Below are 70,403 nucleotides of genomic sequence, written 5' to 3' on the forward strand. Positions count from 1 at the left end.
AAGAAGACTTAACGCAATAAACCTACCCCAAACACCCAACAACTCTCAAAAAAACTTCCAACAACACAAGTCCTTCCTCTTGGTCACGTTTTGCCTGGCTTCAGCTCTGGAGGCAGTGGAGCAGGAGGTGTTTTATCTCTCCCCTGCACTGGGATTGCACTGCGCTCTCTCCAGCTGCGCACAGCCTTCCTTCCAAGCTGTTTGTGGGGCAGAAAAAATCCAGGAGGAAAGCTGCTCTCCTTACTGGGAGGTACACCCTGCTGGGAACATTGGACCTGAGGCTTTCATAAATTCCATTCACAGACTCAACTCTATTCCTGTTCTTCAAAAACCCCCAGTTTTCTAGGGGGGAATTATTTGGAAATACAGAACAGTATCAGGCTCACTGACATATTCATGACAGCCTGCATTACCATGTAGTGCTTATTTTATCTTTCCAGTAGCATGTCACAATGACAGTTTTATAGTTTTATTTACTGCGACCAATGTTAATTTATCTGTCCAGTAGCATGTCACAATGACAATTTTTTATTGTTTTATTTACCATCTCATCTGAGGTGAAAACCCTGAACAGTGTTTTAACTGTGCTGAAGAACATGAAAGCGACCAATGTTAATTTATGCACCCATGTTACACCGAGCCATCAGAAATAAACTGAAAGGGACAGGATCCAGCACTGGTCCATTTAAACGAGCGCATTTCCTAGTACGAATAAAAGGCAGACCTGGGGCAGCAGAGGAAGCCTGGCGGGCCGGAGGACGCCGAGCCGCATGGCCGGGAAGCGCTGAGGGGCGCGGGCCGCTGCCCCCGTTCCTGGGCCGCCGGGGCGGGACGCTGCTGCCGGGGCGGTGCCAGCGGGGCCGGGCCGGGCCGGGCCGCGCCCCCGGGGCCGGCGCAGGCCGGGGCACAGCGCCGGCGGCGGGCGCGGGCCGGGAGCGGGCCGGCCATGGTGGGGCTCAAGGAGGAGCTGCTCAAGTCCATCTGGCACGCCTTCACCGCCCTCGACCTCGACCGCAGCGGGAAGGTCTCCAAGTCGCAGCTGAAGGCAAGCGGGGGGCGGCCGGCCCGGTGGGGTGCGAGGGGTCGGTCCCCGCCGAGCGCTGGCGCCGCGGGCACGGGGCGCGGGCTGGGACCTGCCGGCGGCGGCCGCGCTGGGGGCACACGGCGCTCGCTTTGAGGCTCTCTTTGGGGCGCTGTAAATCGCGGTCTCCCCGCCGTTCGTGCCACGGCATCGCTGTCCCTGCGGGCCCCGGCCGCCTCCGTCCCGCGGGCGGCTGGCGCGGAGCCGTCCTGGAGCCCGGGCAGGCTGATTTCCATTCCGCTCCGTCCTCCCCGGGATGTCAGCGCACAAACCCTTGTTGTGCTTCTGGTCCGCTTTCAACCGCATGTCCTTGCTACCCTTTCTGGCCAAAATCTTTTGTGGGGTAGCCACAAGGTCCTATCTATAGGGATTGGCTGCGTCCAAGTGAAATTCACAGCTTGCCAAGGGGAGAGAGAGGTTCCACAGTGCCCTCTTATTTGGATATAAACAGGAGAATTAGTCAAGAGGCTCCAACTGTGCCATTCTTTCCTTAGCTTATACGCTGGAGTAGTGTTTGTGCTCTTAAAAGAGCTCTCAGGCAGCTCGCTGAATCCAGTCCCGTCTTGGCCCTGCTTTATGGGAACGGCTTGGCCTGGGAATAATAGCAGGAATCTGGCTAAATAAATATTTTGAATAAGAACGCAACACCTGTTGACATTAGAGACTGTGGGTCCTTGTGCTCGGCGCTGGGGCTGCGTGGGCAGCAGTGGTCAGCCGAGGTTTGTGCCTTTCGTGCGATTCACTCCACCAGCCGCAGTGCCCGTGCTCTGGGTGCTGTTCCGTAGCGTGGCTGTGGTCGCTCACGGACTTTATTTTTAGCATTATGTAATGAGGGTCCGGAGCGTGCTTCAAGCAGCCTGTTCCTCTTCTCCTTTTCTTCTGCTGGGGTGATGGGGCTGTGAGATGGAGCCGGACTCGGCCAGAAGTGACGGCGGGGCAGGATCCGGGCCAGACGCCAGACCTGGCTGTGAACTCCAGCTGAAATGTGTGCAGGCCCTGGGTTCTTCACAGGGGTGTCAATGAAAGCGAGTGTTTGTGTTCAGCCTTGCAGGATGAACTGAAGCAGGTTTTTTTCTTTTTTATTTTATTGGCCTGCTTTTTTATAGGAATCCTGTTTTCCTGTCATGCTGCCCACCATAACTGATGTGCTCTGTGCACTCACCTGAGGGTGTCTGCAGATGTCGTGGTGCAGGCCAGTGCAAAACCTCAGGTGATAGAATGGTCTCTTCGAGCTAGTGGTCTCTTATAAGCTCTTGGAGATCTCTATCACACCCGAGATAGCTCAGCTACTTCAGATGGTATAAAATCAGCAGAATGGCTTCTGTGGCAGTGTTGGAAACAGAAAAGTTTTAATAAAAGGCAAAATAACACAGCTCATTACGGAGAAAAACAGAGCTAAGTGTAAGATGCCCTTGCTCCTGGTAAAACACCTCACAAAAGTGATTAGTTCCTTTGTTGTCTTCTTTTTCTAGTAAATTGCTTAGGCAGGACTTTTTGGCTTCTGTCTAATTGGCTATCCTTAAATTTGAGGTGAAGTCCCTAAGGTCCTATGAGGTGTCTTTTTACCTAACTTCTGAGCTTTTTTCTTTTTTAAGGAGACAAAAGATAATTTGGTCATTCTGACAACAAAGGGCACATTCCTACACTCAGGTGCTGCCCCGAAAAAAGTGGCTACAGAAGCTGCCAGTGTGCTGGTAGGCTGGTACAGTGTCATCAAAAAAAGCAGGGCTTTGTGTGTTTGTGCAGTTCTGTCTGTGACATAATTATTAATTATTCCTGTGTTAAAAATTAATATTCAATCAATATCCATAATTATTCCTGTGGGAAGTGGCAGGTGGAGGATCTGGGAGTGCAAAAACAAGTCTGAAATGAGGTTGCCACCTTCTCCTGTGGCCACCAAGAGTTAGTTTTCAGAGGGAGTAGAGGGTGTTCTTACATAGACTTTTTGTGGCAAATGCTGAATGTGGTGTCAGACTGATGGTGCTGCTGGGGAGGAAAGGTGGGCAGGGTGGCAGTAGCCCCACATGGTCAAAAAGGGCAGGCAGGACAGCAAAAGAGAAGTTCCTGTGTGATAGAGATAGGACTGTGTTGTCCTTAGAAGGTGTTTCCCAATGAAGTGTTTCTCATCATCATGAGGAAGATACAGCACTCCTGTAAAATGGAGCACTGATGATGCTTGGAGACCAACAGGTTAGTAGAGATCTGTGACATTAGAAAAATATGCTTAATAATTGAGTGGAATGGCTGTTTTTAAAAAATTATGAAAACCTTTTTGTTTTGTGAAAATGGCAGTGTTGTAACCTGCTGAACACTTCCCTTCTCAGTAAGAAAACCTACTGGCCAAGGATCTTTGGTTTCTGTAACCCAGTATAAGGTGGTGCCATCACATTTCAGGGAAATTCCTAAGGATAATACGTTTGGTTGTTAGAGGAAGTGATTTTTAGTTACTCTGCCTAGAAGTGACCTTTGATCCTTCCATAAAAATAAATAATTAACTTTAAATACTATAAGAAAAATAAATATGTATGTGTGCGTGTTCTGTAGTTGAGGCCCTGCTGCAAAGGGTTTTCATCACACTTTGTTTTCAGTAGATCTAGAGCAGATGGATGGAGGTGAGTCAGTTTGGTCTGTTTTGTAGTCTGGAGAAACAGCAAATGCTTGAGGGCAAAAATGAGACTTGCTTGGAATAGTAAGGATGTCATGAGATGTTTTTTTATCCATTTGTATCTTCTGTATATATTCTGAGCTGCTGAGAGAGGAGACAGTCAAATCAGTCCTCCGTGTAATTTTGAATATTGTCTGCTTCCAGTATGGGCTGATTTTTTTGTTTGTTTGGGATTTTCCTTTTTTTCAACTGGTAGTCTTCAGAAGTTCTACTGTTAGGCTGGCTGCAGCTCTTAGTCTTTTTTTCTACATCAGCAGAAGCATTTCTGTATTCTGTTCTTGAATTACAGCTTTAAAGCTGGACACAGTCGTTGTTTTGCCAGTGTGTTTTTTGGCATGTTCAAACACTGATACAGCAAGGCTCAGGTGTAAGTTCTGTGTACACAGTTACAGCTGCTTCTGTGATTCCAGCAAGAGCTACATCCAAATTGCTTCCTTTAGATTCGATTTCATCGGTCTTACAACCTGCAGTTTTAAAATTAACTTGTTAATTCACTTTTCATCTGGGTCTTGAAACTCTGTAGTTTTACATATGGTTCCACCTGACAGCTAGCAAAATTGCTAGTAGTGTGTGTGTATGATTGGATCTTGGAAAAATCCACCAATTAGTTTTTACACCCTCTCTGGAAGCTCTTCCACTTGTTGCTTTGTGATTTGTCTCTGCTTAGGCAGTGAATTTATTTTGATGTTCTTGTTTTCCATGCTGCATTGGGGTTTATTTTCTGAGTCTTGGGGTCTTGGACTCCTGGATGCTATCTGCAGAATGTGGATGATGAGCCACATGTGTAAATACTGTCTCACTAGGGCCTGTGTTATAACTTTGGGTGACCAAAACTACTTGTCAGGCTTAGAAAATCCATACCGGTCTGCTCTCATTTCTGGAGTGTTAGAGGCTTGTTGTACCTCTTGCCTTTGCTTTTCCCCTAGATGAGAAGTTGGTGGCCTGTGGGAAGAGGAAGAATGGTGTAATCAGGGGTGAGAGGGGAGGTCTGAGCACAGAGGAAGACCTTGAACAATGCGGTGAGGCAGGGGCAGGGTGGGAGCCTGGCCGAGTGGGCAGGACCCCGTGGGACAATCGGCTTTGTGCAGCCGTGCAGGGCAGTAGGAAATTACTCACTGTGACTCAGGGACAGGGTCCTGCTCTGGGGCTGTCAGCAGGGCTCACAGTGTGTGAGTTAGGGTAGCAGTGCTGTTGGTGAGGCGTGAAGGAGGGGTGATGTTGTGCCAGGAAAGCCCAGGCAGCCTTTTAGCCTAGACTGAACCAGGGAGCATGAGGAAATGACAGGGCCATGAGGCTGTGCTTGAGAGGAGCAGCTCCCAGTGGATCAGCAGCCTGTGTAACCTTGAGCCAGCTGTGCCCAGGTGGCCAAGGCAGCCAGTGGCATCCTAGCCTCGATCAGCAACAGGGAGTCTGGCAGGAGCAGGGCAGGGATTGTCCCCTGTGCTGGGCATGGTGAGGCCACACCTCAAGTGCTGTGTCCAGTTCTGGGCCCCTCAGTTTGGGAAGGACATTGAGGTGCTGGAGTAAGTCCAGAGAGGGGCAGCAAAGGTGGTGAAGTGTCTGGAGCACAAGTCCTGTGAGGAGCACCTGAGGGAGCTGGAGGTGTTTCTCCTGAAGAAAAGGAGGCTCAGTAGTGACCTTACCACTCCACAACTGCCTGAAGAGAGCTTGTAGCCAAGTGGGGATTGGTCTTGTCTTCCGGGCAACCAGCAAGAGGACAAAAACTTAAGCTGCAACCTTAAGGAGCTTCAGGTTGGACATTAGGAAGAATCTTTCCACAGAGGGGCTGATTAGATATTGGAATGGGCTGCCCAGGGAGGTGAAGGAGTCCATGGAGGTGTCTAAAGAAACACTGGATGTGGCACTCAGTGCCATGGTCTGGTTGACATGGTGCTGTTCTGTCATAGGGTGGACTTGATGATCTCAGAGGTCTTTTTCAGCCTAAGGGATCCTGTGATTCTCTTTTGTCAGGGAAGATGTAGAAGAAAGTTGCAGTGCAGGGAGTATGTTTGCATGGAGCCCTTCCTAAGGGCTGGGAGCCCCAGGACAGAAGGACATTTCCCTTGGCTCCTTGGGCAGGTGCAGGCTGACACCAGGGTGTGACTGGAGGCCAAGGGGGATTGTGCAGATAATGAAGGCAAAGGGAAGGGTGAAGTTTTTGAAAATGGTGATGAGGGGTGTGCAAGTGCCCAGGGGTGAAAGGAGCAAATGAAGGAACGGGAGCTGATGTGGATGAAGGACACAAGTGTCAGGAACCTGGGCTGGAATACACTCATCCAGCTGGGAAAGAGGCTGCTGCAGAAACCCTGATGTTGAATAATGAGGCTCCAGGTGGGGTATGTGCTACCAGAGTGGATAAGGAAGCTGGACCTTGGGGCTGTGATGATGCAGGATGTGGTGTGTGTATGGTGTACCCTGGATGAAATGGCCTGGTGCTTGTGACAAGGGGCTTATATGATGCTACTTTTAGCAATGGTCATAAAAGAAAAAGGGAAAGTGCTTGTGGGTAGCCTTATTTTGGCTGGCTGGCTGGCTGCTGACATGGATGTTAGGGAGAGATGAGCCAAGAATGTCTTGGAATGAATTCACACAAAGCCACTGAATGGAGCTGTCGGGTTCTGGGATGCCAACATCTTAAAATCTGAAAAAGAGACAGGGGAGTGGGAGGACCCCCCTGAAGATGGAAAATAAAAAGAGAAAACTACCGAGAAGCTGACAATGGCTGCTGCAGGATTAGTCTGCCCTGGTAAGGGTCCCATTGTTATCTGGGCCAAATTTTTGTCACTGAGCAGTAAGTAGTCTAGCATTTCTCCCTCTCCCTGTAGAAATGCAGATCACTTTTCTGGGACATGGTTAAATGAAACTATTCAGATGGTAACAATTCAACACGTGCTGAAAGTTTTGGAAGATGGGAACTCAAGAGGGGAGCAGCTCTGGCAGAGTAGACCTGAAGGTAAAGCAGCATGAAACAGGGCATAATAAAGTAAGTCCAAAGTCTGTGATGACCTTTGGCATTCAGCTTGCTTGTGCTTGTATTTGTATTTGTAACAGAACACCTTCAGTGTTCCCAGGGAAAGATGGGATGCCACCAGGCATCTTCCTTAAAAACTTGCCCTTGAAAGTGAAGGAGTTGTTGTACCTGGAGTGCACTGGTGTCATGAACCCCTGGGCTGCCTGTGCTGTCTCAGACCCCAGCTGGGGACCCCGCTGTGCCCATGTGCTGTAGCAGAGATGAGTCTGTGGGCTGGGGCAGGAAATGGCCTTGGCACGAAGGAAAATTGTTAAATGTGGCATCCAGAGCAGGATAAATGCAGAAGGAGAAAGCTGCCTAGCAGCCCTGTGGGCACTGGGGGAATAATCCTGACTGCTGCAAAACTTCCTCACGCTTGATGCAGCTTCTGCAAGGCAAGGAGATTCTTCTGTACCCCAGTTAGTCTGGTGTTCAGCTGCTTGTTGGGGTTTCTTTAAATTGTTAATTAACATAGAGTATCTTCAGGTCCAGATAATGTGACTTGAGAGCAAAGCAAATGAGACCTCAGGGCAAAATTTTTCTGGCTTTCCCTGCATGTGAAGAATTCAGCTGGCCCTTGGCTGCGTTAGAGAGCGGCAGCTTTGGCAGGCACAGAGGAATTTCCTGAGTTATGAAAAGAGAGCCCTGGGCACCAGAGAGATGGCAGATAAGGCAGATATTAGAAAATCATTGAAAGTGGAATTCTTTCCTGCTAAGTTGGTCACTTGATGTGGAAAGCACCTAGGTTTCTGTCGACCCAAGCACACCAAAAAAAGGAGAAGACAAATATGTAGAAAGCACATGATAAGAAAGTATTTTATCAAGACTTTTTAATTTACTTTGGTAGTAAGCTGAAATCAGTCATGCTTTCAGAATATTTTTGTTAGCTGAGTATTTTGTTAGTTATAGTATTAGCAACTCCAGTGTGGTTGGAAAACAGTGATCATCTCTGTCTCTCTCAGAAATTCAAGAATCCCTCAGGCTTCTATAAATAACAGCAGAAGCCTTAAATAGAAGGGGAAGCACACGTGATAGTACATTCCCCCAACCCCATATGTAAATCACATGGACTCAAATACTTGATCTGGTTAGAGACAAGGATGGATTGAAGTGTTGATGGAGAGTGGTATGAAGTGTGATAACTTCTAAATGCTCTTTTGCTGCTTTGGGAAGTGTAGCTTTTGTTGTGCTGTGGCTGATGCTGTTGTTTAACTCTTTATAAAATTCTAGACCTTGTTAGCTCTGATGCCTTAGTGTTAGCATACATCTGTGAAAATATGTATTTCTCATGGAAATGTCTCCTTTTCTGAAAGCAAGTTTAACTTTGGAGATATATAGAGAGGAATGCTCTTCTGAACTGAACATACATCTTGGGCCATCGTTGTAATATTTTCTGCTAACACTTAGGTTCTGCTGTCTCCTTATCATGCATCAGAATAGTAAATGTACATTTTCTTCTTTCTTGGGGGTAGGTGGGTGGGGGAAAGCCCAGACATTTTAAGTTTGTAGCTTTGGTTTGATTTCCTAGGCTTTGGCAACTTCAGACTTTCACTTCTTCTTTTACAACTACTTCATCTTTGATGATCTTTTATGTCTACTCACCTAAATAGACATGCTTATAAGTTTTCTGCACATTTGTTTTTTTTTACTGTTTTCCCTTTGCATCACTTTGGTCTGTTTTTAAAAACTCTATATAAAACCCATAAAAGTCAGTTGCACTTCATTCCGTGTAGTTGTCGATTAAAAAAAATGGCACAAATAAAAGCATACCTTTTTGAAAAGATGTGATCTGTTTTACCTTTATGTAATTTTTTTTAGCTGTATTTTTTTGCCTTTTTTGCATTTTTTTCTGTGCAAACTGTGGCAGGGTGTGTAATACTAAATCCTTAACCCAGCTCATGTTGGTGGTACATGATCTCCAGAGGCTCAGCTCAGCATCATGCCAAGGGGCGATGTGGGCAGCCTGTCACAGGTGTGACCTCACCCCAGACAGTGTGAACAGCCAGGGGGAGGGATGATGGTGCTTTGCTGTTTTTTGGGAAGTGCTGGTGGCACAGGAGTCCCTCCTGGCCAGGCTCTGCCTTCCTGTTGGTACTGAGGTATTGGTCTGTGCTTGCAAAGCTCAGCTCGGGCTGAAGAGCTTGAGGTGTGCTGGCTAGTTTGTTTTTAGTAATTCAGTACTTCCTTAAAATTAGTCAAGTGTATATTCTCTTCTTGAAGGTCATTTCTCAAGAACAGATGTGAGTGTTAGTGGGTGTCAGGTTCGTGACATACTTCATGCAAATAGCTTTTTAAAATAAAAATTTGAGAAGCACACCTAAACCCTTCCTCTTTCTGTAACATTACTTTCCTTTGCAGCTGAGCCATGGGGTCAGTGTTGAGAAGCAGCCCAAAAGCAAGTAGATGAGAGAAATCCATAGTTAATGCTTTAATCTGAATAGTCTTTTCTTTGTAAACTAAAGCTACATATTAAATTGTTTTCTTTGTTACTCATTTTCACTAGAAATAAATATTTATAGTTTCAAAGGCTAGGTGTTTGTGGTTGTTTTGATAGCTATCTGACTTCACCCTGCAAATATTATTCTGGTGTTCCTGCATGCCTCTCCTGGTTTTCAGCTGCATGGGGATATATGTACAAAGGGGAGCTTGTGTAGCTGCATTTGTAGCTCTCTAGGGCTGGACCTCTCTGTGCTCCCATTGCTTCTGTAACAGTCAGCTCTCTGAAACCATCAAGTGAGGATTTTTTAATTATGTTTTGCAAAGCTTTGTGGGGCAGAACTTGTGGTGACATCAAAGTGTCATTTTGCACATGGTTTTGGAGTCACAGGTCTGCTCTGGAGGGAACCCACCATGGTTGAAGCTGACAGCAGTGTCACTGGTTTCTCTTTTATCCTCAGGTCCTTTCTCACAACTTGTGCACAGTGTTAAACGTTCCCCATGATCCAGTGGCTTTGGAAGAGCACTTTAGGGATGATGATGAAGGACCAGTTTCCAATCAGGGTTACATGCCTTACCTAAACAAATTCATCTTGGAAAAGGTAAGTTTTGAATTCTCATGCTTTCTTGTATCAGCTTTTGTTGCTAGAGTGTCTTTGTGGTAGCTGGTACCTGCAGGAGGCTGCTTCTGGTGTGGAGACGCTGGTTGGGAGTGTGTCTGTGGGGTCCCCATGGTGTGGCTACTCTGGAGAGTCTGTGCCTAAAAATGGAAGGGTGCACTGCTCTCTGCATCTTGTATTTCCTGTTACATCTGGCCCTTGCCTAACTGTGTTCATGCAGAACTGTGCTCATATTAATAAAGAGTAGGCACACAGTTTGTTGGAATTGGGAGTGGGGCTGTGCCTGAGCCCCATCCCCAATGGGATACAGCTGTGAAAGGCAGGTGAGCAGTGTTGGAGGTGATGAGCCATGGAGTGCTGAGGGGTTACTGACCAATCACCAAGGGGAACAGAGGGCTCACAGGTGCAGTGCATGAACTTGAGGAGTATTAAAAGGTTGTGCTAAAGAACAAGAAGGGCAGAGGCTTGTAGCCTTCTGAAATAGTGTGGTGATGCTCTGTGTATTGTGGCTGTCTCAACTGTGGCATATGCTGTGACAATAAAGCACTACAGCCTGAATTTATCTGAAAGTGTCTGGGAGCTGTAGGTTATCCCACATTATACTGCAGCTACAACAGATTATTGTCACAGACTCCTTTGCAAACAGAAAGGGTAAAAATATCTTCACTGTTTGTCACAAAGTACTTTAATAAGTAGATCCCTTCAGAAGGTTACAGTGGGTGACATTAGGGTGTGTTGTGAAGTTCTGTCTTGCAAGTTCTTTCCTTTCATGTCTGAGCATTAGTCAGTCTTCTGTTGTGCCTTGTTTCAGGAGAAACTCTGAAAAGCCAGCAAGGCTCTCCCTCTCCCTCTCCTCTCCATCATGTTGTAAAATAGGTGCTCACTGGGTTGGAAAGTGAGGAAGGCCCAGACAATGATCTTCCTGCTTTTTTTCTGTCCTCTGTTCACGTACTGGGCTGGGTAGCGAAAGCAGCTCACGTGATGGTGGAAACATCAGCTTCAACACCACTGATTTCTTGTACCCTTGAGGGCCAGCCCCAGAAACCCTCAAACTTTGATGTTGTGGCTGCAGAGATGCAGAGCTGTTTGCTCTCTTTCATTATGTGAAGAAGTCCTGAACTGACATACTGCCGAGAAGTCCAGTGCAGCAACTGCAGATGATGCAAACTCCTCAGCCCCATTTTCTGATTTCTGCTCCTCCATTTAATAGTGGTGGAAAATGTGATGTATATAATGCAGTCTGGCAGCTTCTATCTAGTTTATCAGCTTCTCTGCCTCTCTAGTCTGTTTCTCTCCCACCCAAAGAGTATGAGAGACATGCCAAGTGTCCTGTTTGATGTGTGGGAGTTGTTGGCCTTTATTACACGTAAAGGTAACTCTTTAATGTCTTGGTTGGTTGATGCTGAAGAATCCTGCTTTGTCCCTAAGAAGTTGTGGTAGCCTTTCTGCTTCATCTTGGCTGTCTGAGATCCTGTGGAGACCAAGCAGTCTTTTTTTTCAAATTCTAGGATAAAAGAATAGGCCTTAATTTATTTTGACCAAAGGATTACAGTGGGAGAGGCTGAACCACAGTGGGTTAATACTCTTTGTAGACAGTAGCAAGCCATTAAGTAAAGAAAACCCGAAAGAGATGTGTATGGCTTTTTCAAATATAAAAATGCTTTATTGTTAAAGGGTGTTTCTAGGGAGAATAGTTATGGAAATGAAGAGCAAAATGGCATTTAAATAACACTTTTATATTAAAATGACAGACCTGGCTATGTGTAAGTAAGTAGGTATGAAAGGGAAGAGTATGACTGTATAATTTCTTGTTTTATTCATATACTGATCTGGCTTCCAGTGGTTGCCTGATGTATCCATATCATCAGTTAATCTTAAAAGATGAAAGTGTTAAGGAACAGGATTAAATTATCTATAACTTGATGTTATTTGATCTTGACTAAATGCTTGTAAATAAGAAAATTAGTGAAGTTGTTTGGACAGAAGGCTGTCTTTTTGGACAGGAAAAACCTTGTCTGTGACTTCTCTTCTTTCAGAGATGAGTTTACATCAGTGCCAAAAGACATCATGCAGTGGGATGAAGTCACTGATTCATTGCTTGTCTCTTTGTTTAAAACAAACAAAAAAAGCAAACAAGAAACTCCTTCTTTATTTTTCCAAGGCGTAATCTGTTATTTTAGATGGGATGATAGTAGAAAAATTGCTGTTAGTATATTCTAGTAAGCAAAGCTACTAAAAAAGGAGTCATGCTTTATACCCCAGATACACAGGAAGTTCTTAATTTCCATACAGTGAATTAATTAATTGATTCAAGCAAGAGCCACTGGTTCAAGAAAGGTTTTTTGATCTTAAGATATTTGCTCTAAGACATTCATAAATATTTTATGGATGATTTCTTAAATTTCTTTTAAAATAGTTATGTAGCTGTGACTTAGAATTTTATTGAGAGGAGTTTGTAACCTTTGGAAATAGGTATTGTACTCTTAAATGCAGTTGTAATTTTTAATTTTTTTGGTGCTAACTTATCCTACAATAAAGCTTCCTTATATAGAACCAAGGAATCATCAAGAAAGGGACAGTTGTGAAGAAAGACAGGGTAGTTAAGTGAGGTACATTTGCTACAACTAATTTCCTTTATTCACATAGGTAATTTCAGTAAATTATTTGAGTAATTAGTACTGTCTGATTGATGATTTTCAGTGTTATGCATCTTGTTACTCAGCAGATACATCTATCTAGGATTTTCTTGTGTCAGAAACAAAACCTGTAAATGTCTCTTTCAGGAGGGAGCTGTGATTTGCCAGTATAGTGTCTTCATAATTTGTTTTACTTGGTTCCTTAACCATATTTTAGCATGTTCTATTATTTACAATGTCTGTCTTTAAATACTAATTGGAAATGTTTCCCTTTCAGTGATGGCAGTGGTGCCATTTTACAGCAGGCCTTATTCAGAGCAGGGAACAGTCCTGGTGAGAGGAGACATTGTTCAAACCTCAGGTTCTCATCTTCCAGGCAACTTCATGAGTGCAAGTTACACTACCAATGCTTGTTATATTTTTGGAACTGTTATTTTGGAGAGCCAGGGCTTGTGTGCTGATGTAATTATTGTCCTGAATAGTTCCTAAGCAGTGTCTCTGTTCTGTATGACATGTGGGCTCCACAAGTCCATTTCAGAACCAAGTCTGGATTCTGAAAAAAAGGCTTTCATGTCTAAAGTGGGATTGCTGGCACTGTGGGACCTCTTCCCCTGTGGTGAGATCATTCTGAAACCTCCTGCTCAGCTGGTGCCCAGTCCTGGTGGCAGGGACGTGCTGCGGGTGACCTGGGCTTTGACAGGAGCGTGTGAGGGGCTGCACTCCTGCTTTGCTGTGGTAGCAGAACCCTTGCACCACCAGGGCATTTCCTGGGTGGCACTGCTCACTGTCAGGGTGGGAAAGCACTTCTAGAAAAGAAGTCCTGGTTCATTGGGCAAGGTAGAGAGGACACAGAAAAAGCACAGGCAACAGTAGCCAAGGAGCGAAACTGGTGAATAGAACAGAGAAGGAGGAATCCTGAGTTCTAGCCCTTCATCCAGAGGGTGTTTGTCCATTCAGTCAGTGTTTCATTCAAGATCTGTGTTTCTTGTGCAAACAAGACAGACGCTGAGCTTGTGGCTGGAGCAGCTCTGGCTTCTACAGCTGCCACCTCATTCAAAGGACAGGTCTAGCCTCTTGCATCTCCACTCACCTTGGTGGCCTCTGCAAGCATGCAAAGTCTATGATTTTTGTTGATATCTCACTCTTATGCCTGGAGACTATTCTTGTCATCAGATTGGTTTCTTGTCTACTTCTGTATTTATTTTTTTATCATTTTTCCCCTCTTCTTCCCCTCCACTCACATCAGTTCATCGACTTCCCATGTCTGCCACTGACTGAGCCAGTGTGGTGTGGTCACTGTATTTGACTGCTTGCCAGACTGGGCAGGAAATCAGACAATTTGCATTGGTGCTCTTGAGGCACTTGAGATCTGTGGTTTGGCTTATCTTTAAAAAAACCACTGACCATTACTGATCTCACTACCACAAGAGGTACAAGAACCTGTTCCTTAGATGTGTCTTCCAGAATCTCAAAGGGGCTTCCATTACAGTGCCAAACATCCTTTAATCAGTAACACATTGGTAAAGAAATAGCATTGCTAAGTTATGGGGAGATAATAAATAGGTTTAATGTATAACTTAAACAAGGGTTTGAAAATAAAACAGTAAATGAGAGCTCTTACCTGTATAAATAATTCACAGATCTGTAGATGCAGCTGCTAGATATGATAAAGGATAATGAAAACAAGAGGGATTTTTGTATCAATGAGGTGAATGTTTGCAAGCTTGAGAAAAAGCAAAGATTTTAAGTGGATTAGCATTTGAGGAAAAAAATTATTCTGTGTTTATGAATACTTTTGAAGAGTTAGTTTGCGTAATGTGAAGTAAAAAACATACTAAGGGTGCTTCCCAATTGTTGCCTCCAATATTGCTTTTAGCATATCCACATGTGGATTTGGCTATGCTGGTTTCCAGATTTGCTATATAAAATCTCAGTAAGTCAGTGCAATAGGAGGGCAGCTGGAACTGAGTTCTGGAGGTGGTTTGGAAGCTGATGCTAGAGGAAACACAAAATGCACTGTAGCCTCCTTTCCATGGAGTTAGAGGTGTAATTAACTCAACCAGAAATTGGAGGTTGGATGTCAGTTTTACTAGGAGGAATTCCTTATTTTACCCCATGAAGGAAGTCAGGCTAGGTTGTTACAGTGCTCTTTTTGGGCCTTGGTGTTTCATGCAAACTGCAATTTTCTGCTGCTTTTTGTATGATGAAACCTGACAAACATTGTCTGTCTGCTGTTCTGTGCCATTTGTGCATATCAATTTGTTGTTCTTCAATTTCTTCTCTTTAGGTTCAAGGGAACTTTGACAAAGTTGAATTCAACAGGATGTGCTGGACTCTCTGTGCTAAAAAGAACCTCTCTAAAAGTCCTTTGCTGATTAGTGATGAAGATGCATTTAAAGTGTGGGTTATTTTTAACTTCTTGTCAGAGGACAAATACCCTTTAATCATTGTACCTGAGGAGGTAAGAAACAAAAATTTAAGCTCTTTAACTCCAGTTTGCCAAATGTCTCAGTTGAACTGGTTTAAATGTGATACTTTCTAGAGATTTAAGAGGAAATATTGTTTAGTTTAAAATTTTTATTCCCCTCTTTTAGTATTTATTGTAAGGCCTCAGATACATTTCTCTGTCTTCTAGGGTGGATATATGGGGATTTCCACAGGATACTTGAGATATTGATAGCTCTGTGTGTCTGTCATTTAAGCAGGCTGGACTAAACAGGATAAACAGGATATGCATGGATGTGATCTTTAATCACTGCACTTGCTTATAGGTGGTTACAATTTTACAAGGTCCATGTGATTCTGAATAAAAGTGCCCTCATGTTCTGTGTTATTGTGACTTGCAAGATGAGTTTCAGTCTCATGTCACCCTCCTGATGGAAAGGACAATACAGTACAATAAAGGACAAAAATTTTCTGGTGGTGTCTGTTTCTGATAAAACCAGCCAGCCCCTGAACACTCTTGCTTGAAATGTCTGAGGGAATAACACCAGAGAGATCTCTTTATATTTGCAGTTCATGAACAAGTATTGGCAGCACTCAAATAGGTATTTTAACCCTAGAGCAAGATTTTGGTATCTCCACTATTCTCCCCTTTGGGATGGGTGGGGAAAGAAGCAGAAAGATCAGAACTGTTGGCATAAATAACCCCTTGCGAAACTGTGTATGCAAATCTCAGGGGTTTGCAGTTCAGCACCGGAGGATGGAATAATAAATATTTGCAAGTGTTGAACAGCCAGGGATCAAAACAGTCTGATTAACATGCTACTCACAACATAACTGTTGGACTCCAAGGTGTTGTGCCAAACCCTCCAGTACAGATAGCTCTCCTATCAAAATAAACTCTTCAGTTTTGCTTTCTCACTCACTTTTTAGCAGGACACTTTCACTCTGCACATTTCTAGTTTTTGCCAGACTGGCCCATGCCAAGGCCCTACCTGGCATTCTGTATTCCCATGAGAAATGAGACAATCATCTTGCTTGCTGTCCCATTTGTTTCTGTTGCTTCTGGGAAGCAGGGATCATGGTTATAAAAGCTAAGACACCTCCTTTCTTAGTGCTGCTATATTTGGCTTGGTAGGTCAGAGCCACTAAAAGATGCCAAAACTGGGATTGAAATTCATGTCTCTGGTTTGTCAGTGTGTCCTGCTGTGCAGCCTGGCTTACCTGTGGGCAGACATTTCACATCTCCTGAATTGCTGGCACAGTTAAAAGCTTCAGCCCTGCCAGCTCTGGGGTGTTGCTCCCCACTCCTTCTCCACCAAGGAAGCCCCAGATTGGTGCTGCCTTCTGTGGCTGCTGCCAGGTAATGGCAGCGTGTCTGAGTGTTGGCAGATGTGCTGCAGAGTCAGCACTGAGCTGAGAATTTCCTGATTCCCAGATTTTGTATGTGCTGTTGTTTGCTTTCCTTCCCATCCTTAATCTCCAGGTTAAGCTGTACTGCTCTTCTACTTGGACTAGTTTAAAAATTCTGATTGTGGATCTATGTCTGCATCTCCTTGATTACATCAAGATTTAAATGGTGCAGTTTGTTTAAAGAAAGCTTACAGAGCCTGACTGACAAAGAAAGGCTGCTCTGTTCTTATCATATACAATGCCTGTATTCACTCCACCTTCCCTCAGACCAGACAGGTAATGTAATCAGCCACTGGAGGAATGCTGCCTGTTGAACTCACTCCTTTCTGCTTTGCACTGCTCCTGCATCAGGTTCTCTGTACTTCTGGAAAATTTCCCATTTACTCATCTGCTCTCTGCACAAAATTCCCAAAGTAAAAATGTAAAGTCTCAGTTTCAGCCAGTTTTGCTTTTTCTCAGATGTTTTGTATCTGCCTTTTTTACAAAATGCCTTGCAGGTCATGTGTACAGCGAGGGGATTTCTGTGAAGTGAAGGAGAAGAGGAGGGGGATGGAAGCCCAGCTGTTTGTGCTGTTGATGTTTTGCTGAGAGCAGTGTAAACCTCTCATGTGTGACTACTCTTCCCACCCAGGGAGCAGGCTCTCCTGCCCTGCCCTGCTCTAATCCTTGGCTGAGAATATTGCAACACACCATCCACTGCAGTTCTGGCTCAGAGATCCAGCTGTTTGTGTGGGGTCCAGCTGTTCCCCCTCCCTTCCACTTGTTGGCTTTTGTTTTGTTTTTTTTTTGTTTGTTTGTTTCTTTTCCACTTTATAAATAACTGAGAAACTTGCCACATGCTTTCAGTTTGGAAGGGTGATCCCTTGAAGATTTCTGCATACTATCTTGAAAATTACAAGACTTCTTTTTGTCTCCAGTGCATGTATTAACACAACTTCATGTGGCTGTAAGGATGCCTTTTCTTCCTCCTTGGAGCAGGTGCTCTTTGAAACATGCTTGGGAGTCTGAATTTCCTCCTTTTTTTTTTTTTCTTTCTTTTTGCAGTTTTTAAAATGAGATAAGTGGTTTCTGCTGTCACTTCATAGATTTCATATCTCATATCTGAAAATGCCTACTGCTTGAGTGCAGTTGTGCAGTTTCACCTTGTTTGAACTGTGATTGAAGCCACTGTCTTTCCTTCTTGTCCAAGTCATGTACTTTTGCACTGGTTCTATTGGGCCTTTTGGACAGCTGAATGTGGCAGGGCTGTTACACCCAGCTACAAAGTGTAGTACTACAAGGTGTAAGTCCTGATTCCCTCCGCAAGGCTTCAGTGGGCAGCAAGTGGGGAATGGCTGCAGCTCATCCAGAGGAGGGAAAAGAGGCTACTTTGGAAAGGATTCAGAGATGCAGGCTGAGAAGAGCTTTAGGCAGAGCAAGGTGAGGAAAGGAGCTGCCAGGAGAGCATCTGAAAGCAGTGGAGAGGTGGTGCAAGGTCCAGAAGCTGCTTGTTCAGCAGGGGCCAGGCTGAAAGCCAGAGGCAGGACTGGCCTGTGCTCCTCACCTGCCCTGGAAGGAGGGATGCCAGCCCTGCACTTGAGGGAGATAAGGTTTGTAAATCCAGTGTGGGGAAGGGATTGGGTTGGGGTGTGCAGTTTTGGAATGTGACTTCAAGCTTGAGAGGATCCCTCTGTGTTACAGGAGGAAGTCAAGTGACAACAGAGACAGGAGACACAGAGACAGATGGTTACAGGGGGCACTGGGCACAGCTGGGAATGGCCTTGCACTCCCGTGTTCCTTCTGCTGCCTACTGGTGGGCAGCTGAGAGCCCTTGGAAGAGCTGGGAAGGAGCAGAGATCCATGAATGTCTATTTTGCAAGGGTGCTCATGTGCCAAGGCAGAAAGCAGGGACTGGCTGGGAGCTCCTTCCCCTCCCCACAGCCAGATTTTCCATTAGATCATCTGAGATGCAGACTTCCAAGTGTGTGTTTCCTTCAGCTCTTGCTGGCATTACCTCTTCCATGAGAAGGAAAAAAGGTGGAGAGAACTGAATCCATAAGAGGAGAAATATTTCTATTTGTCATGAGCTTTCCTTACAAGTCACCTCTTAGTTGTTACAGACTCATTTGTGTGTATTGGTAATTTTTAACCAGACATTTTCTGTTTCATAAAAAGGCTTTCAGGCACTTCCCCTTTCTTATTTCTGGACATGTGACTGCAGCCTTGGGAATGCTTTATCATTGAGAGCTGTGGTGTGTGGTTGGTTGTGTTTCTGGGCCATTCTTTGTGGTGAAACTCAAGAGATACACACACTGCAAGCTGCATACTCAGTGTTGTAATCCAGTGTTCACACTTTGTTTCAAGTAAGCCAAACATATTTGCTGCTTTTGGCTTAGTGAGGAAAAATTGCACAGTCATTTTTCACTTGTCCTGTATCCTTCAAATTTATTAACAGATGGCATTTCTAATCCTCCTAAGATGAGTAACTCTTATGTGGCTTTTTGTGCATGTCAGAATGAGGTGATGTTTTCTTAGCCTGGGGAGGTGAGAATCTGATCCAGTGGTGATTCTTCTGGAGTGTGTTTGTATGGCCATGTTCGCTTCCTTGTTGTGCGTTCTAGTACCAGAAACTGAAAGAGTGAATGAAATACTGGGAATTGACCCTTGGCCCTTCAGAAACGACATTGAAACTGATACAAAGAGAATGAAAGCTGCTTGTGTGGGGTTTTAATTGACTCATGATCTCTAAAAGTTGATGTCAGTGGTTAGGAAGATTTTTAGTCAATTGGTTAGGAGGACTTGCTATTCCCATTTCAGTGCCTTCTTCCTTGGCTGCTGCATGAAGTAGTTTTCAGCTCACACAGCAGGTTGTTTCTTGAGTTGACCTTTACTATACTTCACTTAACACTGATTTAATTTTGAAAAAAAAAAAACAACCAAGGTAGTGGCTTACACTGCATAATGAACACAGTTTTGCTGGTGGAAAGGAAGAAACAAATATTGACTTGAAAGTAAGTGTTGTTCTGGTGGGATGAAGAAAATGAGTTGATGATGACTGTGAGAGGGGCTATGACTGCTTTCAAGGCTGTGTCCCAGTAACATATACTCCCACAGAATTTTGGACAATGTGAGTAGACTTTTAACATCTGCTCTGTTAATATCACAAACCTTATTTGAATAGTGTGAACCAGAATAGCCTTGTCTGCTGCGCTCTGCTGGTCATGAAGGCCTTCTTGGCATTATTTTTCTCGTTCTAAGAGACCCACTCGTGTATCAGAAATACTTGTGAAAAATCTATGATTCTTCAGTCCCCATGGAAGCAGGAATACCTGGAAGAGGAAAGCAAATAGACACTGAAACATGGGGAAAATAAAGTGCCCTCTGAAACAAACTCCCAAACAGATTCGTGTTAGAACTCCGTTGTTACTATTTTTGATTTCTCTTGGCAAAATTCTGGCTGAAAAGTTTGAGATGGAAGCTGGTTTTGGTAGTGTGGGTCCCTACTGGTGTGTGTAGTGTTAACAACTCCCTGGTATTTTTGCACCTGTATTTTGCATATTTTTGACCTGAAAGCAAGGCCCTTTTAAAATAGCAGCAAACGTTGCTTCACTTTTGATTTTTAGCCACAAGAGTAGTTTATGTTTGAGACAGGAGGCTTAATTTGTCAGTTATTTGCTGGGTTGACATGTCTCTGTGGAGGAGGGGAAATGTCATTTTCTCTCAGAGGTTCCTCATTTGAGCACCTAATGGGTGGTTGCTATTTGCTTTCACACTGCTGCAACTTATTTCTTTGTATTTACCTCATACTTCCATGTTCATACTGTGCAAAAGTCACTGTTGCTGTTGAGCAGATAGATCAGATAAACCTTTTCTGGCAACTTTGGTTAGCCATGTATGTGACTGAATTCAAGATAAACCTTTAATTTTTTTTAAATTTTAGAAATTGAATTGTAACATGCACAGGTCATTTTTCAGTTAAGAAGAGTTAATGTAGTTTAAAATAATGAGTATTTTATATACTTTGGTGAGGTTGTAGGATATTTGTATTCATGTAAGTGACTTGTAGGTGAGAGTTGACAGACTTAAATGGTTAAATATAATCTATGAACCAAAAAAAGATAAAATGTGTACAAATGACAGTAAAGGAAACAATGTGTTGACTTATTTTTAGTGTATTCGATGATAACATGTACTAGCCAAGAGTTCTGCATTGCATCGTTTCTAGACCATTAGTTTGATCCACATTTTATTTATATGGCTTGAACAAAGATGGGGAAAAAAATGATTCTGGTGTGCTCTTTGTGTGTGTGTTCCATTGTCTGCAGGTGAGACCTGATACTTTTAGATAATTAACCAAAGGAATTTGAGAGTTTGAGGCCTTAAGTTGCCATGCCTCTAGCAGTGTAAGAGGTTGTGAAATTCTGGAACAATGAATTTTATAGTTGGAGTTCTTTTTTTTTTTTTTTTTTTTTTAATTACTATTACTTTGTAGAATTTTGCAGATATGTTATCTACCTAATTAAGTTTGAATTATTTTAGCTTTCTTTCCAGTTAAAGTCCAGGATCATAATTCAGGACTGATGCTGCTCAAAGGGAATGAGCAGACGGGCAGAATGTGTTTTGAACATGGGTAAAAAAATCAAGGTTTTTGGAGATTTGAAACAGCTTTTCAGGGCTCATGTTCTTGCACTATGTGAAGGCTTTTTTTGGGTTGGGTTTTTTTTTTCCTATAAAACATGTCTGGAGTAGGAAGTAAGCTGCTTCCTGCCAGTAACTGAATACTGAGGATTTATGGTAGTCAATGCTTGAAAGCTTGAATTGTCTTTTTAACGTAAGGATTTTGGAAAGTGAAAATCAGCAAAGCTTATTTTAAAGACTGAATTTGAATGCCACGTCTGCAGAGGCCTCTGTTAGACCGTATCTTTGCTGGTAAGAATGGCACGAGGAGCTAAAACTTACTGAAGTGTCTTACTTGGTAAGGCTGACCTGAAAAACAATGCTCTCTGCGATTTCTGGAGGCACATTCTGTGCCTGGCTGGGCTGTCTGCTCCTAAGAGAGACTTGAGGAGGATGTGCCAGGCACAACTTGGAGGTGTGTGCACTTCCAACTCATTCAGAGGAGCAGAACTTTCCTCCTGGTGCTGCTGCAGCTTTGCAGCTTCTCCTTTTGCTGCAGCATTACCCACTTGGTGTCACAGCAGTAAGGGCTGTGACACCAAGACCTGAAATAGTTGGAAAAGCACATCCCTCTGCAGGCTGGATTTGGGATTTACTGTGCTACTGCACACTTGTGTTTCCTGACCACAGGCATGGGAGAAAGGAAGGGATTTGGCTTTTCCTGTTGTAGGAGAGAGAAACAGCAGCCACAATATATTGAGGCCTGGGAGTCCTTGTGGTGAAATGTGTCGGGGACAAAAACACTTCTCTATTTCTTTGAACTCCCACATCTCTTGCATAGGGACTCAAAAGCCTCTTAGACCAGCTAAAGGGTCACTCTGAGCTGTAGCAGGAAGGCCCTCACCTATTACTTCATATAGAGAGTCATTAAAAGCATTTTGCATGTCCTCAAAGCTGGGTTTACTTTAAAATACTGCAGGTGTAGATCCTGTAGATGGGTTTACTTTAAAATACTGCAAATGGACATTGATGAGTTTAAAACCAACATAAAAAAACAGACTAAAGAGCCCCAGCCTTCTTTGCTTCTTTTTCATTCTTGTGTTTGTTTTGACTAGTGTTACTGGTGTTACTGTCCTGTGCATGGTAATGCTTACAGAGTGATGAAAGATGAAAGGACAAACAGAATTTGGGAAACAAAAGCAGATGTGAAAGATTTCTTTTATTTCTTTTGATACAGCTGTCAGTACTGTGTCCAGGGATGGAGTGCTTGAGAGCTAGGGAAGAGGGGTCAGGTGTAGATCATACCTTGGTCATTTTTCATTTCACTTCTAGTCCAAACAGCCTTCTTTTCTTTTCTTTTCTTTTCTTTTTTTTTCTTTTTTTTTTTTTTGTTATTTGTTTGCTTTTTTCTTACAAAATACTTTCTGAAGCTTCTTGCTTTCCCACCCTTCAGTCATTCACAGTTCGGAAGCCGTTGCAGGGAAGGTCCCATGTGTTCTGTAGGAATCTGAAATATTAAATGAGGCTGTCAGGTTCAATTCTTTGTTTTCATGTGAAGAGAGTAGCTGAGGGACGGGCTTGGCAGTGAAGAGTTCAGCTGAGACAGGAGTTAAAAACCTTTGTTAATTGAACCACCTATATTTGGGGGCCTACATGTGAGCATGGGAAACTCACTGTGATGGGAGTCTCTGGAGAAGCTTCCTTTACAGCTCTCAAACACTTGCAAATGTGTTTTTCTGCAAATGATGGATTTCTGCTTGTGTTTCTGCACAGATTGAGTATTTACTGAAGAAGATCACGGAAGCCATGGGAGCAGGCTGGCAGCAGGAGCAGTTTGACCATTACAAGGTTGCTCTCAACACCAGTCGAGAGGGACTCTCGGCGTGGGAGCTGATTGAGCTCATCGGGAGTGGGCAGTTCAGTAAAGGAATGGACAGACAGACAGTGTCCATGGCAATCAGTGAGGTCTTTAATGAGCTCATTCTAGATGTACTCAAGCAGGTAAGAACCACAGAGAACCAATGTTTTAAAGTAGACTTGTTTATTGATTTAATTAGAAAACGTTCTATTTGTGCTCAAATGTCTTTACCCTATTGAATGATGAGCAGGAGGAAATTTGGTAAATTATCTGTAAGGGTTCTTTAATATGAGCTTATTTTTATAAAAGAAATTGTCCTGTTGTTCAGAGTGTTGTAATTGTAGCAGTATTATGAATGAGTTGCTTCTTGGGAAAGCTTGCTTTTAGAAAGTGAAAGAAGTGGGTTCTGACTTGAAATATTACCTTTTTTACAATAGTACCAGCTGCTTGTTCATTCACAAAATAGCTGCATCATGCTCTCAGTTCTGTTTACAGCCCTTCAGTCTTTGGAAATGCTATTCTGTAGTTTCAGTTATGCTGTAGGAAAGGCAGCTGTGCTGGGCACAACCTCTATATTTAGACAAGGGGGTCTGGACCAGGATATTTTGGTTTCTCAAGTGCCCCACTTCAGCAGGGCAGAAAGGTGTGCAAGAGCTCCAGAGGGCTGTCCCTTCTTCTTCTGCTTAGCAGTCTACGTGACTGACAACTTATTTACCTGCACTCAGACTCCAGAAGTCATGCTGGCCTTTGTTCTTAGCAAAACTTCTTTATTCAGGTTTCCAGTGTCTGGATTATCAGTTTAGGAGTGCCTTTAAAAACTGCATTTCTTTCATGGGAATTTGAAGTACCACAGGGACCTGAGGTGTCACAGCAGAGTTTACCTAGACAGCTCTTTAAAATTGACTTTTACCTGACAAGAGAATTTTTTTCATCTTTGATTTCTTGGTGAGGAGAGAAACAAAGGATTTCTTGGCAGGCTTTCCTAAGCTGTTGTGAAGAAACCATCAGAAGGTCTTGGCACAGGAAATTCTTTCAGAATACCCACAGAACAATGCAGAAGTCTATTTTTGTTAACTGCTGGTTGCCTGTTGGAGGTGAGGGCTGGGGACACACACACATAAAGTCAGTTGAGGGCAAAATGAAGTCATTCTGCTGTTTGGTACCTCGAAAATAAATTAACCAGTGTCAGTTCTAATCCTACTTGAAACTTGTGAGGAAATCTGATTTCTTTTCAGTTTTGATAGTGCATTGTGTGTATTCCCCCACACCTTTATTTTTGTTGTTGTTTGTTTTGTGTCTCCTTTCTTTCCTCTCCTGGTGCCTGGGCTTCTTTCTCAAGGATGTCTGAGTGCTTTTGAATGGTTCATTGGCACTTAAAAATAGTTTGTGTCAAGATTTGGCCTTGTGCCTCCTGGGCAGTTTGGACAGTTACTGGCCTGGTGGAGGGCAGAGTTCTGTGTGATTTCAGTATCCTCACACCTTGTTGATTCACAGAATTGTCCTGTTTATTGCAGTAATCACATAATTGCTCCAAGGTATTAATTAATGACACATGGTCTCATAACCAAGCGTTGTGCTACCCTTTTTATTGAACACATCCTGGATCTCTAAGGCTTACAGAGAGTAGCAGCAATAGTTAAATTTGTGGTATTTAATGTTCTGAAAGATGTGTCCTTTGTGTGATGGTTGGTGTGAAAAAGCTCCTGCTTTTCAAGAGCTCTCAGTGGGTTCTTGGAAGGTGAGAGGGAGCTGATACTGAAATAATAGGTAAATATGTTGCAGAAATTTGAGGGGAAAATATTAGTCTGACTTGGCTTTGAAAGCAAATTTGGTAATTCAGGAAAGGAAAAAAAGCCCTGGCTATGACTCAGACTGTGCAAAGCATGAAAGATTGAAGCTGCAGGAGTCCTTCACATGACCTTGCAACCAGCCAGAGCTCAGCCCTGAGTGTGGGGGTGGCAGACAAAGCTGTGCATTCCTGGTGTGGAGCAGGGGAGTGGGATGGCACCTGGGAATAGGCACGGCCTTGGCTCTGGACACGTTTCAGTGGCTAGAGAAGCTGAGCACAGATAAAAGCTCTATGTGTAGGGGTGGCTTGGGTTTTTTGTTTGGCTTGGTTTGTTTTTTAAACAAGAAAGCTTCAGCTGTTCTGAATGTTTTCTTACCCCTCAGACCTGTAGAGAAAGATATCTCTGGATGCAATATGCCACAGCACATTTCTTTAATACATATATTTAATACAAGGACATTTGCTGTACATATATATATATACACACACACACATATATATATATACACATACATACACACACACCAGTTATAGATGAAAACCATTACAGAAAAATGTTCCATGGTGTTCTTCCCAATTTCTTCATCCTCTTAATCTGGAATACTCTGAATACAGAGTATGCTTTCTATATGGCTTGTTCATAGTTTATATTGATGTTGGTGTTTCAGTTTCATCTGTGATTTGACTTTTTTGGAAGTTAACTGTCAGACAAAAGTATGTAAGTATTTGGGGAATATGATTACAGAAATGGAAGGTACAACTAAAATACTGACTAACTTTGAAATTGTCTGGGGCTATGAGGTAACTTTTCTGTAGGCTTTGTTGGGTCTTTACATAACCAAAAAAACAGATGGTTCAGCAGAGGACAGGCATTTCAGCTGCTCTCTTGCTTTTAACAGGGCTACATGCTGAAGAAAGGTCACAAGCGGAAAAATTGGATGGAACGATGGTTTGTGCTAAAACCCAATATTATTTCCTACTATGTAAGTGAAGATTTAAAGGAAAAGAAGGGAGACATCATACTGGATGGCAACTGTTGTGTAGAGGTAAAATCACTCCAAAAACAGTGTATGTCTCTAAAGATCAGAATTAATAATTTTTTTGTGTAGGATTTGTGTGGGTATCTTTTAACAGTGCTTTTTTTACTTCATGTGACACCAGTTCATAAAGACCCTTTTAATAAATGCTCTTAGTGCTGGTATTTGTATCTCTGTGACACATAAGTGCATAAATGCTGTTTGACTTTATAACTTAGATTTCAGTGTTTGCAAAGCTAATCTTTATTGTTATCCCTTCTAGGCCTTGCCTGACAAAGATGGAAAGAAATGCCTTTTTCTCATCAAATGTCTTGATAAAACCTTTGAGATCAGTGCCTCTGATAAAAAGAAGAAGCAGGAATGGATTCAAGGTGAGGTTTCAAAAATGCTAGTTATGTGAAAGTTAAGGTTAGTGGAATTCTTACATCAGTGCTTTGCTCAAATCTGAAATTTTTGGTCTTGTGATTTTTTTGATATCTCTGTTTTCGGCATATGGATCTTTAAGAGGTCTGAGACTCAGGAAGAACTAAGGATCCACATAAGGGAAATCAGTTTTTGTCATGTAGGTGCCTCCATTCAGGCAGCCATAACCAAAATGAAATGGTGGTTTTTGTTGTTTTTTATATTCACTGTACTTCTAGGGATGGGGAAGGGAAGCAGTGTTGTAAATCATTGCTTTTGGGGAGAAAGGGAAAGCTTGTTCATTTGGGCACTGTAAAATACTGGCTTTGGTTGTACAGTTTACTTCAAATAGTATGGTTTGGTGAGCTGAGGATAAAGCTGGGAATTAGGGCTTGCTTTTCTATTCCCACAGTAAAGGTGTTCCTCCTGTGAGACCTTCTCAGATATGTGATGGGTACATCCATCTGCAGAGTGAGGTAGAAGCCCTTGCAAAGCTGTTGTTGCCAATGCCATTGAAGAATGTGCAGCAGTTAAATATTTGGAGCTGTGGGCTTTCATTTGCACTTCCCTCTTTACTTGCAACACGTGTTTCATTGCACCAAAGTCAGGTGTATGATGAATGATTCAAAAGAAGACTTTTTTTTCATGGTTGTGGTATGTGAATAAAATACCAAAATCATCTGCCACTCCTCAGCTTTGCTGTCTTAAATATTTTGTCACTGTATGTAAGTGAATGAGAGCTACTTTCTTCCTGGGAGAAAGTTTTCCCTTGGAGTATCTGTAAAAATTCAGGGTTTAAGGTTGGCTCTAGGGAAGACAGGTAACACCTTACTCCTTGTAAGTCACTGAGTCTAGGTAGTAAGAAATCCTCAAGTGTTGGGGTTTTTTGTTGCAGCCGGGTGTATGAGTGACTCACATGTCCATAGCCTGTTACAAATCAATATTGGAATTGATGTAGTGCAGTGGAATTGCATTATGTCAGTTGCATTAGACTTATCCTTGTGGCACACAGCCAGCACTGAGAGCTAAGTGCCTTTCACTTCTGTCAACACACCTTTGTGCTGACAGCCAGCCTGATGAGAATTAGGACAACCGACAACAGTACTGATTTAAAAACACATACAAAAGTTCCACAGCCAGCAGAGCACAGCACTGCAAAGTCTACCCAGAGAGTTGAGCACTGCCCTTCCCGGTTCCCTCTGTCCCTGCAGCCATCCAGAGCACGGTGAGCCTGCTGCGGGCGGGCAGCGCTCCCCCGCACAAGGAGGCGCGGCAGAAGCGCAAGGAGCTGCGCCAGAAGCTGCAGGCGGAGCACGAGGAGCTGGAGCGGCAGATGAGGGAGCTGCAGGCGGCCAATGAGAACAAGCAGAAGGAGCTGGAGACCGTGCGCAAGGTGGGAGCGGAGTCCTGGGATTCCAGCCTGGAGCTCGGTCCCTGTGGCTGGACTGGGTGTCTCTGCTGTTCTGGCACATGGAGCAGACTCCTCCAGGGCAGCTGTGCTTGTTTCAAACCCCTGTACTGGGCAGTCTGGTGAAAAAGAACCTGCCAGCTCTGTGGATGGTGTCTGCAGACAGGAGAGACCAATATTTTCAGTTGCTTTTGGGCCTTTTGTGTTCCTTTTCTGACAGATACATATGTCAAACATGGGGCTTGCTGTGAAGATTTTCTTCTATAGTTTACCCAAGTTTTGTTATGTTATTTGTATGTTTATGGGAACTCTTCTCTTCCCACAGATTAACTTCTATAATTTCTATCTTTAAAAACAAAATATGTGGCTTTTCTTACTTTTAGTTTGGGGTGTGCCTTGAGAATAGCTTAGAACCCAATATTCTAATTCAAGCTCTCCCCACTTGCTGCCTTACATTTTGGCTGCTGAGTCCCTGCTGCTAGAGCAGTCCAGGTCTTCTTTTTTTGACTCTACATGTCTCCACTACCTCCCTAAATTAATGTAAGTTTTTTGCATTCCCATTTAGGACAAATCTGCATCATTGCTTGAATTTTTCATAAATAAAACCCGCCAGTTTTAGCCCTTAGCAAAAACTTCAGTGATCTTTGCAGCTATAAATATTGTGAGGGCATTTAAGGTTTGAAGTCTAAAAAGCAAATAAAATTTTAAAAACTCACATTTTTAAAGTCTTGTCATTGTCACAATTTGTGGCAAGGAGAAGTTTGTCTTTTATAAAATTAGTCTTGCACTGACAGTCCTGTTGTAGGTATTATTCTGTTTGCCTTAAATGGAGTCTGACAGTGGAAAACCATTTTTAAATTTAATTTTGGCACCTGTAGTCTACCATGTGTTTAAGATTCAGAATGCAAAATAGTCAGTAAAGGATAGCCTATGTTACCTTCTACTGCTAAGTAATGTACCCATTAAGAGAAATAATAAGGTTGGATTTCTGCATTGTTTAGTGCATGGAAAATATTTAGGGGGGAAGACAACATGAGAGCAGCCCCAAAGGAGCCAGGAGGATCTTGGCAGGCTCCAGGGAGTTTCATAAAAATCACAGTGGGTAAACTAAAGAGAGTTGTGTCCAGAAGCATCTTTTGAAGTGGGCTGGATTAAAATGATTTCTCAAGGAAGATATCTTAGGCTGTGACATGAACCACTGCACTTTGCCTGGGTGGAACTAGGGGGGAGGCACATTGTTGGAGGAACTGAAAGGATTTGATTAGTTAGAAAACTGTTCTTCAAGGAAAGGGCTTTGTAAATGCTTCAGGAAACTGGATTGTTCTGGGAAGCTCAGAAGTTGATTTGCTGCTGATGGCAGTGAGCCACCATTTATGCAGCATCTGCCAAAGTGACTCTGGGACTGGTTTGTATTCTGGTAGCTCCTGCAGTAGAGTATTCCAAAAGAATAAATGCTTTTATCTAAAATAGATTTTTTTCATATTTTTTACTGGAATTTTGACATGTGCACATTGAACAGACAGGAAGGTAAGTTCTTCCTTGTGTGAGAGCATGCATAGGACATGTGCACCCTTTGTGTTTCAATTTGGGGTCTTGCATGGCCTTTGGGGACTCGGTGCTGTCTGTGCCTGCTGGAATGGTGTGTTCCTGTTCTCTCCCCCTCTAACATTTTCCCTGAAGTGCACAGTTCCCAGTAACCTTACCTGCAGGAAACAGCTTTGTGGATGAAGGAGGAAATTGCTGATACTGAGTGGACAAAGATAATTTTCTTGTTGGCTCTCTGGCCATGGCCTGGCACCCACCTGTGGTGGTTTGCAGGGATCCCAGGATGAGGGAAGAGATGAGAATCTGACTCCATGTTTCAGAAGGCTGATTTATTATTTTATGATATATATATTTTATTAAAACTATACTAAAAGAATAGAAGAATTTCATCAGAAGGCTAGCTAAGAATAGAAAAAGGAATGATAACAAAAGCTCGTGACTCTCAGAGAGTTGGAGCCAGCTGGCTGTGATTGGCCATTAATTAGAAAAAAACACATGAGACCAATCACAGACCCACCTGTTTCATTCCACAGCAGCAGATAATCATTGTTTACATTTTGTTCTTGAGGCCTCTCAACTTCTCAGGAGAAAAAATCCTAAGGAAAGGATTTTTCATAAAATGTCTGTGACACCACCCTTGCCTGTGACTCTGCACATTCACCCTCTCAGCTCAGTATTGGCAATGTTTGTTTAATTTCAGAGTGGGGAAGGAAATCTAGAGGAGATTTCACTTAAATAGGTATCTTGGATTTGCCTACAATGACATGCTTTTGAATGCCCTGGCAGAGGAAGAATGCTGCTTCTCAAACACTGGTATCATTTAATCCTTGCAAAGGAGAGCAGTTCTGTGCTGTGTTCTGCAACATAAACCCAGAAACCTGAACCTTCTTCTTCATTTCTTCTCATCTATTTGAGACCAGAGTGGTACTACAAGCATGTGAAAGAGTGAAAGTTGTAGCTTGGCGGTTTTAATCATTGGGGCATCTCTTCAGTTATCTAGGTTGGTGAGGGAGTGTGGTTTAAATGTGGTACCTTCAGGAGCATGACAGAATCACAGAAAGGTTTGGTTTGGAAGGGACCTTAAAGATCTTAAAGATCCTCCAGTTCCAGTCCCCCTGCTGTGGGCAGAGACACCTTCCACTACACCAGGGTGCTCCAAGGCCCATCCAGCCTGGCCTTGAACACTCCAGGGATGAGGCATCCACAGCTTCTCTGTCCCTGTGTCACCTCCTCTGGGCTTGCTCCAGCAGGTCCCTGTCATCTTTATGTTGTGCCCTGCTCTTACTAAAGGTCTGTGGAAGCAATAAGCACAGCCCAGCATATTAAAAACAGCATCAGATAAGTTTCTTAGAAAAATTTTGTGAAAGAATGGTTTTGTTTTCACTGCTGGTAAAGTTTAGGCTGGTACTTGAAGATTTCTAATCTTGTGAGGATTGAAATCTTGACGAAAGGAAAAACTGGGACCATATGTGAAATCAAGATGCAGCAAAAGTAAAATAAGATGCAAGAAGGTGGAAAGGTATCAGCAGCTCTTTCCCAGGCCTTACCTAAAGTTCCTCCTAATTTCAAGTGATGATTATGGACCAGGATTTTATTTACCTTACTTGGCAGTTTCGGGGATGTTAGAGGGATGATTCACAATCACTTATTCTAGTCAAAGTTCCTGACACTTCTGCTTTCCCATGGCAATTCAGTGCTTCTCATTTCTGTTTCTGTATGAACTCTGTGCTTGCTGGCATGTTTTCCCTATTAGAAGTCCTATGCACTCCTGCTTGAAATGTGGTTTTTCATGATAGTTTTCTATCCTATTGAGGTAGAGGAGGAAAATACAATGATTTCTATCACTTGAGCAAAGCAGGACTCAGGAAACTTGGAGATAGCCAGGTAATTGCCTTTTCATTGGTAAATTTAAATTGTCTTGTAAACAATCAAGATAGTAAATTATATTTATAGGCTGTGAATAATTTCAGACATTAAAAAGTCCAAACTGGTGCCTTGATGCTTTTGAAGGCTTCCTCCATTTTTTAAGAACCAAAAATTGTTAGATAAAGTTCCATTCCCTTAAAATAATTTAGTTTTGACAATTTGTTTTCTTCCTTATTATCTTCCTCCTACCCCCCACCCTTCTCTTCCAGCAACTGGAAGCAGCAGCTGCTCGTGCTGCTGAGGAGGAGAAGAAAAGGCTTCAGACTCAAGTTGAGTTACAAGATCGCTTCAGTCTGGAGCTGGAGAGAGAAAAAATGGTGAGAAGTGCACAAGGGGTTTTGCTGCTATTCCACATAGGGAGCCATGAGTTCAGCAAGGGCTTCCCTCACAGGCAGCCACTGAAAGGATTCCACAGGTTTTGCAGGAGCCTGGAGAATGGAATCTGTGCATTTATTTGAGATGTAGGATTAAAATATTTTTAATGGTGAATTCAAATACTGGAACAGCTTGGTTACAATTTGTACAGCATTCAAGGTTTAAATATGATTGGAAAATTGGGAAAGAAATAGACTGTTTGAAGGATAATTGCAGACTGAAGTTCCCCTTGCAGTTTTCAGAGATGGAGAACCTGAGGCCAGTACTTGCTGTATGGATAAGCAAAATGAATCAGGCATAATCAAAATTCATTTTATGTGTTCCTAGAGCTATTGCTTTTTATTGCTGTGTGTTCTTGTACAATTATACACACACACACAAATATAAAAAATAAAGAAATATTGCTGCTTTACAATACTGTTACTATTCAGCTACACTGAGATTTCCCCAAAGAACTGATTTTCAGTCTTTAGGAGCTGTGTCAGGTTGTTCTTTTAGCTGGGGAAAAGAAGTAGAAAAAGTGATGTGATGGGACATCTCAGGACATTAAGGCACACAGTGCTGCTTTATGGGCAGAGCCTGAATTCCTGAATACAGTCCCTTTCTGAGTCACTGGGATTTGGGTCAGCTGAGGGGAGCAGCCTGCAGACCAGTGGGGCAGGACATTCCAACCCCTTTTGTCCATCCTGTGCCATCATCCAGAGACAGAAGTGTGTGAGATACACTGCTGTCAAGGGGGGAGTGAAAACAGTGCCTTTAAAGCAGCCTGACCTTCATGTCTGGCCTCTCCACAACCTTTCTCTTCCTTCACTTGTGTATCTGTAAACTAAGCAACAAGATCAAGCTGACTGAAATTAGGTTTGAACCCCCGTAGAAGTCCTGTGCTGCAGGAAGTAGGCCAATATAAGTAGCTTGTGTTATTATTTATTTTTTAAATGCTACTAGTTCCACATTTGCAGATCTAGCCTCAATTTTATCAGTTCTGCTCTGCAGTCAGCAGGAAGAGGTTTGTCTCGGAAAACATGGCCTGAGGGAAAGCTGGCAATTCCTTTAAAAATTGGAAAACTGAGTTGAATGGTAGTTTATGTGTCCCAAATTTATGCTGCTAGGTAAGACAAAAAATGGAAGAGCAGGTTGCTCAGAAATCATCTGAACTGGAACAGTATTTACAAAGAGTACGTGAACTGGAAGAAATGTACAAGCAGCTCCAGGAGGCACTGGAGGATGAGAAACAGGCACGTCAGGATGAGGAGACTGTGAGGAAACTTCAGGCCAGGTATGGCTTTGACCAGGTGGAAAAGTGTTTGTCCCCCTGCCAGTAGTGGGTACCTGTGCCCTGCTACTAATGACTGCTTGTCTCTTGGAATGGGGAGCTACATTCAAGTCCAAACACAGCACAGATTTTATTTTTCCTTAAGATATGAAGGCTGAAGCTGCTGTTTATGATTTTTAAAATATGTCTGATTAGCCTTTAGCAGAGGGCAAGCTCAGCAGTTTTGGAAAAGCAGGTGCAGTCATTTTTCCAGGTGTTGTGCATGTCAGCATGTGAAAAACAGACATCACTCTTTTCAGCTGTTTATTTTATAAAGCAGTATCTGTAAAAATGACTTTCTGTTGTATTTTATCACAGGTTTAAACTGCAGTGATAAAGGGTTAAATTTCCTCTTACAGGAGCTTTGTGGAGTGTGGTTTTTTCCTTCATATACTCAGTTCTCCTAAGACAATGAAGATAACTTATGCATGCCTGTTTCTTCTGGGGCTCTGTGTTGTGTATTTGCATTATTGACTACATTTTCTGAATAGCCCTTTGTAACAGTCAGACTGCCTGCACTGCTGGCATGACACTGAAGGCAAGCCAGCTAACAATCACTTTTCCCCTGCTTCCCAAGCTTTTTTAAAAACAATATTTTCTTTCCTTCTTTTTTTAAAAAAAGAGGAAAGAAAAAATTAGTGATTTGGCTTCCCTGCATGGATACAACTCGTGTTAAAGCGCAGTTAACATCACAATCCCCGTTGCAGATTGCTGGAAGAGGAGACAGCAAAGAGAGCTGAACTGGAAAAATGGCATTTGCAGCAGCAACAGACCATTCAGATGACAGAAGCAGAGAAGCAAGAGCTGGAAAACCAGAGAATGATGAAGGAACAGGCTCTTCAAGTGGCCATGGAGCAACTGAAACAACTTGAGTTGGAAAGGAAGGAGGCCCTTGAGCAGTATGAGGTGAGCTGCTCTGGTCATCAACCTCTCATCCCTATCCATAGATTGAATTTGAAGTTCTTCAGTGTTATACTTCTTTAAGGGTTAGCATGGCACAAAAGTTATAAGAGGTAGGATAGTTGGGTTGGTTGAGTTTTTGTTTTTGTTGGTTTTGTTTCTAGTTTTTACTCTGTTTCTAGACCAGTAGATACATTTAAAGAAGAGGATCTGTTTCAGACACACCTCTGAACCTCTTTTATTTATTTTTGTCACAATTTGCATGCAGGCCAGCTCAGTCACATCCTGGAATACTCTGTGTACATTTGTTTTCTGCTGCAGTCTCACTTCATGTGCAGTCCCACTGCTGCCATAACTGGGTGCATTTTGCTTCTGATGTAGTAATTCTTGCAGTGTTTGGATGATGTCATGGCACTGCATTGTCTTAAACAGAGGAAAAGTCAATGTGTTACTGTAGACACCTATTCCTCCAAAATGTATTTCAGCCCTGAATGGAAGTTAAGGATAGGTAGGAATTAGCTCAGATTCCCAGTGTGCAGCCTTGAGTCCCATAAAGCCAGGCCTATTCTCTGCTCCACTGAGTGTTTCTGGGGGAGGTCAGTAGCTGTTCATGGGAGAAATAAGAGCCAGAATCCAGCAAGTACAGAGGTTGAAGTGCTGCACACTTCCCAGGGCTAGAGAGGTGTTGATCCTGCATTTATTTAGGTCAGGAAAGAAAGCCTGGCTGGGTTTGTGTTTAGCAGGGGAGGGTGTTTATGGGGTGAGCTCTGAAGGACAAGCCTGTCTCGCCTGGCACAGAACACAAGTGCTGCACTCACTGCAAGCAAGGGCCCAGCTGGGGTGGCTGTGGCCACTTTACAACTTCCCAGGGGGATGTTACATCTCACAGCATCACAAGATTGCTTCTGGCCAGTACTTGGCTCTTTTTTAGGTGACATCTCAGGCTTTTTGTGTGGGAAGCATAATTTACTACTACAAAGGAATTGCTGAATACAGTAGACATATAAAACCACAAAAAACAAATCCAGAAAACAATTATTTTAGAAATAATTAAACAGAAATTCTACCCTTCCATTTGGAATTGTCCAAAAGACCAGTCTAGGCTGAAGAATGAAGACTAGCTTCATTACACAGCTACACAATATTGTAAAACCTTGTTACTTTCGGATTCTGGCTTGTCAACTTTTTTATTTTTTTTGTGGAATGTGGTAGTGACTAAGTTACTTAGGATGGTTCCACATTAAACAGAGAGCTGGGGGAATAAGCATGGTTCTGGCTTTTGGTTTAAAAGGTGTTGTATCCTTATATAAAAACAGAGTAAAGCTGTTGTTTTCAAGTGGGCTCTGTCTTATTTTAGGAGGTTAAGAAGAAGTTGGAAACAGCAGCTAACAACACCAAGAGTTGGAAAGATAAAGTAGCTCATCATGAGGGATTGATTCGACTAATAGAGCCAGGTGAGTTATCAACAGAAGAGTTACAAAAATATGTATTTATTCTGTCTCATGCACTGATATCTCTTGGTGGCTTACTGAAGTCTGCCTTTTCCTGTAGTTTACTGGTTCACAGCAGCCTGTAAGTGTCAGCTTTTGTGACAATTTCAGATGGGAGCTTCCAGGTTTTTCCCTCTATTGGCCCTACTATAATGATTTTATTTTCATTATTCTTTGTTTCTTTTATGTTTAAAACAAGGCAAGGATCAGCCTGAACACTGCATTGTGGGAGTGTGATATCCCTGTCACAACTGCCTGTCTTAGGTCTTGCTCTCTGTCTTCCAGGCTCCAAGAATCCTCACTTAATCACAAACTGGGGCCCAGCCGCTTTCACTGAAGCTGAACTGGAGGAGAGACAAAGGAGCTGGAAAGGGAAGAAAGCCACTTCCACTTCAGAGTGACAGTGGCAGCTGACACGTGGCCCGGAACAGGAGCCCACCTCCCTCGTTCTGCTTTGCACAGAGCAGCCTCTTGCTTACAAAGTTAGTTTGCTCTGCAGGTTGGGCCTCTCTGCTCATGAAATGCTGTTTGCCGTGCTGGAGGGTCTGCTCAGAGCTCAGCCATTCCAGTGGGTGGAGTCTGACAGGAGATGCTGTTTTCCCTCACTTTTCCAAGACTTTGCAACTGAAAGTTTATATTGAAATGTAGCTTGTGACAGACAGAGTTGTTCCTATAGTAGCCTGTAACAATCTGACAGCAGCTAACCAGTCAGGCAGCATCACTTTCATTCCAGAAGGTCAGGGAAGCAGTTGTTCTGCTGGTTCAGTTTAGTGTCATTTCAACCAGGAGAAATCAGTCCTGGAGGTTGTGTCCAACTCTGAGATGGAGCATTACCTTTCTTTCCTCCTTTTACTTTTGCTGTCCCTCTGTTGCTCTCTGCACAGTGCTTCCCTTGGCAAGGACGGGCTGCCATCACTGGGTGCCTGCTGCCTGCTTGGATTTGGTGTCCCGTTTCCCTCTCTTTGCAGGAATCCAAACAAAAGAACTGGAGATAGGCATGTAGAAAACACTGCTGTAAGACATTTGGAAAAAGTAGTTATGCAAGACTGTTTTTGTACTGTCTCATACTTGAGAAGAGCTAAATAAAGCCTTGAGAGTTCTCTTCATAGTATAAAAGATGAAGTTTTGGCTCACAGATTTCTGAAGCAGGTCAATGGAAGGTGGTAGCACACATAGGGCAGATAGCTTTTGTGTCAAGGCTGTGTTTGTGCAGGAAATCTGATTATAACATCCCACCATTTTTAGATGGAGCACTGTCTTACTTTTAATTGGAGGTCAGATTAAAAAAATGTAAGACGAAATGTTTTTTAAAAGCGATAAATGTGTAGTGATACTGCTTTAGAAAAAATAAAAGTAATTCCTGTCAATAAAATAACTTCAGTCTTTCTAGTACCAAGGCTTCCCAAAGAGGCTGCTGTTGTGCCTTACCATTCTCGCCTGGGACAAAGCCAGTTTTTTCTGTTTCTGTAGGGGAAAGGAACAAGGCTGTGACTTTGCTTTGCATATCTCCCACACCAGCATTGCTCAGTAAAACAGGATTCCTCCCAACTTGTACAGACATTTTGGGATGCCCCCTCAAGGAGCAGGTGCCCACTGGTGTGGCAGCTTTGACTGTACCCTGGCCATCCATCCCTAACCTGCTTGTTAGTTCAGCTACATGTTAAATTATTTGTAGTAAATAAGTGAATTTTTCAGGAGGATCAGCAGTGCCTTGCTGTGCAGCACTGTGATACTTGGGTCTTGGAAGAGCAGAAGCTGTACAGAAGTGGTGTCCAGATTTGGAAGTCATGAATAGCATTTTATTTGCCTATTAACTAAGACTCACTCAAATACTGAATCTTCTCAGACATTTATTCTCTGGTTGTATTTTTGTACTAATTGAAATCTTTAATGTTTCAGTAAATGGAGTGGTGATTAGAATGGCAGGAAAATCCAGGATCTTCCTATTTATACTCACTGTACAGGAAAACAGTAGTTCCTTAAACTTGATAACAGTGCATTTTTTAAAATTGATCACATTTACAGAAGCAATGTGAATAAAAAACCCACCCACCTGTAATACAATTACTAATCTACACAAGGTTAAACTTTGCTAAAGGAGCTGGAACAGTATTTGTAACTACCAAACATCTTATGTGGAGAGCAGAAGGGGTATTGGGGCTAAACTTGTTTAATTTTTCTAACAGTCTTTATTTTGGAGAATGTTTTTTTAAGAACACCAAATGCTGCATGTATTCATATTTTTTACTGTTCTTTAGAAATGGCTGTTTAATAAAGTAATATAAAGTCATTTGCATTTTGGAATTAATGGATGTCTTATTGCCTGGGTTTCTTTTGGCCTGTTTGAATTCAAAATCCAGTGACTGTTGTGTGGAGGAAGTTTAATGGTCGGACCAATGGGATGTTAAAGGCATTATAAAGGCAGTGGTCACCTGGTAACACAAACAGCCTTTGTTTTAGCAGCACTCCTGCTCTTAAATGTTCAAATTCAGTACTCCTTGGTGCAGGATGGGGCAAGGGCAGAGCAGGCTCAGCAGGGAGCTGTTGGGGCAGACACACAGCAGCCCCTCACAATGTGTCAGCCCTATCTGTCTGTCTGTCTGTCTGTCTGTCTGGCAGAAGAGGAAATGAGATAACGTTCCTTTTAGTTTCGTCGTTTCTGCTTGCTCTGGCAAATCAAAAAAGCTTTGTGTGAAGCCTTGCTCAGTAAAGCTGGGGGGTGTGGTTGGCTTAAAAATTAAACCATTTGCATGCCGAGCAGAAATACCACTTGAGATTGAGCCCCTTAGAAGGGCACTGAGCGGCATCCCAAGGGAGCACAGAGCCGTGAGTCACTGGTGGGGCATGGAAATCTGCATCCTGCTGTGCCGGCATCTCCTGATCCCACAAAGCAACGAGCCAGCTCCTGGTCAGGATATCCCACTGAACTCTGGGGTTAGGGATGCCACTGCTCTGCCCAAGAAGCCCAAACTACACCTCAGGCTTACACAGAGGCCAGGGGAAAGCTGTGCCTGCTGTTCGAGGGCTCAGCCCACTTGTTTTTCTCTGCCAGACTGAGGTTTCATTTACCTGCTGCTGCTGGAACAGTCCTGCAAACCACAGCCCCAGTACCGTGCTGTTCCCTCTACAAACAGGATGGGGTTTGGTTTAGGGTTTTTGTTTGTTTTTGTTTTCTTTTCCCTGTGACCATTTTATGGGGCTGATTTATGAGCCATGCTCCCTGGATCGCACATTCCCAAACTGTAACAGGCTGGCTTCCAGCAGCTCATGTTACTCCTGTTTCACGGTCCTGCATGAGCAGCCTCAAAAGCAAAGCCTCTGTGGGGAAAGGAACAGTGTCTTGGGACAGAATGTGTATCCTGGAAAGGTGGGGAATTGGAAGCAGGTGACCATTGAGGTCCCTTCCAACCCTAGCCATCCTGTGGTGCTGTGTCTCAGTCATGCAGGACACCTGGAATAGGAGTTGCACCATCCCTCTCAGTGAAAGCGAACAGAAAATAACTGCTCTGATTTTTATCTCAAATATGTGAAGCATTTTGTAAGCAATTTCTGAGCAAACCGGTGCAGGGCCAGGAAAGGGGATATCCACAAGGCCTTTCAGCTGCCTTGGGGTGAGAAGTCATGATTTGTTCCCAAAAGAAGCGGTGCTGAAGGGCGGCAGGTGTGCCATACGCTTGTCCTGTGAGAAGGGCAAATTCCTTTCACACTTAACAAGATTTTTAGGAGCTTTCCTAGTCTCGTGACTTGAGAATTTTGTCTCTGCCTTTGTTGTGTTTTTTTTGTATTTTTGTTGTTTGGGGGTTTTTGTTTGGCTTTTTTGGGGTGTGTTTTTTTTTTTTGTTTGTTTAACAAATCTTTTGGGGTCACTGTGGCAGCCCCGCGCCGCCCGCCCGGCGGCGTCTCTGCCCACGCCGGGACACCGAGCAGGGACAGCGGGAGGGCTCCGGGCCGGCCCCGGGGCGGCTCATCGCTGGGCTCCGGCTGCCACCTCGTGGTGGAGCAGCCCGCCGTCCCTCGATGGTGATCCCGCGGTACTCCCGGCCGTGGCGGTGTCCCGGGACAGCGACCTTGGGAAAAGCGCCGCGGCTGCGGCACCGCCACCGCCTCCCTGCCCTGGCCACAGCAGCCCTGACCCTGCTACAGGAGCCCGGAGTTGCTCTGCTAGCTCAGCGTGCCCACAGACATCCCGTCAGCGCGGGAAAAATGGATTTTTATTGTTGTTGTTACCACGGGGCTGTGAGCTAATTCAGACATATTTTCCGAACAACCCGCGAACAATGTGCCCAGTGGGATGCAGCATCCCGCAATCTCTCAACTGCAGGGACAGCTCGGGCGCCGTGCGGCTTCCCTGAACGCAGGACAAGAAAAAACGTGCGAGGGAGGTTCCTTCCCTGCACACAGCCTCTGCCCAGGTGCTATGTGCGCGACCCGAGGCTGCAGGAGCGGGGCCGAGCCGAGACAGTACACAGCATCACGTACTCCCCTTTCGGAGCGGCACTGCCTGTGGATGGGAGTGGCACGCTGGCTCCTGAAAATCCACGCAGCGCAGGATGGTTCCCAGACCCAAGGAGGCACGAGTGCCGAGTCGGGCTGGTTTGATAGAGACAAGTGGCTCCTACAATCTGCCAGCCAGAAGCGGGGCAGGTGAGTTTTGTTTGCCAGGGAAAAGTGCCGTGGTTTGTGTTCGGGGGCCTGTGGCTGGGAGTGGCTGGCTGGCTCCTGAAAATCCACAATACACAGGATGGTTCCCAGACTCAAGGTGGCACCAGTGCCAAGTCGGGCTGGTTTGATAGAGCCAAGTGGCTCCTGCAGTCTGGCAGCCAGAAGCAGGGCAGGTGAGTTTTGTTTGACAGGAAGAATGGCCGTGGTTTGCGTTTGGGGGCGTGTGGCTGGGAGTGGCTGGCTGGCTCCTAAAAATCCACGCCACGCAGGATGGTTCCCAGACCCAAGGTGGAGGATATGCCAAGTCGGGCTGGTTTGATAGTACCAAGTGGCTCCTGTAATCTGCCATCCAGAAGTGGGGCAGGTGATCTTTGTTTCCAGGCAAAAAGGGGGGTGGTTTGTGTTTGGGGGCCTGTGGCTGGGAGTGGCCAGCTGGCTCCGGAGAATCCACGGTACGCAGGATGGTTCCCAGACCCAAGGTGGCACCAGTGCCGAGTCGGGCTGGTTTGATAATACCAAGTGACTCCTGCAATCTGCCATCAATAAGCGGGGCAGGTGAGTTTTGTTTGCCAAGGGACGGGCCTAGGTTTGTGTTTGTGGGCCTGTGGCTGGGAGTGGCCGGCTGGCTCCTGAAAATCCACTGTACGCAGCATAGTTCCCAGACCGAAGGTGGCGCATATGCCAAGTCGGGCGGGTTCGACAGAACCAAGTGGCTCCTGCAATCTGCCACCCAGAAGCGGAGTAGGTGAGTTTTGTTTCCAGGGAACGTGGCTGTGGTGTGTGTTTGGGGGCCTGTGGCTGGGTGTGGCTGACTGGCTCCTGGAAATCCACGGTACGCAAGATAGTTCCCAGACCAAAGGTGGCACCAGTGCCAAGTCGGTCTAGTTTGATAGTACCAAGTGACCCCTGCAATCTGCCATCCAAAAGCGGAACAGGTGAGATTTGTTTGCCAGGGAAACGGCTGGGATTGAGTTTGGGGGCCTGTGGCTGGGAGTGGCAACCTAACTCCTGAATATCCAAGGTACGCAGGATAGATTCCAGACTCAACGTGGCGCATATGCCAAGTCGGGCTGGTTTGATAGTACCAAGTAGCTCCTGCAATCTGCCATCCCGAAGCGGAGGAGGTGAGTTTTGTTTCCAGGGAAAAGGGCCGTGGTGTGTGTTCGGGTGCCTGTGGTTGGGAGTGGCCGGCTGGCTCCTGAAAATCCACGCCGCGCAGGATGGTTTCCAGACCCAAGGTGGCACCAGTGCCGAGTCGGGCTGGTTTGATAGAGCCAAGTGGCTCCTGCAATCTGCCAGCCAGAAGCGGGGCGGGTGAGTTTTGTTTGCCAGGGAAAAGGGCCGTGCTTTGTGTTCGGGGGCGTGTGGCTGGGAGTGGCCGTCTGGCTCCTGAGAATGCACGCCGCGCAGGATGGTTCCCAGACCCAAGGTGGCACCAGTGCCGAGTCGGGCTGGTTTGATAGAGCCAAGTGGCTCCAGCAATCTGCCATCCAGTAGCTGGCAGGTGAGTTTTGTTTGCCAAGGAACGGGCCCTGGTTTGTGTTTGCGGGCCTGCGGCTCGGAGTGGCCGGCAGCCTCCTGTATATCCAAGGTACGCAGAATAGTTTCCAGAGTCAACGTGGTGCATATGCCAAGTCAGGCTCGTTTGATAGTACAAAATGACTCCTGCAATCTGCCAGCCAGAAGCGGGGCAGGTGAGTTTTGTTTGCCAGGAAAATGGGCCATGGTTTGTGTTTGTGGGCCTGTAACTGGGAGTGGCCGGCTGGCTCATGAGAATCCACGCTGCGTAGGATGGTTCCCAGACTGAAGGTGGCACCAGTTCCAAGTCGGGCTGGTTTGATAGTACCAAGTGGCTCCTGCAATCTGCCAGCCAGAAGCGGGGCAGGTGAGTTTTGTTTGCCAGGGAAAAGGGCGGTGGTTTGTGTTCAGGGGCCTGAGACTTGGAGTGGCCGGCTGGCTCCTGAGAATGCATGCCGCGCAGGATGGTTTCCAGACCCAAGGTGGCACCAGTGCCGAGTCGGGCTGGTTTGATAGAGCCAAGTGGCTCCTGCATTCTTCCATCCAGTAGCGGAGGAGGTGAGTTTTGTTTCAAGGGAAAAGGGCCGTGGTTTGTGTTTGGGGGCGTGTGGCTGGGAGTGGCCAGATGGCTCCTGAAAATACACTTTACGCCTGTTGGTTCTCAGACCCACGCTGGCACCTGAGGCAGGTCGTGGTGTTTTGATAGTACTAAGTGGCACTTGTAATCTGCCACCCAAAAGCATGGTAGATGAGTTTTGTTTGCCAGGAAGAATGGCCGTGGTGTGTGTTCGGGGGCCTGTGGCTGGGAGTGGCCAGCTGGCTCCTGTAACTCCACCGTACGCAGGATACTTCCCAGACCCAAGGAGGCACCAGTGCTGAGGCGGGCTGGTTTGGTAGTACCAGGTGGCTCCTGCAATCTGCCATCCAGAAGTGGGCAGATGAGTTTTGTTTGCCAGGGAAAGGGCCCTGGTTTGTGTTCGGGGGCCTGCGGCTCGGAGTGGCCGGCTTGCTCCTGAATACCCAAGGTACGCAGAATAGTTTCCAGACTTAACGTGGCGCATATGCCAAGTTGGGTTCATTTGATAGTACAAAGTGGCTCCAGCAGTCTGCCATACAGAAGCGGGGCAGGTGAGTTTTGTTTGCCAGGAAAATGGGCCATAGTTTGTGTTTGTGGGCCTGTAACTGGGAGTGGCCGGATGGCTCCTGAGAATGCATGCCGCGCAGGATGGTTCCCAGACCCAAGGTGGCACCAATGCCGAGTCGGGCTGGTTTGATAGAGCCAAGTGGCTCCTGCAATCTGCCAGCCAGAAGCGGGGCACATGAGTTTTGTTTGCCAGGGAAAAGGGCCGTAGTTTGTGTTCGGGGGCCTGCGGCAGGGTGTGGCCGGCTGTCTCCTGAAAATCCACGATACGCAGGATGGCTCCCAGATGAAAGGCGGCAGAAGCGCCAAGTCGGACTGGTTTTATAGCACAAAGTGGCTCCTGCAATCTACCATCCAGAAGAGGGGCAGCTCAGATTCTTTTCCAGGGGAAAGGGCCGTGGTATATGTTTGGGGGCCTGTGGCTGGGAGTGGCCGGCTGGCTCCTGAAAATCCACGATACGCAGGATGGTTCCCAGATGAAAGGTGGCACCAGTGCCAAGTCGGGCTGGTTTGATAGAGGCAAGTGGCTCCTGCAATGTGCCAGCCAGATGATGGGCAGGTCAGTTTTACTTCCAGGGAAAAGGGCCGTAGTTTGTGTTTGGGGGCCTGTGGCTGGGAGTGGCCGGCTGGCTCCTGAAAATCCACGATACGCAGGATGGTTCCCAGACCCAAGAGGGCACCAGTGCCAAGTCGGGCTGGTTTGATAGTACCAAGTGGCTCCTGCAATCTGCCTGCCAGATGATGGGCAGGTCAGTTTTACTTGCAGGGGAAAAGGGCCGTAGTTTTTGTTCGGGGGCCGGTGGCTGGGAGTGGCCGGCTGGCTCCTGAAAATCCACGATACGCAGGATGGTTCCCAGATGTAAGGTGGCACCAGTGCCAAGTCGGGCTGGTTTGATAATACCAAGTGCTCCTGCAATCTGCCAGCCAGAATGATGGGTGGTCAGATTTACATCCAGGAAAAAGGGCTGTGGTTTGTGTTGGGGGGCCTATGGCTGGGAGTGGCCGGCTGGCTGCTGAAAATCCACGATACGCAGGATGGTTCCCAGATGAAAGGTGGCAGCAGTGCAAAGTCTTGCTGGTTTAATATTACCAAGTGGCTCCTGCAATCTGCCAGCCAGAAGCGGGGCGGGTGAGTCTTTTTTCCCAGGGAAAAGGGCCGTGGTTTGTGTTCGGGGGCCTGTGGCTGGGACTGGCAGGCTGGCTCCTGAAAATCCACGATACGCAGGATGGTTCCCAGATGAAAGGTGGCAGCAGTGCAAAGTCTTGCTGGTTTAATAGTACCAAGTGGCTCCTGCAATCTGTCTGTCAGGTGATGGGCAGGTCAGATTTACATCCAGGAAAAAGGGGCTGCTGGTTTGTGTTGGGGGGCCTATGGCTGGGAGTGGCCGGCTGGCTGCTGAAAATCCACGATACGCAGGATGGTTCCCAGATGAAAGGTGGCAGCAGTGCAAAGTCTTGCTGGTTTAATAGTACCAAGTGGCTCCTGCAATCTGTCTGTCAGGTGATGGGCAGGTCAGATTTACATCCAGGAAAAAGGGCTGTGGTTTGTGTTGGGGGGCCTATGGCTGGGAGTGGCCGGCTGGCTCCTGAAAATCCACGATACGCAGGATGGTTCCCAGATGAAAGGTGGCACCAGTGCCGAGTCGGGCTGGTTTGATAGAGGCAAGCGGCTCCTCCAATCTGCCAGCCAGAAGCGGGGTGGGTGAGTTTTGTTTACCAGGGAAAAGGGCCGTGGTTTGTGTTCGGGGGCCTGTGGCTGGGAGTGGCCGGCTGGCTCCTGAAAATCCACGATACGCAGGATGGTTCCCAGATGAAAGGTGGCAGCAGTGCAAAGTCTTGCTGGTTTAATAGTACCAAGTGGCTCCTGCAATCTGACTGTCAATGATGGGCAGGTCAGTTTTACTTCCAGGGAAAAGGGCCGTAGTTTGTGTTTGGGGGCCTATGGCTGGGAGTGGCCGGCTGGCTCATGAAAAACCACGATACGCAGGATGGTTCCCAGATGAAAGGTGGCACCAGTGCCGAGTCGGGCTGGTTTGATAGAGGCAAGTGGCTCCTCCAATCTGCCAGCCAGAAGCGGGGTGGGTGAGTTTTGTTTACCGGGGAAAAGGGCCGTGGTTTTTGTTCGGGGGCCTGTGGCTGGGAGTGGCCGGCTGGCTCCTGAAAATCCACGATACGCAGGATGGTTCCCAGATGAAAGGTGGCAGCAGTGCAAAGTCTTGCTGGTTTAATAGTACCAAGTGGCTCCTGCAATCTGTCTGTCAGGTGATGGGCAGGTCAGATTTACATCCAGGGAAAAGGGCTGTGGTTTGTGTTGGGGGGCCTGTGGCTGGGAGTGGCCGGCTGGCTCCTGAAAATCCACGATACGCAGGATGGTTCCCAGATGAAAGGTGGCACCAGTGCCAAGTTGGAATGGTTTGATAGAGACAAGTGGCTCCTGCAATCTGCCAGCCAGAAGATGGGCAGGTCAGTTTTACTTGCAGGGAAATGGGCCGTAGTTTGTGTTTGGGGGCCTGTGGCAGGGTGTGGCCGGCTGGCTGCTGAAAATCCACGATACGCAGGATGGTTCCCAGATGAAAGGTGGCACCAGTGCCGAGTCGGGCTGGTTTGATAGAGGCAAGTGGCTCCTCCAATCTGCCAGCCAGAAGCGGGGTGGGTGAGTTTTGTTTACCAGGGAAAAGGGCCGTGGTTTGTGTTCGGGGGCCTGTGGCTGGGAGTGGCCGGCTGGCTCCTGAAAATCCACGATACGCAGGATGGTTCCCAGATGAAAGGTGGCAACAGTGCCAAGTCGGGCTGGTTTGATAGAGGCAAGTGGCTCCTCCAATCTGCCAGCCATAAGCGGGGTGGGTGAGTTTTGTTTACCGGGGAAAAGGGCCGTGGTTTGTGTTCGGGGGCCTGTGGCTGGGAGTGGCCGGCTGGCTCCTGAAAATCCACGATACGCAGGATGGTTCCCAAATGAAAGGTGGCAGCAGTGCAAAGTCTTGCTGGTTTAATATTACCAAGTGGCTCCTGGAATCTGCCAGCCAGAAGCGGGGCGGGTGAGTCTTTTTTCCCAGGGAAAACGGCCGTGGTTTGTGTTCGGGGGCCTGTGGCTGGGAGTGGCCGGCTGGCTCCTGAAAATCCACGATACGCAGGATGGTTCCCAGATGAAAGGTGGTAGCAGTGCAAAGTCTTGCTGGTTTAATAGTACCAAGTGGCTCCTGCAATCTGTCTGTCAGGTGATGGGCAGGTCAGATTTACATCCAGGAAAAAGGGCTGTGGTTTGTGTTGGGGGGCCTATGGCTGGGAGTGGCCGGCTGGCTCCTGAAAATCCACGATACGCAGGATGGTTCCCAGATGAAAGGTGGCACCAGTGCCGAGTCGGGCTGGTTTGATAGAGGCAAGTGGCTCCTCCAATCTGCCAGCCAGAAGCGGGGTGGGTGAGTTTTGTTTACCAGGGAAAAGGGCCGTGGTTTGTGTTCGGGGGCCTGTGGCTGGGAGTGGCCGGCTGGCTCCTGAAAATCCACGATACGCAGGATGGTTCCCAGATGAAAGGTGGCAGCAGTGCAAAGTCTTGCTGGTTTAATAGTACCAAGTGGCTCCTGCAATCTGACTGTCAATGATGGGCAGGTCAGTTTTACTTCCAGGGAAAAGGGCCGTAGTTTGTGTTTGGGGGCCTATGGCTGGGAGTGGCCGGCTGGCTCATGAAAAACCACGATACGCAGGATGGTTCCCAGATGAAAGGTGGCACCAGTGCCAAGTTGGAATGGTTTGATAGAGACAAGTGGCTCCTGCAATCTGCCAGCCAGAAGATGGGCAGGTCAGTTTTACTTGCAGGGAAATGGGCCGTAGTTTGTGTTTGGGGGCCTGTGGCTGGGAGTGGCCGGCTGGCTCCTGAAAATCCACGATACGCAGGATGGTTCCCAAATGAATGGTGGCAGCAATGCAAAGTCTTGCTGGTTTAATAGTACCAAGTGGTTCCTCTAATCTGCCATGCCGGATGATGGGCTGGTTGGTTTTACGTCCAGGGAAAAGGGCCGTAGTTTTTGTTTGGGGCCTGTGGCTGGGAGTGGCCGGCTGGCTAATGAAAATCCACGATACGCAGGATGGTTCCCAGATGAAAGGTGGCACCAGTGCCGAGTCAGTCTGGTTTGATAATACCAAGTGGCTCCTGCAATCTGTCAGTCAGATGATGGGCAGGTCAGTTTTACTTCCAGGGAAAAGGGCCGTAGTTTTTGTTTGGGGGCCTATTGGAATATGTATCCCAATATAACCAGTTAGATGGTGCCTAGGCCAGTTCTGACCTTCGCTGCTGGGCCAGAGGCAGCGCTGCGGTGTTTCACCCCAGTGGTACCTTGGCTGGCGGCAGAGTGCAGCAGGGCACAAGACAGGACTCCGTTCTCCTCAGGAGAGAGCTTCTGGCGATGGTAGAGAGAAAGGGAATGGATTCTGCTAGAAGGTAGCCAGATGTTTATTCCATGAGTACAGATACGTCTGCACTGGGCCACTGCTGGTAACAGAATAAAGCCGCATGGTCTCATTCACATTTTAAGCTCAGGCCAGGGGAAGGGGAGGGGACAGGTGAGTCACCAACCAGGTGAAGGGGCAGGGTCTCAAGGTACTAGGGACACCTATCACACGACGCCTTGCTGGTATGTTAGCCTGATTGACAGGGCACACTCAGCGAGGGGCGAGGGGGAAGGGAGAAGGTAAAACAGGATATTGCAACACACCGCAACAGGGGCCTGTGGCAGGGTGTGGCCGGCTGGCTGCTGAAAATCCACGATACGCAGGATGGTTCCCAGATGAAAGGTGGCACCAGTGCCGAGTCGGGCTGGTTTGATAGAGGCAAGTGGCTCCTCCAATCTGCCAGCCAGAAGCGGGGTGGGTGAGTTTTGTTTACCAGGGAAAAGGGCCGTGGTTTGTGTTCGGGGGCCTGTGGCTGGGAGTGGCCGGCTGGCTCCTGAAAATCCACGATACGCAGGATGGTTCCCAGATGAAAGGTGGCAACAGTGCCAAGTCGGGCTGGTTTGATAGAGACAAGTGGCTCCTCCAATCTGCCAGCCAGAAGCGGGGTGGGTGAGTTTTGTTTACCAGGGAAAAGGGCCGTGGTTTGTGTTCGGGGGCCTGTGGCTGGGAGTGGCCGGCTTGCTCCTGAAAATCCACGATACGCAGGATGGTTCCCAGATGAAAGGTGGCAGCAGTGCAAAGTCTTGCTGGTTTAATAGTACCAAGTGGCTCCTGCAATCTGCCAGCCAGAAGACGGGCAGCTCAGTTTTGCTTCCAGGGAAAAGGGCCGTAGTTTTTGTTTGGGGGCCTGTGGCTGGGAGTGGCCGGCTGGCTCCTGAAAATCCACCATAGCCGGTAGATTAACTAGGGCATTGAAGACATGAGAGCACAAGAAGGGTGTACACAAGAAGACAGTGCAATCTCCTTCTTTCTGAAACACTGTAGAGATCAAATTGAACACAAATCCTCCTGGGCTAGTTCTTGCAAAAGCCTAGGAGTTCTTTTTGTGTTCACACGCCTGGAATATTTAGGTTTGGGTCACAGCAGAATGCAGATGACAAAACGCGGCCTTTAAGTCACATCCAGTATGAAGCAGTATGAAAGAAGATAGCAGCTGAGAGTGCCAACCCTGCTAGGTAATCTCAGTATTCCTCTTGACATTAGCAGAAATTTGAAATGAGTCTCTGAAAATGACAAAGGAGGCAGAAGAAAAGGGAGCGATGACTCCTCTTGCATAGTGTTTCCTAACAGGGATCTTCAAAATGGAAAGATTGTATCATCCTTTCAACTGAAGGAAGGTATGAAAAGAACAGGAAGGAAATGGCATCACATGCTAGAAAGACTCTGGGCAGTGTACTTCTAGACAGAAAGGCCACTGATGGAAAACCAACTAAACTGGCACCAATGCAGCAGCATTGTACTAAAGCCAGAAATGTCCAGCGCTTCACTCTCTGCCATTCCATTCAAATGCACACAGCAGCTCTGCAACAGTCCTACTGATCATCTCCTTGGCAAACTTGGAGTTGAGGGTCCGTGCTGAAGCAGAGTCCCCAGCAAGATGCAAAGGAGAGCTGCTTTCTTGCAACTTTGCCTTTATCAGTTCCATAGCTTTAAGCCATAACAAACACCATCCAACCAACCACCATACACCAGGCTTTGAACACACGACCGTTCTAGAACTTGTTGATCTACCTCTAATTCAGCTGCCTCACCTTCCCACAGTCCTTTTCTACTTAGCCAATGGAATGGGCCTCAGCCCAAGGCCTTCCTTTTGTAAGCTTCTAGCTAGATGCAGCAGCAAACCACTACTTTCTTCTGTGCCAAGACTTCAGGTAGACGATTTGCATCTGCCCTTCCAGTGAAACCTAACGGGGAGAGAAAAGCCTCTCACAGATGTTCAGTCATTCCATTAGCTACACAGGCCAAATCAAAAGAAAAGCAAGCTATGGGTTTGTGTACTTGCTCCTACACAACACCTGCTGCCCTCTGACAATCAACTAGCAGAAAACCAGCAAAACTGAGACTTGAGGCAAACAACCCTTTGAAGGGAATAATGATGTGAGCAATTATGACAACACATTTCCAGGCTACCGAGATACTTGAAATGTCAGCAAAGGCTGGAGACCAAAGGCTGAACTAATAGGGAAAGGGTAAAAAAATCCCAAGAAAAACATGACCGAAGGTTAAAACAATTCCAAGAAAAACATAGGCAACTGACCTGTTGAAGCCTTCAGGAAATCAGCGGCCGCTGATTTACATAGGCCATTCAAGTTAATTGACCCGTGCACCTTCCACCCCTTTTTCACCTTTCGGCACCACAGGGTGAATTGTGAGCATGAAATCACAATTCCTTGGATTCTCTTCTTGACTTGACGAGAGAAATTCAGCAACTGAAGTACCTGTTACTGATGTGATACCCAGGAACACCGAGTTGACACATTTCATTTTGTTCAAACACAGCTAGCAAATCTAAGGGGACAAGCATGGCTTCTTTTCATTAAAATTTTCTTGTTTACAACCTGCTCTGATCCTGGTGAAACTTTTTCATTAGCTTCTCTCTAAAAGCAAAAAGTCCAGTTAACTGTCCCGTCCTACTGCTGCAAGTAAACCATTTGCATTGCCAAGAGCAAAAACGGAATTGGAAGGTACAGAGACCCCGGAGCTATGAGCAGATACGGCGCACATTACGGCAGAAGCCGCCGTCTGCAGTGCACTGTGACCGGCACAATCGCCTTTGCGCGAAAAAGCCGCTTCTTCGCCTCCGGAAGCCGGACAGAGCGGCTGCCTCTGAAAGCTGAAGAATGAAGCTGCACAACACTGGGATAGTGTGCACATCTTGCAAACTGATAGGAAACAGTACCTTACTACTCTCCTACCTATTCCAAACACATGAACATTCTGTTAGAAAGTGTTTTGGACAACTTTCCTTTTCTTCCTGCAAAACACTCTGCAGACTTCGCTGCAACATGTCAAACACCATGGGAGATGTTTTCTATGCTGGCACAGTTTCTCCATGCCAGACATAGTGGAAAGGATATTTGCAATGATGTAGACCCCAAAAGACGCAAAAGACGAAGGTACGGATACCCCGGAGCCCATCGCCGGTCCCGGGCGCATTTAGGCAGAAGCCGCCGCACTTTAGAGCACTGTGACGAGAACAATCGCCTTTGCTCGAAGAAGCCGCGACTTCGCCTCCGGAAGCCGGAGAGAGCAGCAGCTTCGGAAAAGTGAGAATGAAGCTGCACAACACTGGGATAGTGTGCGCAGCTTGCAAACTGATAGAAAACAGTACCTTACCACTTTCCTACCTTTTCCAAACACATGAACATTCGATTGGAATGGTTTTTGGACAACTTTGTTTTTCTTCTTGCTAAACACTCTGCAACTCTCTGCAACATGTAAAACTCGAAGGGAGATGTTTTCTGTGCTGGCACAGTTCTCCATGCCAGACATATTGGAAAAGATTTTGCAATGATGTAGACCCGAAAATGACGCTAAAGACAAAATACGGGTTCCCCGGTGTTAAGAGCCGGTCCCGGGCACATTTCGGCAGAAGCCGCCCATGGAGTGCACTGTGACCGGCACAATCGCCTTTGCTCGAAGAAGCCGCCTCTTCGTCTCCGGGGGCCGGAGAGAGCGGCTGCTTTCGGAAGGTGAAGAATGAAGCTGAACAACACTGGGAACGTGTGCGCAGCTTGCAAACTGATAGAAAACAGTACCTTACCACTTTCCTACCTTTTCCAAACACATGAACATTCGATTGGAAGGTGTTTTGAGCAACTTTTTTTTCTTCGTGCTAAAACACTCAGCAAGCCTCTCTGCAACATGTAAAACGATGGGAGATGTTTTCTGTGCAGGCAGAGTTTCTCCTTGCCAGACATAGTGGAAAAGTTTTTTGCAATGATGTAGACCCAAAAGTCCCGAATGAAGAAGGTACGGAGTTCCCCGGAGCTAAGCGCCGGTCCCGGGCACACTTCGGCAGAAGCCGCCGCACTGGAGTGCACTGTGACCGGCACAATCGCCTTTGCGCGAAGAAGCCGCCTTCCCCCTTCGGGAGCCGGAGAGAGCGGCTGCTTTCGGAAGAGAAGATGAAGCTGAACAACACTGGGAAGTGTGCGCAGCTTGCAAACTGATAGAAAACAGTACCTTACCACTTTCCTACCTTTTCCAAACAATGAACATTGATTGGAAGGTGTTTTGGACAACTTTTTTTTCTCTGCAACACTCTGCAGAGCTCTCTGCAACATGTAAAAGACGATGGGAGATGTTTTCTGTGCTGGCACAGTTTCTCCATGCCAGACATAGTGGAAAAGATTTTGCAATGATGTAGACCCGAAAAAGACGCTAAAGACAAAATACGGGTTCCCCGGTGTTAAGAGCCGGTCCCGGGCACATTTCGGCAGAAGCCGCCACACTGGAGTGCACTGTGACCGGCACAATCGCCTTTGCTCGAAGAAGCCGCCTCTTCGTCTCCGGGGGCCGGAGAGAGCGGCTGCCGTCGGAAGGTGAAGAATGAAGCTGAACAACACTGGGAACGTGTGCGCAGCTTGCAAACTGATAGAAAACAGTACCTTACCACTTTCCTACCTTTTCCAAACACATGAACATTCGATTGGAAGGTGTTTTGGACAACTTTTTTTCTTCCTGCAAAACACTCTGCAGTGCTCTCTGCAACATGTAAAACACCACTGGAGATGTTTTCTGCGCTGGCACAGTTTCTCCATGCCAGACATAGTGGAAAAGTTTTTTGCAATGATGTAGACCCAAAAGACCTAAAGACAAATACGGATTCCCCGGAGCTAAGCGCCGGTCCCGGGCACATTTCGGCAGAAGCCGCCACACTGGAGTGCACTGTGACCGGCACAATCGCCTTTGCCGAAGAAGCCCTTCTTCGCTTCGGGCCGGAGAGAGCGGCTGCTTTCGGAAGGTGAAGAGTGAAGCTGAACAACACTGGGATAGTGTGCGCAGCTTGCAAACTGATAGAAAACAGTACCTTACCACTTTCCTACCTTTTCCAAACACATGAACATTCGATTGGAAGGTGTTTTCACAACTTTTTTTTCATCTGCAAACACTCGCAACTCTCTGCAACATGTAAAACACGATGGAGATGTTTTCTGTGCGGCAAGTTTCTCCTGCCAGACATAGTGGAAAAGTTTTTTGCAATGATGTAGACCCAAAAGTCCGAAAGAAGAAGTACGGATTCCCCGGAGCTAAGCGCGGTCCCGGGCACATTTCGGCAGAAGCCGCCGCACTGGAGTGCACTGTGACCGGCACAATCGCCTTTGCCGAAGAAGCCGCTCTTCGCCTTCGGGGCCGGAGAGAGCGGCTGCTTTCGGAAGGTGAAGAGTGAAGCTGAACAACACTGGGATAGTGTGCGCAGCTTGCAAACTGATAGAAAACAGTACCTTACCACTTTCCTACCTTTTCCAAACATGAACATTCGATTGGAAGTGTTTTCACAACTTTTTTTTCATCTGCAAAACACTCGCAACTCTCTGCAACATGTAAAACACGATGGGAGATGTTTTCTGTGCGGCAAGTTTCTCCATGCCAGACATAGTGGAAAAGTTTTTGCAATGATGTAGACCTCAAAAGCCAAAGAAAAGGTACGGATGTCCCCGAGCTAAGCGCCGGTCCCGGGCACATTCGCGAAGCCGCCGAACTGGAGTGCACTGTGACCGGCACAATCGCCTTTGCGCGAAGAAGCCGCTCTTCGCCTTCGGGAGCCGGAGAGTGCGGCTGCTTTCGGAAGGTGAAGAGTGAAGCTGAACAACACTGGGATAGTGTGCGCAGCTTGCAAACTGATAGAAAACAGTACCTTACCACTTTCCTACCTTTTCCAAACACATGAACATTCGATTGGAAGGTGTTTTGGACAACTTTGTTTTTCTTCTTGCAAAACACTCTGCAGAGCTCTCTGCAACATGTGAAACACCATGGAGGATGTTTTCTGTGCTGGCACAGTTTTTCCATGCCAGACATAGTGGAAAAGTTTTTTGCAATGATGTAGACCCGAAAAAGACGCTAAAGACGAAATACGGAGTTCCCCGGAGCTAAGCGCCGGTCCCGGGCACATTTCGTCAGAAGCCGCCACACTGGAGTGCACTGTGACCGGCACAATCGCCTTTGCCCGAAGAAGCCGCTTCTTCGCCTTCGGAAGCCGGAGAGAGCGGCTGCTTTCGGAAGGTGAAGAGTGAAGCTGAACAACACTGGGATAGTGTGCGCAGCTTGCAAACTGATAGAAAACAGTACCTTACCACTTTCCTACCTTTTCCAAACACATGAACATTCGATTGGAAGGTGTTTTCAGCAACTTTCTTTTTCATCGTGCTAAACACTCAGCAAACCTCTCTGCAACATGTAAAAGACGATGGGAGATGTTTTCCGTGCAGGCAAAGTTTCTCCATGCCAGACATAGTGGAAAAGTTTTTGCAATGTTGTAGACCTCAAAAGTCCCGAAAGAAGAAGGTACGGATGTCCCCGGAGCTAAGCGCCGGTCCAGGGCACATTTCGGCAGAAGCCGCCGCACTGGAGTGCACTGTGACCGGCACAATCGCCTTTGCGCGAAGAAGCCGCCTCTTCGTCTCCGGGGGCCGGAGAGAGCGGCTGCTTTCGGAAGGTGAAGAGTGAAGCTGAACAACACTGGGAACGTGTGCGCAGCTTGCAAACTGATAGAAAACAGTACCTTACCACTTTCCTACCTTTTCCAAACACATGAACATTCGATTGGAAGGTGTTTTGGACAACTTTGTTTTTCTTCTTGCAAAACACTCTGCAGAGCTCTCTGCAACATGTAAAACTCGAAGGGAGATGTTTTCTGTGCAGGCAAAGTTTCTCCATGCCAGACATAGTGGAAAAGTTTTTTGCAATGTTGTAGACCTCAAAAGTCCCGAAAGAAGAAGGTACGGATGTCCCCGGAGCTAAGCGCCGGTCCCGGGCACATTTCGGCAGAAGCCGCCGCACTGGAGTGCACCGTGACCGGCACAATCGCCTTTGCTCGAAGACGTGGCTTCTTCGCCTCCGGCAGCTGGAGAGTGCGGCTGCTTCGGAAAGGTGAGAATGAAGCTGAACAACACTGGGATACTGTGCGCAGCTTGCAAACTGATAGAAAACAGTACCTTACTACTCTCCTACCTTTTCCAAACACATGAACATTCGGTTGGAAGGTGTTTTGGACAACTTTCTTTTTCTTCCTGCAAAACACTCTGCAGACTTCTCTGCAACATGTACAACACGATGGCTGATGTTTTCAGCCCTGACCCAGATTGTCCTTGCCAGACATAGTGGAAAAAGTTTTTGCGAAGTTAGAGAGGACGAGAAACGCTAAAGACAAAAGTATGGAGTTTTCCGTAGCTAGGACTGCATGAAAGCAAAAGACTGCCCTCTTCAAAAATGACAATTAGGAGGACTCGGAAAAGTACAAATCAGCCAGCCTCTTTTTTATCCCCACGAAGTTGATGGGGCAGCTATTCCTGAAAGCCTTGCCTGGCATATGAAGGAGGACAAAGCAATGTACTCGGCATGGATTTTCCTGGGGAATTTCATGCTGAACAACTTTTTCAACACCTCTGATGAAGGGAATATTGTCTGCGTGGCCTTCAGGAAAGATTTTACATTTCTCTACTTGGCTGCAAACATACATACGGGAAGCAATAATGCAAAAGGGAGGGAACCAGTGTCTTTTAAGTGATGCTGAGTGAAAAGACAACAGGCAGTGGGCACACACTGAAACACAGGAGATTGCCTATGAACATCACCAAATGATGTTTTACTGTGAGGGTGACTGAACCGCAGCACAGACTGCCCAGAAAGCTTCTGAAGCCTGGATCTTAGAAGACATTAAAAGTACACCCAGCTAGAATCCCGGGCAAGAGGCTCTAGGTATCCTGCTTTAACAGGGGGGTTGGGCCTGGTGAGGCCCACTGAGCCCTACCACTCTCATCCATTCTGTGTAGTGAATTCTCTTCGAGATGCATTTCAAGCACTGGCATGACAAAGTTCAGTGCAGACAGAGATCCAAATGGACATGGGATCCATGTTCCTTAAGCAGTGTTCAAGAAGAATGTAAAACTCTGGGACAAGTGTCTCTTCCCTAACTGAATCCCTTTCATGGGAAAATTCCCAGCTATAGAAAGATCTTCTGATACGCATGCTGAGGACTGACACTGGCTGAGGAAATTTCCCCCTATGTGTATCTAAGACCAGTTAGGATCATCACCCAAGACTTGTCAACATAGTCACAGAATGTCTATTGTAAAGAAGTGACAACATACATCAGAAGGGCAAATATTGGTCCAAAAAATGGATTAATGAATGGGAATTATCAACTTGGGTTAAAAAGAAAAATAAAGATTTGGTCTTTATTTATCAATTTCGTTGCAATATTGATAAGGGAAGAAAAAGACCTCACCCTTGGACATTCTGAACTCGAAAAAGATTGTAAAAATTCGTTGTAGATATCTATTATTATGACCACATTATTCAAACAATATTAGTTGGTAAAATGTCCCAGATTTGTCTAGTTTAGTTTCCAGGGAAAGGGGCCGTGTTTCGTGTTTCCGGGCCTGGTGCTGGGAGTGGCCGGCTGGCCCCTGAAAATCCACGATACGCAGGATGGTTCCCAGATGAAAGGTGGCACCAGTGCCAAGTCGCTGTTTGATAGACAAGTGGCTCCTGCAATCTGCCACCAGATATGGGCTGGTCAGTTTTAATTCCAGGGAAAAGGGCCGTGTTTGTGTTGGGGCCTGTGCTGGGAGTGGCCGGCTGGCTCCTGAAAATCCACGATACGCAGGATGGTTCCAATGAAAGGTGGCACCAGTGCCAAGTCGTGATGGTTTGATAGAGACAAGTGGCTCCTGCAATCTGCAGCCAGATGAATGGGCAGTCAGATTTACTTCCAGGGAAAAGGGCCGTGTTTGTGTTTGGGCCTTGGCTGGAGTGGCCGCTGGCCCTGAAAATCCACGATACCAGGATGTTCCCAGATGAAAGGTGGCACCAGTGCCAATTCATGGTTGATAGAGCAAGTGGCTCCTGCAATGTGCCAGCCAGATTGGGCGTCAGTTTTATTCCAGGGAAAAGGCCGTGGTTTGTGTTGGGCCTGTGGCTGGAGTGGCCGGCTGCTCCTGAAAATCCACGATACGCAGGATGGTTCCATGAAAGTGGCACCAGTGCCAAGTCGGCGAAGATTGATAGAGAAGTGGCTCCTGCAATCTGCCACCAGAATGATGGGCAGGTCAGTTTACTTCCAGGAAAAGGCCGTGGTTTTGTTGGGGCCTGTGGCTGGGAGTGGCCGCTGGCTCCTGAAAATCCACGATACGCAGGATGGTTCCCAGATGAAAGGTGGCACCAGTGCCAAGTCGCAGGTTGATAGAGAAAGTGGCTCCTGCAATCTGCCAGCCAGAAGTGGGGGTAGTTTTTTCCAGGGAAAAGGGCCGTGGTTTTGTTTGGGCCTGTGGCTGGGAGTGGCCGGCTGCTCCTGAAAATCCACGATACGCAGGATGGTTCCCAGATGAAAGTTGGCACAGTGCCAAGTCAGGCTGGTTTGATAGTACCAAGTGCTCCTGCAATCTGCCAGCCAGATGATGGGAGGTCAGTTTTACTTCCAGGAAAAGGGCCGTGGTTTGTGTTTGGGGCCTGTGGCTGGGAGTGGCCGGCTGGCTCCTGAAAATCCACGATACGCAGGATGGTTCCCAGATGAAAGGTGGCACCAGTGCCAGTGGGCATGGTTTGATAGAGACAAGTGGCTCCTGCAATCTGCCAGCCAGATAGATGGGCAGGTCAGTTTTACTTCCAGGGAAAAGGGCCGTAGTTTGTGTTTGGGGCCTGTGGCTGGGAGTGGCCGGCTGGCTCCTGAAAATCCACGATACGCAGGATGGTTCCCAGATGAAAGGTGGCACCAGTGCCAAGTCGGGCTGGTTTGATAGTACCAAGTGGCTCCTGCAATCTGCCAGCCAGAAGATGGGCGGGCAGTATTACTTGCCAGGGAAAAGGGCCGTAGTTTGTGTTTGGGGCCTGTGGCTGGGAGTGGCCGGCTGGCTCCTGAAAATCCACGATACGCAGATGGTTCCAGATGAAAGGTGGCACCAGTGCCAAGTCGGCTGGTTTGATAGAAGTACAAGTGCTCCTGCAATCTGCAGCCAGATGATGGCAGGTCAGTTTTCTTCCAGGAAAAGGCCGTGTTTTTTTGGGGCCTTGGCTGGGAGTGCCGGCTGCTCCTGAAAATCCACGATACGCGGATGGTTCCCAGATGAAAGTGGCACCAGTGCCAAGTGGATGGTTGATAGAGACAAGTGGCTCCTGCAATTGCCAGCCAGAAATGGCAGGTCAGTTTTACTTCCAGGAAAAGGGCCGAGTTTGTGTTTGGCCTGTGGCTGGGAGTGGCCGCTGGCTCCTGAAAATCCACGATACGCAGATGTTCCCAGATGAAAGGTGCACAGTCCAAGTCGGCTGGTTTGATAGACAAGTGGCTCCTGCAATCTGCACCAAAGTGGGGGTCAGTTTTTTCCAGGGAAAAGGGCGTGTTTGTGTTCGGGGGCCTGTGGCTGGGAGTGGCCGGCTGGCTCCTGAAAATCCACGATACGCAGGATGGTTCCCAGATGAAAGGTGGCACCAGTGCCGAGTCGGGCAGGATTGATAGAGAGAAGTGGCTCCTGCAATCTGCCAGCCAGATGATGGGCAGGTCAGTTTTACTTCCAGGGAAAAGGGCCGTGGTTTGTGTTTGGGGGCCTGTGGCTGGGAGTGGCCGGCTGGCTCCTGAAAATCCACGATACGCAGGATGGTTCCCAGATGAAAGGTGGCACCAGTGCCGAGTCGGGCAGGATTGATAGAGAAAAGTGGCTCCTGCAATCTGCCAGCCAGATGATGGGCAGGTCAGTTTTACTTCCAGGGAAAAGGCCGTAGTTTGTGTTTGGGGGCCTGTGGCTGGGAGTGGCCGGCTGGCTCCTGAAAATCCACGATACGCAGGATGGTTCCCAGATGAAAGGTGGCAACAGTGCCGAGTCGGGCAGGATTGATAGAGAGAAGTGGCTCCTGCAATCTGCCAGCCAGAAGCGGGGCGGGTGAGTTTTCTTTGCCAGGGTAAAGGGCCGTGGTTTGTGTTTGGGGGCCTGTGGCTGGGAGTGGCCGGCTGGCTCCTGAAAATCCACGATACGCAGGATGGTTCCCAGATGAAAGGTGGCACAAGTGCAAAGTCTTGCTGGTTTAATAGTACCAAGTTGCTCCTGTAATCTGCCAGCCAGATGATGGGCAGGTCAGTTTTACTTCCAGGGAAAAGGGCCGTGGTTTGTGTTTGGGGGCCTGTGGCTGGGAGTGGCCGGCTGGCTCCTAAAAATCCACGATACGCAGGATGGTTCCCAGATGAAAGGTGGCACTAGTTCCAAGTCAGGCAGGTTTGATAGATACAAGTGGCTCCTGCAATCTGCAAGCCAGAAGTGGGGTGGGTGAGTTTTTTTTGCCAGGGAAAAGGGCTGTGGTTTGTGTTTGGGGGCCTGTGGCTGGGAGTGGCCGGCTGGCTCCTGAAAATCCACGATACGCAGGATGGTTCCCAGATGAAAGGTGGCACCAGTGCCGAGTCAGTCTGGTTTGATAGAGGCAAGTGGCTCCTGCAATCTGTCAGTCAGATGATGGGCAGGTCAGTTTTACTTCCAGGGAAAAGGGCCGTAGTTTTTGTTTGGGGGCCTATGGCTGGGAGTGGCCGGCTGGCTCCTGAAAATCCACGATACGCAGGATGGTTCCCAGATGAAAGGTGGCACCAGTGCCGAGTCGGGCTGGTTTGATAGAGGCAAGTGGCTCCTCCAATCTGCCAGCCAGAAGCGGGGTGGGTGAGTTTTGTTTGCCAGGGAAAAGGGCCGTGGTTTGTGTTCGGGGACCTGTGGCTGGGAGTGGCCGGCTGGCTCCTGAAAATCCACGATACGCAGGATGGTTCACAGATGAAAGGTGGCACCAGTGCCAAGTCGGGCTGGTTTGATAATACCAAGTGGCTCCTGCAATCTGCCAGCCAGATGATTGGCAGTTCAGTTTTACATCCAGGGAAAAGGGCTGTGGTTTGTGTTCGGGGGCCTGTGGCTGGGAGTGGCCGGCTGGCTCCTGAAAATCCACGATACGCAGGATGGTTCCCAGATGAAAGGTGGCACCAGTGCCAAGTCGGGCTGGTTTGATAGAGCCAAGTGGCTCCTGCAATCTGCAAGCCAGAAGTGGGGTGGGTGAGTATTGTTTGCCAGGGAAAAGGGCCGTGGCTTGTGTTCGGGGGCCTGTGGCTGGGAGTGGCCGGCTGGCTCCTGAAAATCCACGATACGCAGGATGGTTCCCAGATGAAAGGTGGCAACAGTGCCGAGTCGGGCAGGATTGATAGAGAGAAGTGGCTGCTGCAATCTGCCAGCCAGATGATGGGCAGGTCAGATTTACTTCCAGGGAAAAGGGCCGTAGTTTGTGTTTGGGGGCCTGTGGCTGGGAGTGGCCGGCTGGCTCATGAAAATCCACGATACGCAGGATGGTTCCCAGATGAAAGGTGGCACCAGTGCCAAGTCGGGCTGGTTTAATAGTACCAAGTGGTTCCTGTAATCTGCCATGCCGGATGATGGGCTGGTTGGTTTTACGTCCAGGGAAAAGGGCCGTAGTTTGTGTTTGGGGGCCTGTGGCTGGGAGTGGCCGGCTGGCTAATGAAAATCCACGATACGCAGGATGGTTCCCAGATGAAAGGTGGCACCAGTGCCAAGTTGGAATGGTTTGATAGAGACAAGTGGCTCCTGCAATCTGCCAGCCAGATGATGGGAAGGTCAGTTTTACTTGCAGGGAAAAGGGCCGTGGTTTGTGGTTGGGCACCTGTGGCTGGGAGTGGCCGACTTGCTCCTGAAAATCCACGATACGCAGGATTGTTATCAGACCCAAGAGGGCACTAGTTCCGAGTCGGGCTTGTTTGATAGATACAAGTGGCTCCTGCAATCTGCCCGCCAGGTGAGGGGCAGGTCAGTTTTACAGACAGGGAAAAGGGCCGTAGTTTGTGTTTGGGGGCCTGTGGCTGGGAGTGGCCGGCTGGCTCCTGAAAATCCACGATACGCAGGATGGTTCCCAGATGAAAGGTGGCAACAGTGCCGAGTCGGGCAGGATTGATAGAGACAAGTGGCTCCTGCAATCTGCCAGCCAGATGATGGGCAGGTCAGATTTACTTCCAGGGAAAAGGGCCGTAGTTTGTGTTTGGGGGCCTGTGGCTGGGAGTGGCCGGCTGGCTCCTGATAATCCACGATACGCAGGATGGTTCCCAGATGAAAGGTGGCACCAGTGCCAAGTCGGGCTGGTTTAATTGTACCAAGTGGCTCCCCCAATCTGCCAGCCTGAAGCGGGGTGGGTGAGTTTTGTTTGCCAGGGAAAAGGGCCGTAGTTTGTGTTCGGGGGCCTGTGGCTGGGAGTGGCCGGCTGGCTCCTGAAAATCCACGATACGCAGGATGGTTCCCAGATGAAAGGTGGCACCAGTGCCAAGTCAGGCTGGTTTGATAGTACCAAGTGGCTCCTGCAATCTGCCAGCCAGATGATGGACAGGTCAGTTTTACATCCCGAGAAAAGGGCCGTGGTTTGTGTTTGGGGGCCTGTGGCTGGGAGTGGCCGGCTGGCTCCTGAAAATCCACGATACGCAGGATGGTTCCCAGATGAAATGTGGCAACAGTGCCAAGTCGGGCTGGTTTGATAGAGACAAGTGGCTCCTCCAATCTGCCAGCCAGAAGCGGGGTGGGTGAGTTTTGTTTGCCAGGGAAAAGGGCCCTGGTTTGTGTTCGGGGCCTGTGGCTGGGAGTGGCCGGCTGGCTCCTGAAAATCCACGATACGCAGGATGGTTCCCAGATGAAAGGTGGCAGCAGTGCAAAGTCTTGCTGGTTTAATAGTACCAAGTGGCTCCTGCAATCTGCCAGCCAGAAGACGGGCAGCTCAGTTTTACTTCCAGGGAAAAGGGCCGTAGTTTTTGTTTGGGGGCCTGTGGCTGGGAGTGGCCGGCTGGCTCCTGAAAATCCACCATAGCCGGTAGATTAACTAGGGCATGGAAGACATGAGAGCACAAGAAGGGTGTACACAAGAAGACAGTGCAATCTCCTTCTTTCTGAAACACTGTAGAGATCAAATTGAACACAAATCCTCCTGGGCTAGTTCTTGCAAAAGCCTAGGAGTTCTTTTTGTGTTCACACGCCTGGAATATTTAGGTTTGGGTCACAGCAGAATGCAGATGACAAAACGAGGCCTTTAAGTCACATCCAGTATGAAGCAGTATGAAAGAAGATAGCAGCTGAGAGTGCCAACCCTGCTAGGTAATCTCAGTATTCCTCTTGACATTTGCAGAAATTTGAAATGAGTCTCTGAAAATGACAAAGGAGGCAGAAGAAAAGGGAGCGATGACTCCTCTTGCATAGTGTTTCCTAACAGGGATCTTCAAAATGGAAAGATTGTATCATCCTTTCAACTGAAGGACGGTATGAAAAGAACAGGAAGGAAATGGCATCACATGCTAGAAAGACTCTGGGCAGTGTACTTCTAGACAGAAAGGCCACTGATGGAAAACCAACTAAACTGGCACCAATGCAGCAGCATTGTACTAAAGCCAGAAATGTCCAGCGCTTCACTCTCTGCCATTCCATTCAGATGCACACAGCAGCTCTGCAACAGTCCTACTGATCATCTCCTTGGCAAACTTGGAGTTGAGGGTCCGTGGTGAAGCAGAGTCCCCAGCAAGATGCAAAGGAGAGCTGCTTTCTTGCAACTTTGCCTTTATCAGTTCCATAGCTTTAAGCCATAACAAACACCATTCAACCAACCACCATACACCAGGCTTTGAACACACGACCGTTCTAGAACTTGTTGATCTACCTCTAATTCAGCTGCCTCACCTTCCCACAGTCCTTTTCTACTTAGCCAATGGAATGGGCCTCAGCCCAAGGCCTTCCTTTTGTAAGCTTCTAGCTAGATGCAGCAGCAAACCACTACTTTCTTCTGTGCCAAGACTTCAGGTAGACGATTTGCATCTGCCCTTCCAGTGAAACCTAACGGGGAGAGAAAAGCCTCTCACAGATGTTCAGTCATTCCATTAGCTACACAGGCCAAATCAAAAGAAAAGCAAGCTATGGGTTTGTGTACTTGCTCCTACACAACACCTGCTGCCCTCTGACAATCAACTAGCAGAAAACCAGCAAAACTGAGACTTGAGGCAAACAACCCTTTGAAGGGAATAATGATGTCAGCAATTATGACAACACATTTCCAGGCTACCGAGATACTTGAAATGTCAGCAAAGGCTGGAGACCAAAGGCTGAACTAATAGGGAAAGGGTAAAAAAATCCCAAGAAAAACATGACCGAAGGTTAAAACAATTCCAAGAAAAACATAGGCAACTGACCTGTTGAAGCCTTCAGGAAATCAGCGGCCGCTGATTTACATAGGCCATTCAAGTTAATTGACCCGTGCACCTTCCACCCCTTTTTCACCTTTCGGCACCACAGGGTGAATTGTGAGCATGAAATCACAATTCCTTGGATTCTCTTCTTGACTTGACGAGAGAAATTCAGCAACTGAAGTACCTGTTACTGATGTGATACCCAGGAACACCGAGTTGACACATTTCATTTTGTTCAAACACAGCTAGCAAATCTAAGGGGACAAGGCTGCCTTCTTTTCATGACAATTTTCTTGTTTTACAACCTGCTCTGATCCTGGGGAAACTTTTTCATTAGCTTCTCTCTAAAAGCAAAAAGTCCAGTTAACTGTCCCGTCCTACTGCTGCAAGTAAACCATTTGCATTGCCAAGAGCAAAAACGGAATTGGAAGGTACAGAGACCCTGGAGCTATGAGCAGAAACGGGGCACATTACGGCAGAAGCCGCCGTCTGCAGTGCACTGTGACCGGCACAATCGCCTTTGCTCGAAAAAGCCGCTTCTTCGCCTCCGGCAGCCGGAGAGAGAGGCTGCCTCTGAAAGCTGAAGAATGAAGCTGCACAACACTGGGATAGTGTGCACATCTTGCAAACTGATAGAAAACAGTCCTTACTACTCTCCTACCTATTCCAAACACATGAATATTCGGTTGGAAGGTGTTTTGGACAACTTTCTTTTTCTTCCTGCAAAACACTCTGCAGACTTCTCTGCAACATGTCAAACACCTTGGAGGATGTTTTCAGTTCTGGCACAGTTTTTCCTTGCCAGACATACTGGAAAAGTTTTTTGCAATGATGTAGACCACAAAAGTCCCGAAAGAAGAAGGTACGGATGTCCCCGGAGCTAAGCGCCGGTCCCGGGCACATTTCGGCAGAAGCCGCCGCACTGGAGTGCACTGTGACCGGCACAATCGCCTTTGCGCGAAGAAGTCGCTTCTTCGCCTCCGGCAGCTGGAGAGTGCGGCTACTTCGGAAAGGTGAGAATGAAGCTGAACAACACTGGGATACTGTGCGCAGCTTGCAAACTGATAGAAAACAGTACCTTACTACTCTCCTACCTTTTCCAAACACATGAACATTCGGTTGGAAGGTGTTTTGGACAACTTTCTTTTTCTTCTTGCAAAACACTCTGCAGACTTCTCTGCAACATGTACAACACGATGGCTGATGTTTTCAGCCCTGACCCAGATTGTCCTTGCCAGACATAGTGGAAAAAGTTTTTGCGAAGTTAGAGAGGACGAGAAACGCTAAAGACAAAAGTATGGAGTTTTCCGTAGCTAGGACTGCATGAAAGCAAAAGACTGCCCTCTTCAAAAATGACAATTAGGAGGACTCGGAAAAGTACAAATCAGCCAGCCTCTTTTTTATCCCCACGAAGTTGATGGGGCAGCTATTCCTGAAAGCCTTGCCTGGCATATGAAGGAGGACAAAGCAATGTACTCGGCATGGATTTTCCTGGGGAATTTCATGCTGAACAACTTTTTCAACACCTCTGATGAAGGGAATATTGTCTGCGTGGCCTTCAGGAAAGATTTTACATTTCTCTACTTGGCTGCAAACATACATACGGGAAGCAATAATGCAAAAGGGAGGGAACCAGTGTCTTTTAAGTGATGCTGAGTGAAAAGACAAGAGGCAGTGGGCACACACTGAAACACAGGAGATTGCCTATGAACATCACCAAATGATGTTTTACTGTGAGGGTGACTGAACCGCAGCACAGACTGCCCAGAAAGCTTCTGAAGCCTGGATCTTAGAAGACATTAAAAGTACACCCAGCTAGAATCCCGGGCAAGAGGCTCTAGGTATCCTGCTTTAACAGGGGGGTTGGGCCTGGTGAGGCCCACTGAGCCCTACCACTCTCATTCATTCTGTGTAGTGAATTCTCTTCGAGATGCATTTCAAGCACTGGCATGACAAAGTTCAGTGCAGACAGAGATCCAAATGGACATGGGATCCATGTTCCTTAAGCAGTGTTCAAGAAGAATGTAAAACTCTGGGACAAGTGTCTCTTCCCTAACTGAATCCCTTTCATGGGAAAATTCCCAGCTATAGAAAGATCTTCTGATACGCATGCTGAGGACTGACACTGGCTGAGGAAATTTCCCCCTGTGTGTATCTAAGACCAGTTAGGATCATCACCCAAGACTTGTCAACATAGTCACAGAATGTCTATTGTAAAGAAGTGACAACATACATCAGAAGGGCAAATATTGGTCCAAAAAATGGATTAATGAATGGGAATTATCAACATGGGTTAAAAAGAAAAATAAAGATTTGGTCTTTATTTATCAATTTCGTTGCAATATTGATAAGGGAAGAAAAAGACCTCACCCTTGGACATTCTGAACTCGAAAAAGATTGTAAAAATTCGTTGTAGATATCTATTATTATGACCACATTATTCAAACAATATTAGTTGGTAAAATGTCCCAGATTTGTCTAGTTTAGTTTCCAGGGAAAGGGGCCGTGTTTCGTGTTTCCGGGCCTGGTGCTGGGAGTGGCCGGCTGGCTCCTGAAAATCCACGATATGCAGGATGGTTCCCAGATGAAAGGCGGCAGAAGCGCCAAGTCGGACTGGTTTGATAGCACAAAGTGGCTCCTGCAATCTACCATCCAGAAGAAGGGCAGCTCAGTTTTTTTTCCAGGGGAAAGGGCCGTGGTATATGTTTGGGGGCCTGTGGTTGGGAGAGGCCGGCTGGCTCCTGAAAATCCACGATACGCAGGATGGTTCCCAGATGAAAGGTGGCACCAGTGCCAAGTCGGGCTGGTTTGATAGTACCAAGTGGCTCCTGCAATGTGCCAGCCAGAAGATGGGCAGGTCAGTTTTACTTGCAGGGAAAAGGGCGGTGGTTTGTGTTTGGGGGCCTGTAGCTGGGAGTGGCCGGCTGGCTCCTGAAAATCCACGATACGCAGGATGGTTTCCAGATGAAAGGTGGCACCAGTGCCAAGTCGGAATGGTTTGATAGAGACAAGTGGCTCCTGCAATCTGCCAGCCAGAAGATGGGCAGGTCTGTTTTACTTCCAGGGAAAAGGGCCGTAGTTTGTGTTTGGGGACCTGAGGCTGGGAGTGGCCGGCTGGCTCCTGAAAATCCACGATACGCAGGATGGTTCCCAGATGAAAGGTGGCACCAGTGCCATGTCGGGCTGGTTTAATTGTACCAAGTGGCTCCCCCAATCTGCCAGCCTGAAGCGGGTTGGTTGAGTTTTGTTTGCAAGGGAAACGGGCCGTGGTTTGTGTTTGGGGGCCTGTGTCTGGGAGTGGCCAGCTGGCTCCTGAAAATCCACGATACGCAGGATGGTTCCCAGATGAAAGGTGGCACCAGTGCCAAGTCGGGCTGGTTTGATAGTACCAAGTGGCTCCTGCAATCTGCCAGCCAGATGATGGACAGGTCAGTTTTACATCCCGAGAAAAGGTCCGTGGTTTGTGCTTGGGGCCTGTGGCTGGGAGTGGCCGGCTGGCTCCTGAAAATCCACGATACGCAGGATGGTTCCCAGATGAAATATGGCACCAGTGCCAAGTTGGAATGGTTTGATAGAGACAAGTTGCTCCTGCAATCTGCCAGCCAGAAGCGGGGCGGGTGAGTTTTCTTTGCCAGGGAAAATGGCCGTGGTTTTTGTTTGGGGGCCTGTGGCTGGGAGTGGCCGGCTGGCTCCTGAAAATCCACGATACGCAGGATGTTTCCCAGACCCAAGAGGGCACCAGTGTCGAGTCCGGCTGGTTTGATAGATACAAGTGGCTCCTGCAATCTGCCAGTCAGAAGCGGGGCGGGTGAGTTTTCTTTGCCAGGGTAAATGGCCGTGGTTTTTGTTTGGGGGCCTGTGGCTGCGAGTGGCCGGCTGGCTCCTGAAAATCCACGATACGCAGGATGGTTCCCAGATGAAAGGTGGCACAAGTGCAAAGTCCTGCTGGTTTAATATTACCAAGTGGCTCCTGCAATCTGCCAGCAAGATGATGGGCAGGTCAGTTTTACTTCCAGGGAAAATGGCCGTAGTTTTTGTTTGGGGGCCTGTGGCTGGGAGTGGCCGGCTGGCTCCTGAAAATCCACGATACGCAGGATGGTTCCCAGATGAAAGGTGGCACCAGTGCCAATTCGGGCTGGTTTGATAGAGCCAAGTGGCTCCTGCAATCTGCAAGCCAGAAGTGGGGTGGGTGAGTATTGTTTGCCAGGGAAAAGGGCCGTGGCTTGTGTTTGGGGACCTGTGGCTGGGAGTGGCCAGCTGGCTCCTGAAAATCCACGATACGCAGGATGGTTTCCAGATGAAAGGTGGCACCAGTGCCGAGTCAGTGTGGTTTGATAGAGGCAAGTGGCTCCTGCAATCTGCCAGCCAGATGATGGGCAGGTCAGATTTACTTCCAGGGAAAAGGGCTGTGGTTTTGTTTGGGGGCCTGTGGCTGTGAGTGGCCGGTTGGCTCCTGAAAATCCACGATACGCAGGATGGTTCCCAGATGAAAGGTGGCACCAGTGCAAAGTTGTAATGGTTTGATAGAGACAAGTGGCTCCTGCAATGTGCCAGCCAGATGATGGGCAGGTCAGTTTTACTTGCAGGGAAAAGGGCCGTGGTTTGTGTTTGGGCACCTGTGGCTGGGAGTGGCCGACTTGCTCCTGAAAATCCACGATACGCAGGATGGTTCCCAGATGTAAGGTGGCACAAGGGCCAAGTTGGGCTGGTTTGATAGAGGCAAGTGGCTCCTGCAATCTGCAAGCCAGAAGTGGGGTGGGTGAGTTTTGTTTGCCAGGGAAAAGGGCAGTGGTTTGTGTTCGGGGGCCTGTGGCTGGGAGTGGCCGGCTGGCTCCTGAAAATCCACGATACGCAGGATGGTTCCCAGATGAAAGGTGGCGCCAGTGCCAAGTCGGGCTGGCTTAATAGTACCAATTGGCTCCTGCAATCTGCCAGCCAGAAGTAGGGTGGGTGAGTTTTGATGGCCAGGGAAAAGGGCCGTGGTTTGTGTTCGGGGGCCTGTGGCTGGGAGTGGCCAGCTGGCTCCTGAAAATCCACGATACGCAGGACGGTTCCCAGATGAACGGTGGCACAAGTACCAAGTGTTGCTGGTTTGATTGTACCAAGTGGCTCCTGCAATCTGCCAGCCAGATGATGGGCAGGTCAGTTTTACTTCCAGGGAAAAGGGCCGTAGTTTGTGATCGGGGGCCTGTGGCTGGGAGTGGCCGGCTGGCTCCTGAAAATCCACGATACGCTGGATGCTTCCCAGATGAAAGGTGGCACCAGCGCCGAGTCGGGCTGGTTTGATAGATACAAGTGGCTCCTGCAATCTGCCAGCCAGAAGTGGGGTGGGTTACTTTTGTTTGCCAGGGAAAAGGGCCGTGGCTTGTGTTCGGGGGCCTGTGGCAGGGTGTGGCCGGCTGGCTGCTGAAAATCCACGATACGCAGGATGGTTCCCAGACCCAATGGGGCACCAGTGCCGAGTCGGGCTGGTTTGATATTACCAAGTGGCTCCTGCAATCTGCCAGCCAGATGATGGGCAGGTCAGATTTACTTCCAGGGAAAAGGGCCGTAGTTTGTGTTTGGGGGCCTGTGGCTGGGAGTGGCCGTCTGGCTCCTGAAAATCCATGATACGCAGGATGGTTCCCAGATGAAAGGTGGCACCAGTGCCAAGTCAGGCTGGTTTGATAGATACAAGTGGCTCCTGCAATCTGCCAGCCAGAAGATGGAAAGGTCAGTTTTACATCGCGAGAAAAGGCCGTGGTTTTTTGCTTGGGGCCCTGTGGCTGGGAGTGGCCGGCTGGCTCCTGAAAATCCACGATACGCAGGATGGTTCCCAGATGAAAGGTGGCACCAGTTCCAAGTCAGGCAGGTTTGATAGATACAAGTGGCTCCTGCAATCTGCAAGCCAGAAGTGGGGTGGGTGAGATTTTTTTGCCAGGGAAATGGGCTGTGGTTTGTGTTCGGGGGCCTGTGGCTGGGAGTGGCCGGCTGGCTCCTGAAAATCCACGATACGCAGGATGGTTCCCAAATGAAAGGTGGCACCAGTGCCGAGTCAGTGTGGTTTGATAGAGGCAAGTGGCTCCTGCAATCTGCCAGCCAGATGATGGGCAGGTCAGATTTACTTCCAGGGAAAAGGGCCGTGGTTTTGTTTGGGGGCCTGTGGCTGGGAGTGGCCGGCTGGCTCCTGAAAATCCACGATACGCAGGATGGTTCCCAGATGAAAGGTGGCACCTGTGCAAAGTTGGAATGGTTTGATAGAGACAAGTGGCTCCTGCAATGTGCCAGCCAGATGATGGGCAGGTCAGTTTTACTTGCAGGGAAAAGGGCCGTAGTTTGTGTTTAGGCACCTGTGGCTGGGAGTGGCCGACTTGCTCCTGAAAATCCACGATACGCAGGATTGTACCCAGACCCAAGAGGGCACCAGTTCCGAGTCGGGCTGGTTTGATAGATACAAGTGGCTCCTGCAATCTGCCTGCCAGGTGAGGGGCAGGTCAGTTTTACAGACAGGGAAAAGGGCCGTAGTTTGTGTTTGGGGGCCTGTGGCTGGGAGTGGCCGGCTGGCTCCTGAAAATCCACGATACGCAGGATGGTTCCCAGATGAAAGGTGGCACCAGTGCCAAGTCGGCTGGTTATATGTACAAGTGGCTCCCCAATCTGCCAGCCTGAAGGGGTGGTTGAGTTTTGTTTGCCAGGGAAAGGGCCGTGGTTTGTGTTTGGGGCCTGTGGCTGGGAGTGGCCGGCTGGCTCCTGAAAATCCACGATACGCAGGATGGTTCCCAGATGAAAGGTGGCACCAGTGCAAGTCGGCTGGTTTGATAGTACCAAGTGGCTCCTGCAATCTGCCAGCCAGATGATGGGCAGGTCTGTTTTACTCCGAGAAAAGGGCCGTGGTTTGTGTTGGGGCATGTGGCTGGGATGGCTGGCTGGCTCCTGAAAATCCACGATACGCAGGATGGTTCCCAGATGAAAGTGCCACCAGTGCCAAGTTGGAATGGTTTGATAGAGACAAGTGGCTCCTGCAATCTGCCAGCCAGAATGTGGCGGGTGAGTTTTCTTGCCAGGGAAAAGGGCCGTGGTTTTTTTTGGGGACCTGTGGCTGGGAGTGGCCGGCTGCTCCTGAAAATCCACGATACGCAGGATGTTCCCAGACATGAAGGTGGCACCAGTGCCGAGTCGCTGGTTTGATAGAACAAGTGGCTCCTGCAATCTGCCAGCAGATGAGGGCAGGTAGTTTTACTTCCAGGGAAAAGGCCCGTGTTTTTGTTTGGGGGCCTGTGGCTGGGAGTGGCCGGCTGGCTCCTGAAAATCCACGATACGCAGGATGGTTCCCAGATGAAAGGTGGCACAAGTGCAAAGTCTTGTTGGTTAGATAGTACAAGTGGCTCCTGCAATCTGCAAGCCAGAAGTGGGGTGGGTGAGTTTTTTTTGCCAGGGAAAAGGGCCGTGGTTTGTGTTTGGGGGCCTGTGGCTGGGAGTGGCCGGCTGGCTCCTGAAAATCCACGATACGCAGGATGGTTCCCAGATGAAAGGTGGCACCAGTTCCAAGTCAGGCAGGTTTGATAGATACAAGTGGCTCCTGCAATCTGCAAGCCAGAAGTGGGGTGGGTGAGTTTTTTTTGCCAGGGAAAAGGGCTGTGGTTTGTGTTCGGGGCCTGTGGCTGGGAGTGGCCGGCTGGCTCCTGAAAATCCACGATACGCAGGATGGTTCCCAGATGAAAAGTGGCACCAGTGCCGAGTCAGTCTGGTTTGATAGAGGCAAGTGGCTCCTCCAATCTGCCAGCCAGAAGCGGGGTGGGTGAGTTTTGTTTGCCGGGGAAAAGGGCCGTAGTTTGTGTTTGGGGGCCTGTGGCTGGGAGTGGCCGGCTGGCTCCTGATAATCCACGATACGCAGGATGGTTCCCAGATGAAAGGTGGCACCACTGCCAAGTCGGGCTGGTTTGATAGAGCCAAGTGGCTCCTGCAATCTGCCAGCCAGAAGTGGGATGGGTGAGTATTGTTTGCCAGGGAAAAGGGCCGTGGTTTGTGTTTGGGCACCTGTGGCTGGGAGTGGCCGACTTGCTCCTGAAAATCCACGATACGCAGGATGGTTCCCAGATGAAAGGTGGCAACAGTGCCGAGTCGGGCAGGATTTATAAAGAGAAGTGGCTCCTGCAATCTGCCAGCCAGATGATGGGCAGGTCAGATTCACTTCCAGGGAAAAGGGCCGTGGTTTGTGTTTGGGGGCCTGTGGCTGGGAGTGGCCGGCTGGCTCCTGAAAATCCACGATACGCAGGATGGTTCACAGATGAAAGGTGGCACCAGTGC

General features: G+C 47.3%; 1 protein-coding gene across 1 annotated transcript; it reads left to right on the forward strand.

The window, feature by feature from the left end:
- The first annotated feature begins 885 nt into the window (after positions 1-885).
- SWAP70 (switching B cell complex subunit SWAP70) lies at positions 886-37,237 on the forward strand. Its single transcript, XM_064715099.1, has 12 exons — positions 886-1,045; positions 9,654-9,794; positions 14,736-14,909; positions 22,673-22,900; positions 25,446-25,592; positions 25,846-25,954; positions 27,197-27,378; positions 31,074-31,181; positions 32,349-32,515; positions 33,259-33,457; positions 34,809-34,905; positions 35,227-37,237. Exons 1-12 carry the CDS (start codon positions 947-949, stop codon positions 35,340-35,342), a joined length of 1,767 nt encoding a protein of 588 aa, XP_064571169.1. The 5' UTR covers positions 886-946; the 3' UTR covers positions 35,343-37,237.
- The last annotated feature ends 33,166 nt before the right edge of the window (positions 37,238-70,403 follow it).

This window comes from Zonotrichia leucophrys, chromosome 5 (assembly GCF_028769735.1).
Source record: "Zonotrichia leucophrys gambelii isolate GWCS_2022_RI chromosome 5, RI_Zleu_2.0, whole genome shotgun sequence".
NCBI lineage: Eukaryota > Metazoa > Chordata > Aves > Passeriformes > Passerellidae > Zonotrichia > Zonotrichia leucophrys.

Excerpts from the sequence above, each read along its gene's own strand:
- SWAP70 (XM_064715099.1), top strand. The coding sequence starts at position 947 with ATGGTGGGGCTCAAGGAGGAGCTGCTCAAGTCCATCTGGCACGCCTTC. Across the intron at positions 1,046-9,653 it reads TCTCCAAGTCGCAGCTGAAG|GTCCTTTCTCACAACTTGTG; the intron begins GCAAGCGGGGGG and ends TTTTATCCTCAG. Across the intron at positions 34,906-35,226 it reads GATTCGACTAATAGAGCCAG|GCTCCAAGAATCCTCACTTA; the intron begins GTGAGTTATCAA and ends TCTGTCTTCCAG.